Source organism: Gavia stellata, chromosome 1 (assembly GCF_030936135.1).
Source record: "Gavia stellata isolate bGavSte3 chromosome 1, bGavSte3.hap2, whole genome shotgun sequence".
NCBI lineage: Eukaryota > Metazoa > Chordata > Aves > Gaviiformes > Gaviidae > Gavia > Gavia stellata.
The window spans coordinates 27,322,416-27,394,269 of NC_082594.1; the positions used below are offsets into that span (position 1 = coordinate 27,322,416).

The 71,854-nt window shown below is 43.3% G+C and overlaps 2 protein-coding genes across 4 annotated transcripts; one reads left to right on the top strand and one right to left on the bottom strand.

Moving 5' to 3' along the window:
• Positions 1-8,543: 8,543 nt before the first annotated feature.
• On the top strand, positions 8,544-23,824 carry RFXAP (regulatory factor X associated protein). The gene is made up of 5 exons (XM_059826086.1): positions 8,544-8,678; positions 15,114-15,200; positions 15,337-15,930; positions 18,646-18,753; positions 22,132-23,824. Exons 1-5 carry the CDS (start codon positions 8,544-8,546, stop codon positions 22,240-22,242), a joined length of 1,035 nt encoding a protein of 344 aa, XP_059682069.1. The 3' UTR covers positions 22,243-23,824.
• An 8,236-nt stretch (positions 23,825-32,060) lies between these two features.
• SMAD9 (SMAD family member 9) lies at positions 32,061-53,722 on the bottom strand. 3 transcript variants are annotated; one of them, XM_009814661.2, is made up of 6 exons: positions 53,311-53,722; positions 46,239-46,496; positions 43,269-43,379; positions 41,236-41,457; positions 36,562-36,818; positions 32,061-32,218 (listed from the first exon to the last, which is right to left on the bottom strand). In XM_009814661.2, the coding sequence occupies exons 1-6, from the start codon at positions 53,720-53,722 to the stop codon at positions 32,075-32,077; spliced, it is 1,404 nt and encodes a 467-aa protein (XP_009812963.1). In that variant the 3' UTR covers positions 32,061-32,074. The 3 variants fall into 3 exon arrangements, with proteins under 3 accessions (XP_009812963.1, XP_009812962.1, XP_009812964.1); XM_009814660.2 differs by having other exon boundaries at positions 43,242-43,379; XM_009814662.2 differs by lacking the exon at positions 43,269-43,379.
• Between the last annotated feature and the right edge of the window lie 18,132 nt (positions 53,723-71,854).

Here is a 71,854-nt window from a genome sequence, read left to right on the forward strand (position 1 = left end):
CCTAGTTTGTTTGTTTTTATCTAGTCATCTGCTAGTTTGATTTGAAGTTCTCTTGCTTTTGTACTGGATGAGACAGCTTATAATAACAATTTATAATTGTCTTTTCCAGCCACTCATTTTCATAGACCTTTCTACCCTCCCAATTATCTCTCTGACAGTCTACTCACTTGTCTATTTGCTATTTAGCAGTTCCATACCTTTGATCACCCATCTCTGTACTTCTTCCAGCTTTGCTATCTCCCTTGAGATAGAAGAACCAGAACTGTACTGAGCACCTCCAAGAGGCACACTGTGCATATTATTTTCTGTTTAGTTTGCTATTGCTTTCCTGGTAATTTTTAATACACTAATTGCTTTTTGCTTAAAAACATAACAATGAATAATATATTGGAGAAATAACAAAGAAATAGCCTAAATTATCCCTTAGCACCAATGAGGTATGGACTGATCTTGGCATACCAAGTGCAAAAGCAGCAAAGCTGCTAAAGGGGCAAAAAAGTCACACATCCTCATAACTCATAGAAAGATGGCTGCCTCCTACTGAACCCTAAGGAACTGCCTTAAATAAGAGCTTTTACTAAAAATAATGCTTTGATTAACCTCATGCTTTTCTTGCCAGCATTTATTGCTTTATGGAAAGGCTATGACATTTCCAAGGGGCCAGCATTTGAGCAGTATTTCATAATTTACTGGGCCAGAAGGAGATCTAGATTGAGACTTTACGGTTCTCAGCTGGGGACAGCCTCCTAAGGAGCTTTAATTACCTGGCATGGAAGCTGGGACATGTGAGGCTTCCTGCCACTGTTAGCTACCTGCCGAAAAGAAGGCTCCTCCAGCAATTCCAGCACTTTCATTTGGGAGGAAATACTTCCACGTTTTGTAATTACAAAGATGAAGACTGATTTAATTTTGATTCAGCAAAAGGCCTTTGAATACTAAAGTAACTCTTTTAGCTCAGTGTTTTCTATACAGATTTGGTTGCAGTCAACACAAACACATGGCACCATTTGGAGGACAGGCACTGTGAGGAGGCTTCTTCTCAGAGTCTTCATGGCTTTGACAAGTAATTAGGGTTTGAGTTTTAAGTCACGACAGGCAGAATTTTAATCAGGAAAACAAGAAATGAATATGTAAAGAAAAGAACAGAGACAGATTAGCATCAACTGAGTGAGAGCAAAACCAGAACTGTCATGGTCGTGTTAGCAGAGCATTCACAAGAAAACTAGGAAAAGAGAAGTTTGAGAGAAATTTGTCTTTTGAGAATGACCAATAAAGGAAAAAGAAGCCAAAGGGGAGAGGACTAATTTAGAACTAGGTATGGGTGATCCATAACATATCTAGTACCAGGTTCCACTTGATTTAGTAAAGCTATTCAGAGATGCTGATGCTGAAAGGAACACCTCCAATTCTTGGGCCTCATCTACAGAACAGATCTGTTGAGGAGAAAATGGAAAAAATTGAATGTTTCACAGTATAGTCACTTATTCACATGTCATGCTACATTTAGACTCACTAAACTAACCTATCACAACTCCACCAGGATCCTGCAGCACTCAGAATACCAGCCAACCCTTTCTGAGGAAATTGGGAACATTTCCCTATAAATACTAGAGAATTCCATGGAATTGTGTGAAGACAAATCTAACTCCCTTATCTTCAAATCAAGAAGATAAGTTCATTTCAGATCAAGACTAGAATTTGCTATTTCAGTAACAGCACTCTAGACTTTGCAAGAATGAGGTGGGAAAGAAAGGAAACTATTCCTACTGAATGAAATCAGCATTGGTGGAGTTTCTGGTCATATAGGGGTTGTGAATGACCTTCCTACATTACTGCACTGTAGTTTACTTCCTGACCCCACAATCTCTAAGAGAAGCTTACTCTACTATGCACTCAGCAGGAGCAGGAAAGCAATGGTCCCTCATTATTCTCACCAGAATTGAGTCTTTAATTATTGTGTTTTGAGAAGGGTTGATTTATCAGACTTTTTTTTTGCCTTGAAGCATTTAACAAACAGGTTTTCAGATGCATGTCTTTGGCTTTAGCTTATTTAGCCTGTTTAACAGCTTTTAGCTTATTTAGATAATTGTAGCTTATGTCTTTTTCTTATGATAATTCTTGGCAATGCCAGTTGATGATTCTGGGACTCTTCGCAGGTGCAGCACAGCAAATGACAGAGACTGTCTCTGTGCCACAAGAATTTCTGGGCAAGTACCAGGCAGAATACAATCCAGTGGGTAAAACATACCTCACCAACATGAGAATAGGAAGTGAGAATTTAACACATTTTCTTTTCAAGAATTTTTTCTTGATGGCTCATACTTCGTCCCTCCCCTCCCTCTTCTCTGTCAAGTACAGGTGTCTTTTCTACAAATAACCTCAAATATTCACAGCTAGAGCTGTAGAAACAGTTTTCCTCAAGCTAGAAGCTTTTAATCTTTCATTTTGGAACATACTCATTTCTATATATGAGTATCAGTATGGATTCTTATCAGATAGTGGGACTAGAAAAGAATCCATTTTCATACAAAACCTTTAATGGGAAAGCTCAGGTCAAGAATTTTCTGAAGTACAGTTTTGTCCAGTTTCTTTCTTCTGGACCAGAAGTCAGGGGATGGCTTTGAAAGCTAGAAATTACAGGCTGCAGGGGACTGAGAATTGTGTTAATGTCTGTTATGCTTCCTGGTTCCTGCCAGCTATAAACTCCTCGGCCAAGCCTTTCTGTAGGGAAGCCTTTCTGTTGGTGTACACACAGAAAGAGCAAGAAGAAATGCTGCTTTTAGGAGGGAATAGAATGTGAGGTATAAAAAGCCTCAGAAAGTGACCTTTACTCTGAGATTGCTTTGTCCCTCCATGGCTAGGGCTGCCAGAACCATCAGTGTCAGGGGGTTGACCTGCTTGCAATGCTAAAACACTTAGGAAGGGTAGAGACAGAAATTTTTGCCTGTTTCTTCTATTGCCCCCACACGATCCGCAAAACTTGTCCCTCACTCCGATTGTACTGCTGTGTTCTCAGCCTACTGGACAGTCACTGCAGTGGCAACTTGTCTGTAAAAAAGCCATCCTCTTTGTAAGATCATTCAGGTGGGGGCATTGCTGGCACCGTTTCAAATATATAATTGGTTGAATATGAAGCTAACAGGCCTTTCTTTGCTGGGCCTCTTTTGAAGCATGACGTAGCAGCATTATCTGAAGTGCAGCTTTGCAGGAGGTATGCTTTGCTCCATCTAACTGACACAAGAACAGATACAAATTCCCAAACTGCTGTCCAATGTGAAGAAATCTGAAAACCCTGTGGAAAGCCCCAGCAGTTGCACAGAAGTGCATTACTGCTACAACGGCATTGAGCCTGTTCCCACAAATAAGGAGATACCCAATTGTCAACATCCCAGCTCTGCCCTTCTCGATGCTCTAGAGAGGACACCACAGGTAGCAGTGCTGACCATTGTCTTGCTGAAGGAAACTCCTGTGAGTGAGTATAGGGAGCAAATCAGAGGTAGTAAGGGAAGATGTGGAAAAGAAGAACACGCTTCTCCTTTGCCACTGTGAGGAAGACATGACCCTACATCATGGAGGAATGATCCTTCCCCAGAATACAGGGTAAGGGAAAGAAATATCTGCAGAACATCTTTCCACTAGGTTTGGTTCGCCCAGTATATTTCAACAAGCTATTCTAGCTAGTATGGCTGAGCTCTACGGTCCTTGATACTAATAACCTGAGTACTACCAAAACTAAGATTTATGGTACCTATAGTTGAACTGAAGGTGGTTTACAGAGCTTAAAATGAGAAGGGGGTATTAGATGGTCCAATCTGAATCTCTAGTATTTCATAGACCATTTCACAGATGTATCAACCAGCTCCCCTTTTATTGTGGTATCTTGTGTTTGGCTAAACACATTTTCCAGCAATTTAGCTAGACCCAAGAAACAGAAAGCTGGAGAACCCACCACTGCTTTATTAGCTTAATCCAGTGGTTAATCAGCTTCACTGTTAAAAATTTGTGCTTAATGTCCCATTTGAATCTGTATGACTTTAGTTTCCAGAAGCTGTTTTTTGCTGTGGTTTTCTCTACTTAATTGAAGTCCCTTACTATTATTTTCTATTCAAAAAGGTACTTCTAATGATGTCATGCCTCAGGTCTTCTTTTTGAGTGAACTTGTGTCTCACTCTAAAGCCATCCCTGCACTTTCCTTAAATCTCTGTTGTGAAGGTTTTTTTGCATGTATTCTATTTTCTATACATTTATTTTAAAACAGAAAAGCTGGAATTTTTAGTAGCATTTCAGAATTAAGATTCATCAGTGTTCTACAAGAAAATGAACTTGTCTCCCTAACTGTGAGTATTGAAAGTGATATTTTTGTCTGAACATCACAGTGGAAGTTTTTGGTGAGATGCTTGCACATTGTGACCTTTAAATCATTTTCAGAACCATGTTCTTGCAGTAAAAGTTCACCACTTTGTAAGCTTGGCTTGAATTTCATGTTCTTAGCTTTGCATTGTGGTAAACTACATTTTTTGAGGATGCCAAGAACACAGCCACAGCCTCACTGTAGTTTAACATACCATGTATCTTCATATGGTCTGCAAATTTAATCAGCTGTTTGTATTTACTTCCACATCATTAATTCAAATGTTGAAAAATACCAGGATTAGTACAACTCTGCGTAAAACCCCACTACAGCTATTCATATTCAGTTAGGACTCTATATGGACAATTCATCACTGGCACCTGTTTAAAAAATCACTCCCCAGATTATTTTCTTACTGTTTCTTTACTGTTCATATGCAATACTGATCTTTATCAGAATGCACTGGTATACTGCCAAATTTCTTACCAAAGCCTAAATAAATTACATTTTGTACTTTTCTCAAACAAACATATACTATCTTAAAAATACAGTTTAGAAAAACCAAACCAAACCAAACCCAAAATTAGACGTGCTTTAAAAGGCCTGTTTCCTATTATCATTGGCACTTACTCTATGTTTGATATCCAACTCTTTAATAGCTATAATTCATGTCTAGTCTTCACTACTGCATATTTATATACCTGTGACTTACATCAGGATAACCAGTATCTATTACTTTGAGCCATCATCCCTGTCTTTGGAATATTGCTGCACCATTAACAGTCCTTCTGTCTCTTGGAACAGCTGTGGTGTTCCAAGATTTATTAAAACTAAATTTCAACAGACAAGAAGTCTACCTGGCCAGCTCCTCAGGTCTCTGGGTACAAATTATATAGGCCTGTAGACTTAACAAAATTTTTCTTTTGCAGATGTTTAGTATCCTCCTCAGTTGCTATTGAACTGGAAATTACTTTTCCTCTTATGATGGAAAAAAAGCATGGTACGTTTTCCAATGAATTAACAGAAATAGTTATTACACTTCTATTTTTTTCCCTTAATAATAACTTTATCATTTCCATTTAGTAGCTAGCCTAACAAGAATTTCTTTTCTAATAATCTTTGGCTTCTCACTTTTTCTATGTGATACTACAATTTTTTGCAATTTTTCTACATTTCATAATTGTATATTGATTTTAGCCATAACTCCTTACCTATTTTTCATTACATATAATTTTTTATTAACAAATCCTGCCCTGGCTTCATTACTGTGCCAAGACTGGCTCTAAGCTCAAGTTGTCCTTTCTGATAGATTGGAACTGTCTTTTCTAACCATCTAATGAATTCTTCTTTTAAACCAATGATTTTCATTGGGCTTTTTTTACACAATGTTGCTCACAATTTTTTTCTGTTTTAAAAATTAACTCTCATACACATGCCGTGCATGTTTATGTGTAGTAGGCATTTTTATAATTACTGTTTAGCGTAATCTTTTTTCCACAGTGACTGTACTTAGTCTAGATTACTGGTCCACCAATTTTCCACTCTGTGATTAATTCTTCTTTATCATAATCTGGCACTAAACAGTGCAGCATCTCTTGTGTAAGAAAACTGTTCTCTCAAATTTTTAGAAAGTTTAACAATGTCTTAGCAGTGGTGGTCTGAGCCCTCCCTCCTTGGTGTTCTACACTTTCAACGTAATAGGATGATGTATTTTTTATAGAATAAACTGTTAAAAGATCAAAAGTTTTGTTGATCTGCCTGACTAGGACATGCTTGAAAGACTGTTACTTTAAGTACAATCACTTTATTATGTGGGAGTCAAGAAGCAGATAAGACTAACAAGGCTAGACATGGGTTAAAGAGCAACTCTCATGGATTACATTAATACACTAAGTAGTACTGGCTGTCTTGCCTGTCAGCAAGCTACCAAGAAATTAAGGATCTTCTATACAAGCTCACGACTGATGCCAGTGGAAACAGGCCAAACACAGCTGCAATTGGTCATGTCATTGCGAACATCTGACACATTTACGCTTGTAACAAGAGATCCAGGTCATGGGCAAACTAGGAGGACTAAACACAATAAAATAAATTATTAGCCTTCAGGGATATCATTGCAGTCAGTAGTGGTGACTGATTTTTGTGTTAATGTTTCTTTTTCTTTTTTTCTACAAGGAAGATGGATCTTCCAGGCACCGCCTGAATAAGTAAAGGCATTGTGATTTCCTTGACAGCAAGGCTTGAGTCATAGAAGAGACTGTCAACAAATAAATGGCTTGTAGGTCTACATTCTGCTTTGAGTGGTATTTGCATAGCTACGTGGAAAATGGCAGGGTTGACTTTGTTCTTACCGATTTCAGTGTGGCTGCTCAGGCTTTAAATCACAGCTGAATTTGGCAATTAGCAGTCCTTCATACTAGATAGTAAACAAGCATATATAGACATAGGTCCACTTTATTAACACTGTTTTAAGAACAATAAAACAAATAGTGCCTATTTAAAATAGATGAGAGGACAAACTGCAACATCTAGATTCTCTGCCTCTAAAAATCTTTTGTAATACAGTCCGTTTCAGAGGAGCACAATGATCTCAGCTTCCAGCTTGTGTTTATTATCTAAAGCACAACATCTGCATTTTTCATCACCACTAATGAAGTCCAAAATCTGCATCTGTGTACTCCTTACACTGCAGACTGTCAATTAGCTTTATCCTCAAAGCACTGGCTTGAAGCTACTGGCCCTCCTCATTTCAGGATACAGAAGAGTGGAGGAACCTCTTGGTGGAGTGGCAGTGCCAAAGAGAAGCAGAGATCTACAGTTTTCAGACTTTTACATATTTCTAATCATGACTTATAATTCTAGACTGAGAAAAAGCTGGTCCTTAGTCAACTTTCACACGTTACTTAAAATTGTCTTCATGAAAACACTTTTGTGCAGAGTAATTTATAATAAGAAAATAATACCATGGGAACCACTTTCTTTATTTCATAGCATTGTACAACAGCTGCAATATAAGGAGGAACATTTAGAAGTAGTGAGAATTTTTTTATACAAATTATTCTGTTGAAGAGAGGATAAGTCATAATTATTCTTATGGTAATATATGGGGAGCTAAACAAAATTCCTCAATGGTTTGAGCATGTTCAAATTGCATTTTAAGCTCCCTTCTCTGCTTTCAATAATTTAAATGCCCAACTTTATATAGGATGGACAAAATGGTCTAGAAGACTGAGACTGGAGGGCAGAAAAGTCTAGGTTGCATATTTTTCCCTTCCAAACACAATCCAAAGGATGATCAGGAGAGTCTAACTGGGTGACACAGACCACTATGAGACTGTTTGCACAACAGTACAAAAAACAATGTTGAAGCCAACAATTCATTAAGCCTACAAGATGCCATCTATTTAGAACATGAAATAAACTTCATAATTACATACACAAAGCCCTTAGGAAGGACTTGTCCTTACTTCTCTCAACATTTAATATGCCAAGACCCCTCAGTACTTTTCCCATGTTTCCCATATAGTTATCCATTAATCCCTCTACCTTGAAAGGGAGTCTCAAACTTGCAGACTCAACAACTCATTTTCTCCTCTAGCACAGTACCTATGGCCCTTGGGAACTGAGGAATCCTACTTTTCTGCAAGTCACTTACTCCGTTTCATTCATAATGTTTATTACCTCTCGTCCACTCATAAAAAACATTACACAACACTCCACCACTGCAGTCCAAAGAGTTTGACTTTCCTGTGCTGAACAGAGTTACTGAAAATCTGCAGCAGGTGGGGTGGCATTGTTCATGGGAAAACATTGTGCTCTGCTTCTTTAACGAGGTGGTCTCCTCTGAGTGCTATGACTTGAATTAACACGGTAAGTCCTTCACAAAGCTCCATGAATATCTGCTTCTTCTTGGGAAAATTCTGGATCTGAAGCTGATCATCTCCAATGTACAATGCAACATAATCTTCACTAATTCTCCTGTATTGGAATATGCAACCAGTAGCATTATTCAGCATACCCATTAAGTCTACAGTGACTAAATTAACTTCTAGTTTCTGTATGCCAATAGCTGCTTCTAAAATAATAACCAGAACCTGGACAGAGTCTCAGTGTCTGCTGAATCGTACAAGCCATTGATTCCAACTGGGAGAAGTTCAGCTCATGAATCACAACGTTTATCCTTCTGGCTGGAATGGATAAGAATTATGCAGAAACAGATGTGCCTCAGCCAAATAGGTTGGCAGGCTACAGGGACTTCTGGGTTCGCAAAAAGCTTCTGAAAAAATACATGGAGCTCTTTCGCCTAGAGATGGCTTTTGATGCTGAAGTACAACAAAGTCTGCAATATGCCTCCAGAAATCCTTGCATCAGGTGTATGTAGCTGCAATGCCAATGCAGTAAAAAGACTGTAAATCAATATGAGTGCTTGAGGTGAGGTTGCATGACAGGACCAATAAACTCAATGTTTGAGAAAAATGTTTCATGTGAAGTAGCGGTCCCAGGGCATCTAGTAACTAACCAAGGAGCTGGCCCTGGATCTCTGAAAGAGAAGAAGGATAAAGGCAATCAGAATTAAGAGATATAAGCAAATGACTAAGCAGTGCTCTGATGGCCCATTAATGACTCCCTTCTGAGCTCTCTGAGGGCTGGTCTCAGGTTCCTGTATTTGGAACAGACTTGATCCGGTTGGAAGTCTGGGCCCTAACTCCTCCAGAATTAAACTGTTTAAACAGCCAGCTTTAATATAATGGCTCTGAAAACAGGTACGTCCCCAAGGACTTTCCAACAGGCTGTTAATACTGGATGCTTGTGGGCAGGCATTCAGGTCCAAATTAATCATGTTCTTGGTTGTCAAGATGAAAGGCTGGGAATAGCTGTATGCACACAGTACAAAGACAGCATACTTGCCTAGAATGTTATTCCTGTTCCTAAGTATACAAGTCTTGTAACATCAGTCCCAGAAAGGAGAGAAGAAATAGCTTTTTAGGCACAGATTCATTATTTGCTGAGGATCAAGCCATGCTTCAGTCCTTCAGAGTGCTAATTCCTTCCCCTCTCTCCTGCAAAAATGAGTCCCTTTTGTTCTCTGATAGTCTGAATCTGATCATACTGAAGTCTCTATAAATGAACTCCCTTTGTACCTATGTTTGCCAAGAATTCCAAAGAGAACAGGAATAAGTTATTGAGCAGAATACAACAAAAGACTTAAAAGCCATGAATTTGACTGCTTTTTCCCTGATTTTCTGTAAAGGAGAAGAGTGGGCTAGCAAAGCATGTAAATGAGGACCCTACAAATCGTATTCACTGATAGTTCTTAACATGCCACTTCATAAACCAGGGCATTTTGACTTCCCAGTGTCAGGAACTTTCTACGCCTCTGTCTTTCCCTTTCTCCAGAATGGGTGCTCTCTCCATCGCTGCAGTACGAAAAAGACAAAGGGATTGTGATTCTCTTACTTTTTAAAGAATGGTGGCTTAAACAGAACAAATCAAAGCAAAAATCCCCAACTTCATATTGAAAATCAAATCAGAAAAACCTCTGTGACTGGGTAGAAGAATTGGCAAAGTTGCTGTTTCACAGTTTCAACAAAGTGATAGAAAAGTGTGCAAAAATAGCTCCAGCTCAAGAAAGAAATTCCTGTTAAGGGGTTAGAGCCATCCTCATCCATGAAGGGGACTCTCAAGTCTCAAATACATCTTACAGAAAAACTAGACGCTTTTGATAACTTAATGTGAGAAATGTGTGGCATTGAGCCAAAAATAGAAAATATAAATCTTGCTGTCCAGATAACTATGCCAGAAGTCAATCTTCCAACTTTTGCTTGAAAAGACATGTAAAACCTACTTATGAGAACTATAGAGGAAATACTTCACTGCTTGATTAAAGTGAGAAAAGACTACTCAGAACACAGTCTGTGTGAGTAACTGTATGGTAAGAGTGATCCCAAGGCATGGCTCCCTTAGAACATGAAAGACTGTCAGCACTAAGGTCAAAAAATGTGAGCAACGTTACCAATTGTTATAAGAAAGGAAGGAAAAGATACTGACGTTCAGATACAGGTATGCGTTGCTTGTGTTTGGCAATCACAGGTGTTAGCAATGGATGGAGCAGCTAATCTGACATATTTTCCTGCCAACAGAGGATTGCTTCCCTTATCTAGAGCTTTGCTTCCATCTAGTTTTAACTTTCTTAATAAGCGAGGCTCTCCCTATTTCTACTGAAAGAGAATATTTCATAGTCTAAAACTGAGGTAATTTTTTTTCTTTTGTAAATTTATCCCATTATTTATGTTTACTGCTTCATTAAGCAGAGTGACTGTGCCCACTTTTGTTACGGTAAGCTATTTTCTCCTCTGTTATTCACGCTTTCTTGGTTATAAGGAGAGAGATCTTCTGGCATGTTATTTTAAAGTAGGCCTGAATCGAATGATTTAGACTGAGAAGGAATCAATCTGTGAAACAGTAGTAACTAGAATTAGCAGATACTGACCTCTGCCAAGGTGATAACTGTTCAGAACCATAAAGACATATATCATGACTCACACAGAATAGGGGACATCTCAGGACACATTCAAGGATGCTCGCCCTGCATGGGGGAATAATATCCAGAATGACACTGATCCTGCTCAGGTGCTAAAAGCAATAACCATCCATCCATTCTCTGTGAATGGAAATCACCTAGACTAATAAAACGGGCTCCAGATAAGGTCTACTTCAGCAATTGAAAAGAGCATCAAAAAACCACTGTTCTGAGATTTAGAAGTGTTCAAGTAATTAAAGCTGTTGAGATCACAGGGGCTAATAAATGTCCAATGTGAGGTTCAAGGCATATTCTAACTCCTGTCCTGCACAATTTTATTCAACTCTATTTGCGATTGTTTTTATTATACTGTAGATGCTATTTTTATTTATAAGCTGTTTAATTTATGTCTAATTCAATGTAAATAAAAGAAAGGGGAGAGTTACTTTCAGCAGACCTATTTAATTTATCTGTTGTCATGGGACAAAGGTAACCACACAAAATGAGAAGGGCCTGGAGAAAGAAACCCATTTCTGACGGCCATTTTATGTGATAGATATACTAAAACCAGAACACATATCCATAATGCAAACCAAACTTCTATTTATTTAGAGTTTTTTATTTCCATGATTTGCAAAAATAAATTCATCTGTAATTCATAAAGCCTAACAAGTTTCTGACTTCCTAGTATTGTTGGGAAACAGAAATATTTGAATAGTGTAAAAAGGGATGTTTATAAGATTTGATAAAATCGGCATCAAACTTAACTTTTGTACACTTATCTGAAAACCAAGTTTTAACAAACTGACTACAGTAGCTTAAAGTCATTTGTTTTGCTATTCGTGGTAAGACTTCAGCACTCCTTGTCACCTGGAAATTTGTATCAGTGAGCATATTGATCACTCTGCACTTTGCCTTCCTTTGAGGGGAGATCTGTTTTGAGGCTGCTGAGCTTTTGAACCTTTCCATGACTGTATCACTGTGCAATTTGACTTGAACGCCAAGAGCAGATAGGAGGAATAAATGGGGAGATTGCTAAGCAGTAAGAGGTACAATAAAGTAGAAAAATCTCTCTTAACTATAAACTCATATTTTGATTCCCTCATCAAATGATGTGTTCATAAAGAGATGTGCTTTAAAAATTATTAGTTCTCAACTTCCTCCAGCAGTCTTTGTTCCCTTGTATCTTTCAAGTAACTTTCATAGCTGTTTTAAAACCCAAATGCTCTCTTTGACTCCACATTTTCATTTTATAACAGAGCCATAAGGTTACAAGATAATTTGCATTTAGATTATGTTTTCTTTGTAGGGATATCACAACACTGGATGTATGAATTTCATAGTCGCACTGCTCACAGAAATTCTTAGTATGGCCTGTGCTCTTAAAACACACGATAAAGGCAAATGCACTTCTGTGTAAAAGAAAGATAGTTAGCTAGATAGACAAACAGGCAGATAGATATTGAGTGAACAGAGTTCATATCATCACTCATAAGAAAATGCTGAATTAATTTGAAAATATTACTGCAGCTATAATCATTAGTACTATCTCGGTCTGTAAGTAGGACAGATCAGCCTCTCCAACAATGATTACCTTCCTGAATCTTATCCTTATGTCGTTTCCCGAGACAACTAAGAACTGGATATTAAGAACTGGCACAGAAATCTAGAAAATTAAAATGAACTATTTCAGAAACACAAATTAAGGAGACAGCAGAAAATTGCAGAATCTATTTAAACAACAAGCTGCCAGCCTAAGGACAAATGAACTTACTAGATTTCAATAATCACATTTGGCATCTTCTCTTAATTGCACCTGGGAAGGAAAAACATGATGCAGTTGCTCCTGGATGGATGGCAATGATGTACAGAGTAGTGACAAAATTTTCCAAACATGACCTTCCTTCCCCAAGAGCTGGATTGCCAGAGGTGCAGCCCAAGGAAACTAATACTTCGCTTGATTTCTTTTCCATCACAATGTTTCTCTTTTCTGAGCAAACCAGGCAGAAAAAAAAGCATCAATGGCAGTTTTTTAAGAAGGGCTTCATTGCCAGCTGTCACTAATTTAATTCCTGTTTATGCTTCTATGCCCTCAAGCAAGCAGATGATAAGGTTCTGGGGTAAAAAGAATCGGATAATACTTCACATTGCAGTCCAGTAATAGGCTCATTAAATACCAAATCGATTTGCTAATTAATTAATCCCCTCAATATCTTTGTAAGTTATTGTTAGTTTTCGGGGGGGGGTTGTTGTTCTTTTTCCCTCAGACGAGGAAAATGAGAACTAAGGAGCTGAAGTATGCTTCCAGGCACACTCTCCAATGAGATCCCCATGTGTTACCAGGGTGTCAGAGGTAGAATCCAACTGCTTCAAAAAGAGAGGGAGTTTTCAGCAAAGCATTTGCTTGGAAACCTTCACTCCGAAAATAATTTTCTCATTTAGCCTCGAACTGCTTCAATCTACTGGTCTGACTGGCCCATGCCAAACCTAGCTGTCTCAGTGGGGTTTCAGAGAAGTGTTGGGGAAGGGCACAAGCAACTCTTCTTCCTGGGGTTTAAAGGGTATCAGCTTCCCAATTCTTATTTGCATTTAAAGTAGTTTTAGTGTGGATACATGCAGGGAGCACAGCTGGAGAAAAATGCTATTGCTTTTGATTCATTATTACTTTTTATTTTATTTTAATTAATATTAATATCAGGGGCACTTAGAATTGTAAGTAGGCATTTTTTCAAGATGCATTTAAAGCAGACGAAATAAACTAAAATTATTTCAATGAAACTATAATGTGAAAAAAATCCAAACATTTACTGACAATCTCTGCCTCAAGCTCACATCTAAAGATGTAAGAGGCAGGAGGACAACAAGGCTACAGGTAATTTTTACATGTTTCACTACTGGCACAGATACAAGGCTGACTCCTAAAGAAAGGGTCTTGTAAGTCACCCCAGCATGGCTGTAGCAGAGATAAAAAGTCACTGAGGCACACGTGGGGAAAGTAAGTCTCCACTGACAAGAAAGAAATAGTCTGTAATTCCAGTTTAAACAGTAGAGCTGGGAGTCACCTCGCCCATGTTAAGGGTGACTGGTGGGTCAAAGATGATGAGGTCAGAGTTACTCAGTTCACTGTGATTTGTCTAGGACTATATCACGTCATTAGCTATTTTGACAAAAGAGGGAGAACTGTATTATGACATGGTCAAGGGTAAAACCAAATGGCTAGAACTGTAAACAGCATAATCATTAATGACAGGAAGAGGGAGCTGTAATTGCCAGAGAACAAATGGGGTCAGCACCATTTCTTTAATATGGGATGAACCGATGCGTGCAATGAGGAAGGCAAGAACCCACGGAGAGTGAGGAGGTAAGAAAAATGAAGGGGGCAAACAGCAGGTGATCAAGGAGATGGAAGTCAGTGGGACTTCTCTGCAGGAGTGAGGAAAATCTAGTGCCTGTGACAGAGAAGGAGGAAGTAGAAGGAAAACTGAAGGTAGGCACGATAGTTGCATTTATTCTTGGAATAAAATGTAAGACCGTTGCAAAAAAAAGGCCTGAATTGAGGAGTGAAAAATGGCTTAGATTATGGATACAGTATTCATTTACATTGCAGAATAAAGATGTTTACTTAGGAATAATCTATTCATAATGGCACAAATTGGGTGGAGATGGTCTTAGCTGCTCAGATGAGGCTTGTAATAGGGAAAAAGCATCCAAAGAGCCATGTAGAAGTGAGCCAAGGAAAGAATCGATACCCAAATGAAGGAAAGAAAGGGCAAGGAGCAGCGAGCTGAAAGCTAAAAAGCAACAGTGGTCTGGAGGTCATAAAAAGGCTAAGTCGAGAGGAAGCCAAACTGCACCCCCGTGTCCCCACTCTCCAGACGGCAGTGGCTGGAGAGCGAGGGCACAAGCACAGGCCAGGGATGGCACCTGTGAAGATCAGTGGAAGGACACTTTAGGTCCCATGTGCACATTACATAGGACCATAGCTGGACACTGGGCTGAACAGGGCCGAACCGCAACGGTGACTGTGACATGACCACAAGGGGGTTCTTCACACTTGGGAAGAGATGAAGGTTTCATGCTGGTAGTGCTGCCGCAGCCTCAAGGCAAAGACCCACAGACCTGCTCAGGAGGCTGCGCCACCACTAAAGGGGCCCGGGCCCTTCCCCTTCCCCTTCCCCTTCTTCCCCTTCCCCTTCCCCTTCTTCCCCTTCTTCCCCTTCCCCTTCTTCCCCTCCCCCTCAGCACCGCCAGGCACGTGACCCCGCCTCCCGCGCCTCGCACTTGGGCACGCTGAGCCCGCGCATGCACGCTCTCCCCGCCTTGCGACGGGTAAGATGGCGCCAGGTCTTTCCTCCGGCCGGCCGCCAGGGCGCGTGCGCCGCCCGCGAGCACATGCGCGGTGAGCGCGTCGTGACGGCGTCTGCGCACTAGGGGGGACGCGGGGGGGGGGAACGCGGGCTGAGAGGCAGCGGGGGTCGCGGGCGCGGCCGGCTCGGTTAGCGGCGCCCTGCGGGCCAGCCCCGCCGCCGCTCCCTCCTCCTCCGCCTCCTCATCTGCCTCCTCCTCCTCGCCGCCGCAGCTGGCGCTGCTCGTGATGCAGCCGTGCGGCGGCGAGGAGGCGGTGGTGGCTGGGGCGGCGGGGGGGGTGCTGCCGCTCCCGGGCGCCGACCCGCCGCTGCCGCCCCCAGGTAGCGGCGGCGGCCTCATGTTATTTTACGAAGTGGGGGGCCCCGGCGACGGTGAGGCCGAGGCGGGGGAGGAGGCCGAGACGGCGGGCGGCGAGAGCACGGCCAGCCCGGAGGAGCTGGAGGAGGATGAGGCGGCGGCGGTGGCGCCGGCTGCGACTTCGAGCGGCGAAGCGGCGGCGGGCGGCGGCTGCAAGAGCTGCACCTACCAGGGCTGCAGCGAGACCACCACGCAGGTGGTGAAGCAGCGCAAGCCCTGGATGTGCAAGCGCCACCGCAACAAGATTTACAAGGACAAGTACAAGCGCAAGAAGAGCGACCAGGCCCTGGGGGGCGGCGGGACGGCGGCCGCGGGGGGCGGCCCGCGCGCCGAGGTGAGGCACCGGGGGGCGGGTGGTGGTGTGGGCCTCCGCTGGGGCCTCCTCGGGTGGTGGAGTCGGTGGGCAGCCCGGCTGCCGTGTGGTCCCCGGGGGGCAGGGGCTTCCCTGGAGAATAGGTTTCTGTCAGACAGAACGGGACCTTTCTGCCCAGAGGAAGGGGAGGAAATCACCGGTACCGGCAGCGAAGGACATGCTAGAGTTCGCTCTTCCTCTGGTGCAAGAGCAAACCCTGTTTCTTTTTTCTTCTCTGATATAAATTGTAGCAACTTGCAGCTATACCAAAAGATTCCAGAAAAAAACTCATGCTGAAAGATGCGTGGCTATGCAGCATGTGTTTATTTCACAGGAGGAAAGATGAAAGTATAGGTCTGAGAGATGTCAGCCTTCTTGCCCACTTGGTTCAAAAATGTGGGGGTTTAAAGTACCAAAGGCTGTTTGTTACCAGATTATATTGTATAGAAAAATCAGTTGTGTAGGTTTTTCAAGGTACTTGTTTTTTTTTTAATATTAAATGGCAGTTAAATATTTAGACCATTAATAGTTCATACTTACTTTCATAAACTTATGTGTATTGTTTAGATGGGGAAATATTGTCAGTGGGAGAACTGATGCTGACATTCAACTTTTTAGATAGGTGGGGGTTTTTTTTCCTACTGTTGGTGAGTCAGCCAGGGTAACAGTTTCTGATGATCGCTTGTATTGAGTTAGCATTTAAGATCTTGTATTTAGATGAGCTAGGAAGAGGGAAGTGGTTTTATTTTTGAAGGTGCTGGCTAGTTTGTGCTTGAAGGGACAAATATAAAATAGTGGTTGCCAGAAGAAAAAAAATCTTACCTTGCACTCCTGCTAAAAGCAACCGTTTTTTGTCAGCACAGCTGTCTTTGGATTTGTGTGACTGGGAACTGATCTAGCTGCAAACTAACCATCAAAAAACTTTACTTCTTCTGTTTTTCTTCATATAAATATAATGGTAACCATACTGGGTGTCGCACCAAAGAATATCTTTTCTGTCCAGCTGTAAAAGCTGCCATGAAGCATAAGAAAAAGGCAAGTGTATGTGATGTTGATAGGAAATATTATCCTAGCTTCTTTCTCTTTCAGCTCAAAGGACTTGCTGAGACAGATATGGGGTTTCCAATGTAGTTTGTAACTCTAAGTGATGTCTGTTCCATGTACTTTTTTTGATTTTTGTTGAATCCTCGTGAACTCTCAGCATCCGTTACATTCTGATAGTTTCTTCAGGTCTGCTACCTGGTTTGAATGATCTCTTCCTGGTTTTTGAACCTGGCTGCTGTTAACTTAATTTGCCGGTTAGTGTTTACATTAGAAGATAATAGTGAACAACTAACTCCTATTCAGTTTGTGACACTTACTTGGTAGGCTTGCCTCTAAGTTACTTCTTTCCTGCAGTGAAAAGGCATAGCATGCTTGCTTCCAAGTAAAAAGTTGTGTACTTCTATCATCCTTGTTGCTATTCTGTGAACCTTCTCTAGTTCTAGTAGCTACTTCTCTTTTAGATGAGAGAACAGAAACTGCACGCAGTATTCAAGATGTGGGTGAATTCTATATTGATATATTGTTATGATTTCCCCTCTTCTCTCTTCCTTTCCTAATAATTCATCATGCTCAGTTCATGATGTGTCTGTACGAATACTTGTGCTAGTTCAGAAAAGGGGACGGTGGGGGAGAAAGGTAAAATTGCTGCATTTCACGTAGTGATGGGTTAGGACTTTTTGATCTGTAATGTGAAATAGTGATTATTGCATGTTTGAAGAGAGCAGGCTTGCTTCTCCAAGTTTCTGCAAGTGCAGGTTGCTTTGAATATTATGAAATTAAAGCCTGAACTTGCAGAAGAAAGCAGGGTATTTAGTGCTAAACTTAGTGTGTTGGGGTTTTTTTTGCAGTGGTGTCTATCAGGGCCCTGCAAGGTACTGTCATCTTGCGGGGTCAGTTAGATTCCTACTAGAAGTTTCATTTTTCAATTCTGTGGACAGGATTGAAGTGAAAGATACTGGGATACTTCGTTGTTGTTGTTCTTGCTTGAACCCTTTGAGGTAAAGGGAAGTGTCAGCAAGTTGTGAATTTAATACACGTAGGATTCAACATTGGTTGAAATTTTCCAAACCATGAATATTTTCTCTACAGCAGATTGTAGAGCCACGTTGTTTAGAAGACCATCTAATTCATATGGCTGGTGATTGTACAAAGAACAGAATAAACTTACAAAGAAAAAAACATGTAGATTTTACTCTCTCTTGCCTGTGGCTTTGTCAAGTTAGTAAGAGTATTCTGAAGTATGTTTTGCTATTGAAAGTAGTATTGTCATTCCTACCCACTTAAAATGTTAAATATCATTCAATTCCACGAGCTGGAGATTGAGCTGTTGTGAATGACTTCATTTTTAAGAAATGCAATCAAGTGAATTCATGCCATTAACTAGCCATAGTAATCTGGTTAGTTTTGCAATTTAGAAAACTAACTCAGCTGCTTTGCTTCACTGTAACTGACGAAGTAGTCAAAATAATGTGGAAAGAGTTGGCCAATTCTTGAATAGATGTATTTCCATTCTTGTGCTGTTACTTTCCTCTGCGGATTAATGTGTCAAACATTCTTTATTCTTGGGGCTTTCTGTGGTGAAAAGTAAATATATCATTATATCAGGGTTTATAGTCTCACTTCTCTGTTTTTCTTATTTCCTTTCATGTGCAGGATAGTGTTGAAGGTTCAGTTTCTGTTACAAAACAGAGAACAGGATCCATGGGAGATCGCCCAGCAAGACCTACTCTTTTAGAACAAGTATTGAATAAAAAGAGGCTGGTAAGTTTTGTTTTCTTAGGGGTTTTGAACTCAAATAAATAAAGACTGTGTAACTGTCACCCTTGTGAAAGATGAAAATCGGTTTAATGGTCGTACGCTACGAGTGCATATTTTCAAATTTGAAATATGCTGTAGAGCAGATGTGTGTGTTGGCCTCTGCGTGAAGAATACTAAGATGACTAAATTTAATGATTACTGCCATATTAACTGAAGTTGAGTATTTTGGTAGTACTAAATACACGTAGTTATTTCTTCAGGGTAAATAGTGCTTATAGTATAACTGAGACGTTTTTAACTTATTAAACCAACTTTTCTGTAAAGCTTTAGATAGAACAATGCATGGACTTCAGGTGTGATGTAAGCTTTAATTACTGTAGTGTGTTTTAAAAATTGTAGACCTATCATAGAATCACAGAATCACTAAGGTTGGAAAAGACCTGTAAGATCATCCAGTCCAACCATGAACCAAACACCACCATGCCCGCTAAACCATGTCCTGCAATGCCACGTCTACACGTTTTTTGAACACCTCCAGTGATGGTGACTCCACCACCTCCCTGGGCAGTCTGTTCCAATGTCTCACCACTCTCTCAGTAAAGAAATTTTTCCTAATAATCCAGTCTAAACCTCCTCTGGCGCAACTTGAAGCCGTTTCCTCTTGTCCTATCACTAGTCACTTGGGAGAAGAGACCAACACCCACCTCTCTGCAGCCCCCTTTCAGGTAGTTGTGGAGGGCGATAAGGTCTCCCCTCAGCCTCCTCTTTTCCAGGCTGAACAACCCCAGTTCCCTCAGCCGCTCCTCATAAGACTTGTGTTGCATAATATTTGTTGATAAAGCAAACTGTGTAAGCAAACAGTATGACTTTGTAATATTTGTAGACTGTATGAATGGCATGTGTTGTAAGTTTTGAAATGCTTTCGTTGTTCTTGTAAGTATATTTAAAGAATTAAGCCCAATGAAGGGAAATAATTCAGTACTTACTGTTCTATGTTACTGGTTTTTACAATGTCCTTTCTCCAAAAGCTAATAGAACTGTTTGTCTGTTCTTTCTGTTAGCTATGCAAAGCAATTTAACAGTCCTCAATAAAGTGCTGTAGTCCTTGTTCAGAAATATGATGTTTCTGTAAAGACTTTTCAAATCAGTCTTAAGTATACAGCTATATAGATTTATTTTCTTGAATTCTTTCTCAGTAATAGCACCTATTTAATGATGTCTCAAACTCAGAGGTATCTGTAGCTGTTCAGTTTTTACAAGAAAAAAGTAATGAACTATGGAGTTTATTTTTCACATTATCTGTGAATTTGAATTCTTCATGCTCCGCTTACTGAATTGTTGTCCCTTTTCCTGGATGTTTCTATTCATGTGGCTTTTAATTAAATTTTAAAGGTATCTTATTAATGAAACATTTTTTCTAGAAATATAGCAACCAGAAGCTCTTTAAATACATGTTGAGAGCTTTTGCACAGAGTTATGTCAAGGCTCTTCAAGAATTGAGGTTTCCTTGCAGTATTCCGGTGAAGTGAGATTCAGATTCTCCTTGATCTGGTTCTTGCTTTTCTCTCTGCTCTGACTCAATTTCTGTAATTCAGCATTATTTCTTCTAGAATTTCTTCTTTGTTTTGTGCATGTCTACACAACACAAGGCCTGAGGGATATGTGGTGACCCAGAAAGATCTCTCACAGCCTATTGCATCCAAGGCTGTTCCAGATCTTATGTTCCTGCATGTGAAAGTTACTGCATGTCATTGGTAGCTGCCTGCAGGTTTATCACTCAAAAGTGCCGAGTCCTTTGTGCTTGCTCATAAGTTTCTTGCATGTGGTTAATCCCCGTGAGGAGAGGCTTTTGTGGTGGCCCATGTGTGCCTGGATGTGCAGCTTGCCCTGGATAAAGATGTGGAAAGCAGAGGCAGGGGACTGAGAACCAGCAAGCTGTGGATGAAGAGCCTGGAGCACCTTAATGTCATAAATCAGTCATAGATAAAGAACTACTTAGTGCAGGACTACCCTGTGCAGTGAAGTGACTGGATAAAGCTAATGTACAGTAAGGAAAAGGTGGCTGCACATCTGTTCAGTGAGCCCGTTTGTTATTAGCAACTTCTTTCAGTGGCCGATTCACTTACCTGACCTATTCAGTGCTGCTGTAGGTGTGAGTTATATGCAGAATGGTTGTTTTCAATTATAATCTCTGTAGAATTGCCCCTAATAGCATAAAGTTCTAGACCCTGCCCTGGAAGTTGCTGGTCCTTTTGAATATAAAGCTAGATTACAGAGTTACAGTAGCTCCTTGGTTGCATCAGTGAAGTGACAGTGTATAATGAGCAAGCAGTCCAGGGAATTAATTCAGCTGAAAAATAACCTTTTTCCTGCATTAATTTCTGGAAGGATCCATTCCCAACCTGATGTGCCATTTGACCTTACAGACACCTGTGCTGGCACCATGCAGGAATGAGAGTGAACAAGCAGAGTTGGATCACAGACTGCAACTGTTCAGGCTAGGAGCCAGGTGGAGATAGTTTTAGATTCTTTTGTCTTTTGACAGAAGGCAGAGGGGTTTTTTTAACTCATTCCTTGTGGATGGGCTGCTGATTTGAAATGTTGAGAAATTACTGAACAATCAGTGAACATAGACTCGGAGTATCTCAAGTTGGAAGGGACCCATAAGGATCATTGAGTCCAACTCCCTGCTCCTCGCAGGACTACCTGTGACTACGAGCATGACAGGCGCTTGAACTCTGACAGGCACCTAAGCTTTGCTGTAGAATGACAGTATTTTATTTATTTATTACAGTATTTTTGAGCTATCTGCAATGGGAAATTTAGAAATTGGCTCAAACCTGAAGCACAATTGAAAAGCAGTTGTTTTCAATATGTCAGTAGAACAATCCTGTTTGCTATCTTTGTTTTTTGCGATATTGTATATTCCTTCCATTCTGAATCTGCTTTCAGGATGTGTATTAATGCTGCTTGTGGTTACCTGCTGATGTCCTGAAACAGTTTCTAGATGTTTTCTGTGAGCGTGTTTTGTCATTCTTCAGCATTTAATTCAACTCTCATTTATATGGGTGTACTGGTTTTGGCTGGGATACAGTTAATTTTCTTCACAGTAGCTTGTATGGAGCTATGTTTTGGGTTTGTGATGAAAACAGCATTGATAACACAGCGGTGTCTTAGTTATTGCTGGGCAGCGCTTCATCCCACTGGGAGGGGGAATGAGCAAGAGGCTGTGTGATGCTTAGTTGCCCACTGGGGTTAAACCACAACAATGGGTAATGCACAAAGTGATTTAATAGAAAAATATTATAATATAAAACTAATCACTATGGTAACTATTTAATATATGTGAGTTCTTCAAAGTTGGCTTTCTCTTTCTTGCAGTCCCTACTCAGAAGTCCAGAAGTAGTGCAGTTTCTGCAGAAACAGCAGCAACTGTTAAGTCAGCAGGCTTTGGAACAAAGGCAGCAACAGTTTCAAGGAGCACCTGGGTAATCAGAACAGATCAATGACCTGCAGATGAGTCTGGTGCTGAAGGAGAAGTAGGATGTGTATTTTATATAAATATAAAGAATCTCAGTGTTTAAATGAGAACTAAAGTTGCTGCTGTTACGTATTTTACTTGTTTCTTGTTTGCACTTTTAAGGTTTTGAGCTGCTTGGGTGTCTGCAAACTTGTGAGCAAATCCGGAGGAGTCTATTTTTTAATTCTTTTTAAAACTTCATTTTAATGTTTTATTTTTTAATAGAAGTTTGTTTATATTAGTAATGTTTAGCTGTACACCCTTTTCCTACCAAAGTCTTCCACTAAATTACCATTTTTCTATGTAAGGATTTACTGTTAAACAAGTCACTCTTTGATGACAATCATTGAAGGAAGTCAGTTACTTTCTATGGAAGTTGTGAAATAAAGTCCTGAATTTGAGCCAGTCCAGTGGCATGACCTAACAGCAATTGCTCAGGGATATGAGAAACTTATGTCCAGTAGAATCTTGCACTAAAGGCTAAAGATAACATGCCATCAAGATGTCGATCCAGTGGCTCGGAAAAGTGCAAATCAGGTGATCCTCGTGCTATATATTCATTATCTGCAAGTTGAGTTGGTTTGAAATGCTTCATTGTCTGTGCAAAGCACATAAAAGAATTTGTGTTTAAAAGTGCCAAAAGAGAGAACAATTAGGTGGAACGTATGCAACTGAGAGTTGGACCTTGTTTCGTGGAGTTATTTTTAAGGACCAACTTCTTATACACAAAATGTAACTTAATTATACATGAGAATATCACTTACTTTTAAGTGATTAAATTTTAAAGCTTTTAACTCATAATAGCAAATGCATCCAAAACTAAAATGTAATTGTGCATTTTTTTCCTTTACGTAGTCTTTTTTCTTCTATTAAGACAGCTGATACCTAATCAGCTCTAGTGCTGGACTTTTCAGGTTTTCAGCCAATTCAGATGAAATTGCAATTGATTAGGTTAAGAATCCAAACACTATATTATGTAAGTGTTGAATCCCACATTTTGTTTTTAAAACAAAGTTTTGTATTAAACCACATTTCCGAATAGAGGTTATCTGAATGGTGTAGGTGCTTAATAAAGTACTACTTTGATATTGCAGCAGTTTGATCCGCTGAATAGTATCTCTTCAGAAGTATTTGTTAGTCTTGCAGATTTTTACATGCTGTGCTTTGTGTATGTATAGAATTTGTTCAGTAGGGATTTACTGTATTTAGCATTATGCAAGTTGTTCTTTAAAAATGAAATTGAAAAACTTTTGTATCAACAGTTCTGGACCAATAAGTGTTTGAGTAAAATCTTTGGTTTTCTTTAAAAAAACAAAAACAAAGCCTGTTCTCTTTTGTTCTGTTAAATTTGTATGTTGGGTTTTTTTTCTACACTAAAATGCCTAGCTGTGACTAGGTGGCATTAAAACGTTTGTGTTCCAAGGCTTTTGTTATAGAAAGTTATTTTAGCTTTAAGTAAAATCAGATTACTCTTTCCAGTGTGTCAGAATATATGTGAAAATGTAATGGGCTGAAATTGTAGAATAAAGCATTTGCTTTTGTTTTAAATGGTCAGCTTATGAAAGCATTTAGGTGAACAGATCTGATTAAACTTTTTAAAAAAGCAAACCAACCCACATGGTAGAAAAGGGGCACCGGGAGTGTTTAAGACTGTGCTGAACGAGTTGGTTACCTCAAACAAATGAAACCTGCTGAAGAGATGTTCAGCGCAGCTCACCTGTCCTGTATTTCTGGTGCTCTGTGGTATCAGTGCCTGACAGGCTGGTGCAGATGTCAGGACATGTGCTGGTAACAGGGCTGTCCTGTTTGGGCAGAGTGTTGGATGGGGTTCCCAAGCTGTTGTGTGAGCCCAGCAGTGTGTGGCTCCAAGACCATTATGTCTTCTACTGCCTTGCTTCTGTTATTGCAGAACAAAATCTGAATTTTAGCAAGATTAAAACCTGACTTCTGTAACAGTACGTTCTTACTATATCTCTCTTTTTTTCCTTGAGCAGTTTGAGACCTGCACAGCTGCAAGTCTGTCTTCCCACTAATGTCAGGCTGGAAGTATTGCTTCATCCCATTACTCACTCAGTGAAATCAACGATTCCTCTTGCCTAAGACTGACTTGAATGAATAAAGGCTTTCTAAATGCTGTGGTTTCCAACGTTGCTGGTGATGAGACTGGGACCTACAGCTTTCCAAGGCCAATCTCTTTCAAAGAGAAAAATGGGGGACAACAAGGGAAAAAGCTTTTAAATCAGAAATATCTTTATTAACAGTAAAACACAAGACGTGAATAATCCCTTTTACAATAGCATAATTCCAGCCAAAGAAAATGGAGTGTGTTAAAAAGTGTATTGTTCAAACATCAGACTAAATACGTTGACTTCAGAATGCCTCAAATCAAATGCACCAGGAGGAATGCTTGTGAAAATGTCCACTCGATTAGCGGTTGTTAGATCTTTCTTGATATGACAGGGCATGGGATGCAGTATTCTGGGGCTGATCAGAGGACTCTGAGCTGCCCTGATCTCTCGGGCTCCTGAAACTATGTCTGAGATTTTTCATTCTCGAGAGGCAAGAGTCCTAGTAGCATTCTTTATACAGCGATCTACACTGTTTTACAGAATATCACTAACTGTGAATAATACTTTCTTCTGGATGGTGCAGATGTTTTGCCTTGATTCTGATGGAAGAGAGAGGGCAGATTGTTCACAGACAGAAGTGACACTATTAAATCTATGTATGATTCATGGTTCTGTTCTGCACCAGACTGCGATAGCTCGTACTTAACACAAAAAACCACACCTTGCTTAAATCCACCATTTTGACCCCTTGACTGCACAGAACTTTGCATCCTTTTGGCTTCATTGATCTACACCAAAAGGCCTGTTTCTTCACTTTCTTGTCTCACTTCTCAGCCCAATTTATATCACAGAGGTGATACTGAAATGAGAGATTAAATTGCTAACACTGAATTATCTGCAGAAAGTACGCCGTGGTACATTTAACTTGTACTTAGAAAGTATTATAAATAATTAAAAACTCCAATTTGCTTGAATAAGCAAAGAAAATTTATCTGAATGTGCATTATCTCTGCTCATCATTATGTTTGTTCCCTTGCGCTCTTGTCTGCAAAGCATCTCATGGATGTAACTGAATTAATAAGATGTAACACACGCTTCAGCATCAAAAAAACACTTTGAAACATGATGTGCTCGCTACTGTGAAAGTGCAAGGGGTCAGACTTTACCAAGTTTTTTCTAGCTTTTCTTTGCTGATGAGGTCTGTATTTATTAAATGGTTTGTCTATTTCTTCCTATGCTATTCATATGCAATATTATTAGAATACTAACACGGAATATAAAATAGCAGCATCCATGGATAATAAAAACACTTTGACTGAAGATCTAAAAACTGTTCACAATTAGCTGCAAATGTTCACATTGGCTATAATGGAAGAGTAGCTGACTCTGGAGAATGTAGTGGTTATGTCTACCTTGCATAAGAGACATGGCCTGCAAATTAGATTCATTACCTGTACGGGCACCAAGTTTGCAAGCGTGGCCCAGATGCAAGTGGAGGTGTCCTCCTGATAGGAGTCTCATATGCCTCACCTCCCTGGCAGGAAAGCGTGGCATCAGTATGGCAATATAACATAAGGCACGCCCGGGCAAGCTGTTCGGAAAGCCCTCGGGTGAACAGGTAACAGGATTCTGACTGCTCCTGGCCACTCTGGAGCTTCCTATGAGTAGATGATTGGTACAAACCAAAGGCTGTGTTTTGTGCTGGTGCACAACATGCAAAAGTGTCTGCACTAGAGACACAAAGCGATTTCTCTCTGCTGAACAAAGGCTAAATGCCCACTCAGGTTTTCTGTACCTTGCAGAAAGGTACTCCCAGAGCTGCCATTAGGAAGAAGCCCTGTTTCAGTGACTGCAAGGAAGCCTCCAGGTTGAGCAGCTTTTTATTCACAGAGCTGAAGTCTCACATAATTTCTCTTCCCCGCTCAAGATGGGACCAACTCTATCAGGCTGTTTTTGGATGGTGATCTGACCTCATAGTCGCTCTCATGGACGGACACTTGTCCATTCTTAGCTGCTGTTACAAATGTTATTCCATAGCCAGGAGTCCCTGTGAAGGCTCCTGCTGATTCTATCTTCCTTTGGGCGCTGGAATTTCCCACGCATGCGTGAAGTGCATCGCTTTGTTCCAATTCTGAGGCAGACACTCTATATACATGCAGTGTCTGTTCAGACTGCAGTTTTCTTTGTGGAGCACACACTGGATGTGCTTATAGTGTCCTTGAATGGTTGCCCAAAGCTGAACTCCTCAGTGAGTCTTGCAGTGAGGCAGAGGGTAATCTTGCAAGTGCAGTTCCCGGATGCAACCAGAGCCTACTGCCTGGATCACATGGGACACCATTTGCCCCAACATACCTAATGGCTTAATCGGGAGGCTGGCGCAGCCAGCAGGCTGTGTGTGTATAGGAAGCACCAGATCAATGATTGTGGTACTCCAAGCTTCTCCTAAAACAGGTCTTGATGGTTAGTTTAGACATGAATGTAAAAAGTTCTAGTGAACACAATGGCTGCCCAAGCACATACTGCCTTCACACCTCCTGCGATGACCACTGAGCGTATCTGGTCATATGCTCCCTCCTCCCCAGTCCCTTCATCCTCTCAATGCACCTCTGGCTACAGAAACCAACCATGAACTGTAAGTCCTCTATAAAAATCTCAACCCCTTCAGTGGAGTTTCCACTCACCCAGAAGAGCTTGGGTTCAGATGTTCAAGTAGCAGCTGCTCTCCAGACTTCTCCAGAGCAAGGAACTCTCTCGCCTTTGGCTTGGAGAGCACATGGGACATGTTACATTCGGTTCACTTCTGATTATATAAATCTATATTCTAGGCAGCACTTCTCAACTTTGAAAAATGGTATTTAATTACTCTACCCTATGACTCATTAATCTTTCTTTATAGTGTTTGGTTTTGGTTTTACTAAGATAGGTTATGGGGAGCTGGGGGGAAAGGTGAATAGTACAGAGGATGTAATGTTCCTTTCATGTGCTGAGCACCATGTAGTGCTCAAGTATTCCTGAAAGCTATAGCTGCACCAGAGAAGTCTCTAATGAGCCAAGAAAATTGGTCATATACTTGAGACCCCTTCAAAGTTACTAAATTCAATCGAGCTTCTTTATAAATCGTTTCCATCCAGCCAAGAAGCAAATAGTCTCTGCCTGAGCTGCTCTGTAAATCCAGCTGTTTGTGCAACTCCTCAGTCGCTGATGAGATGTTCTGATTCATAGAGCTTACAAGCGAAGGTGAGTGTTGTAAGCCAGAAAGAACGAGGGCAGATTAGATAAAGTTACAGTCACAAATGCCTGATTTTCGTCATTTTAAGAGTTGTGTGGTGGAGATGATGTTTACAGTGAGAGATGTTTGCAGTGTTGATTATATACTGAGGGAACATTAATAGCTCGTAACTCTGTCCTACACTGAACTCATGCAGAAATAGCTGAGGATAAACATGCTTCATTCTTAAACTGTCTCTACTAACAGAGAGCTCCTGCCTGTGGTGGCCAGTTATCACTGAATCTCTGCACAGAATAATGTAAATTGGAAGGGATCTCTGCAGGCCATCAAGTCTGATGCCCTGCGCGAGGCAGTGACCACTCGAAGAAGGTTACTCAGGGTAGTGAAAGTCTTGACACAGTACCTGCTGGAGACACAGAAGGAATTTCCTCAACTCTAGCTGATGTTACTTGGGGCCACAGTTCCTCTTCATGTTGCTGATGCATTATCCTTCGGACTAAGTACAGCAAATAATGAAATACTCATAAGGAAAAAAGACACTTGTGGCATAGCTACTGATGGGGAGGCAAAGCACGTGCTGCACTTCTGAATGCTACAGCCGTTGCTACACCTTACCCGATCGGCTGTTATGGGACGGAGCCATCAGAGCAGCAGTGCCACTGAACGGCTCCATGCAGTTAGTGTGCCAGATTTGCTTCTGTCACCTCTGGGCACAAATGGCACATTAATACTGGTGCTGCTGAAGAACTGGCAGCAATTAAGCAGTTTTCTCTCAGCTACTTAATAGGAAAACAAGTGGTCTACATACCATGATGAATGTGCTTTATGCCACTGCCTGATCAAACTCCCACTGCTGCCTGCTGATGCATGGTACTTCTCCACAGAAACTTTCAAGAGGGTTTGAACTGTTGATGGCTCAAAACAACATTTTAAAAAATCTCCCTTCATCTAAGTAGTCTCACTGTAAGTGGTTTTAAATCTCTCAGGAAGCCTATCTCCAAAGCTTGAGTATTAATGAGTGCATTTAAAGGCTTTAAATTGACTACAGGTTGATAGGTTCATGAAGACCTTTCAGCAGAAAGTATCTCCTTCCAAAAGGGAGAGACATTAAAGTGAGATACAAAGTCACATTGCTGTAAATTATGAGAAACCTGAATTTTTAACTGATCTCAAATCACATAGCAGAGAAGCGTGTAAGAGAGAGGGAAATAAATGGTTTGTTGGTCTTACTTTTTATCACTGCATCTGGGCAGGGATCATCTTCTTATTTACTCGTTTGCCTCATCCACTGTTACCAGTTCTCCCTCCTGATGTGAGCTCTCCCCTTCTCTTGGGAAGGAGCCGTCAGCTGCTGTGTGTTTGCACAGCATCTCATACAGTGGACTAAGCCCCTAGAGGCCATAAAAATAGGAAGGAGTTCACACAGTGATACCAGCCATCCCAAATGCTAACAACTCTGTGATGGCTGTTGGCTTCGATAGCCCAGAATCGCGTGCTTCAACCAAACTTCCAGCGAATAGTTAAATTTGCTGAAATTCACCTCATCCTAATGCAGACATTTTAAACAGGTCAGAAGAATCACGCTCCAGAAATGCCTCTTTACTTACTAGCACGGGAATATTAAGGTGACTACCTTTAATGAGATGCATACATGGACTACATTGAAGCCAAATCGTATTTGTATGCAATCCATAGGATTATTGTCAAAGTAGACATACGAGAAAGGAAAAACTGCTCTGAATTTACCAACTTCCACTTAAACAACACAGACACTTACTGAGCAAGCACCATTACTAGGCTGGGAAAGCCACCACATCTTCCCTAGGGCCTGTCTCACCTACTTTTGGATATGTCTAATGTAGCAGTCCACATTTGAGCTACTGACCCTGAGTTCCCCTTAGACTCAATATGAAGACATAAGCATACTCGGAGCGCAGTGTATTTCACCTACTTGAAATACCTGCCTTACGATGAAGCAAATGATGCCCCAGAAGAACCTTCTTCTCTTCACTGGCCATCCAATCTTCCTCTGCAGCATCAGCAGGAAACTGGGTTCTGGAGCTGCCCAAGAGCAGATGCACCTCAGAACATCCCCCTTTGCTCTCTGCGATGAAGATGACAATGCTGGGAATGTCTAAGAGCAACCCCTAGGCTTTCCTCTATGTTAGGAGGGAAGGAGGTTTCAGTCTAAAAGGCAAGGAAGAATCTAGGATAAAGGACAGAGCTAGATCCTGGACAGGAGAGGTGATTTTCTCTGTCCTTAGCTGCTAAGAAAGCAAAGGGATGAGCAACACGAAAAGCACAGAGAAATTACTGGAGAAAGGGTGCAATAAACATGCTAAAACCCCTGTTACCAGTACCTCAGTACAGTTGACACTGATGACAGACGGAGCTGAGGAAAATGTCTTTTTCCAAACTGATCTCTCTCGAGTCTGCTAAAACAGTAAAATGGCACACCTGGAATTTCTGTGTAACATTATTATTGGATTTCATTGCTGCAGGAGACTGTAAAGCTTTTCCTATCCCACAGTGACACTGCTGACGTCAAATGGTGACAGAATAGGGTTCTTCACATTTACAGATTTCCTGTACAATTTGCTATTACTGCTCAAACTTAACAATAATTTATCCTTCTGTGCCCTACAAATTCTGCAGGCAGCTGAAGATGCATTCAAATGAAGTAAGCCTGCTAGTTTACTGATTCTTCTGCTCTGTTCATAATTACCACTCCGTAACAGGTATTACATAGCATCTAAACCACATGGAAAGTCTTTCCAGTAAATGTTACTTGATTTGCGTATGTGATGTAGCTGAAGATTTCAGGCATCCTCTTCTAATTATGCAGTAAAATGTGTAGCACCAGCTATTGTGTGAGAAGAAAACAAAAATTCTGTAAAACATTTTTTTTTCCTCAGGATTCTTCTGTTGTGTTGTAAGTAGGAATAAGATTGGAGAAGTTATCACTCTTTCTGACCCTTAAAGCAAAACCATTTTCAGTGGACTGTTATGCCTGGAAAGAAATAATACTCTGCCCTTTCAGCAAGGTAATGGGGACCATCAAAATTTAGTGAATTTCACCTGCCTCCCCAGAAAAGGTTACCAAGTGAACAGCATTTTGTAAGGCTGGCTCTGTGGGTGAGAGTATGGGCAAGAGGTTTCCCTGCTTACAGAAGGACCACAGACAAGGAGCTTTTAAAAAAGGTTCTGCACATAGATTCACTCTTCGCTTGTTTGTGGCTTACACTGTCTCACCATCCTCTGCAGAAGAGGCAAAAGCACTGCAAATGATGAAGCCTGTGTCTAAGATGAGAAACCATCCATGGGGATGTACAAAGTGACTGGTAGGGAAGCCTCCTCTGTCAAACCCGAGCGTTGCAGTCAGATCCCGAGGACTGGCCCAACACAGGGGATGGATGCGGCTGACTCCCACCTCCTTCTCATTGCACACTGTGAGCATGGGGCTTCCTGTTCCCAGTACAGAGGCTATCCCAAGATAAATGATAAAGTAATTATTCAGTTCTTCAATGCACGCTTCATTTCCCTTTTCTGAATCACAGTTCAAGTCCCTTTTAGACGTACCCTTGATATCAGCACAGTAGTCTAACTACAAGACAGTTCTAACTTTAAAACAAACTACATCAATACTGTATAATGGATAGGATTCAGTTTACATGCCAGATACATATGTATGTACTTTGCAAAAAAGCACTGGAAGTTAATTAGTTTTTAAACTTACAGGCATATATTTAAATTTTCTTTTTTTTTTCTTAGGAGCTTGTTGCTTTTCAGTGCAGCAGTACCATATGCTACTGTGTTAACAGTATCAGACTACTCAGATGTGTCCAGAATGCTCTGGTAAGGCTCCAGTGCTGAACGCGTCCCGAAGGCTCTCTCCTCCTGCCAAATCCTAGGGGAGCCAGGGGTGCCTCAGCTGCTCCTCAGAGGATCTGTTGTCCCATCGTGCTTTGCAGTAGGGAGACAGACTGGAATTGCAGTTTAGTCCTTCAGTTCACTGGATAATAGTCATCTCTATGCATAAGTCCTGTGCACCACCTAAGGTCCTCTTTTAGACCTGAAATTAGGATGTAAAATGGATATAAACGGTGCAGAGATCTGACTTTGGTTGCCTGCAGAGGGGTGAATTTCACCTACTAGGAACAGCTACAGCCAGGTTTCTGAATCCATATTAAAGTGCTGAGAATTCGCACCGTTGACTGGCTTGGCTGGGGAATGAAGATGCTCACAGGAAATGTTTGACACTTTTGCAGGATTTTGGCTTATTTTGTACTAGAGAACAGATACGCTATACCTGAATTTCTAAACTTATTGTACTGGCATCAGAGTAACTAGAAACCACAAAACGTAGCATGAAAAAAAGGAGAGTAGACTATTTATAGATATATTTACATCTACATACATCTACATATAGAAGCTTCTGTTCACTGGAAATCCTGTAAGCCACTGCCTGCAATAGCATCCATCCTAGGGGAATTCTAGAGATGATTCTTAAGAGACTGAGGAGATGGGGTTATGAGGTGAGCCCATCTGTGTCAGCACCTTATCCAGCCATTGCAATGGTCCATGCAGGTGGATCTCAATCCAGCAGGGTGTGCTTGTAACATCTTGGCGATGATACTCTGCTCCCCAGCCCTATAAAAGCATCAAAGGACCAAAAAGTGAGTTTTTTTTAAAAAAAGAACAAAACATTAAATCACAACTCCAGTGCTGACAGTCTAACACAACTACAGGTAGTCCATCACCCAGGTTCCCAAGATTTAATGCTTTGTCCTAGGGATAACTTTCTCTAGAAACTTCGCTCCTTTTTAAGGTCATTGTTATCATGGTTATGAGGGACTTTACACTATTAAATTAAAAATGCTCAGTCACACTTCCAGGTGCTGAGACCAACTGGCATGGAAAGGCCTGTTTCCAAGCTTGGCTGCCTGCAAACACCCCACGGGGAATGGTCCCTCTTGTTTGCACCCCAGAGACATGCCCAGGAAAGTCTGTCAGACTGCTTTCTGGCACAAACGAAAAGCAGGCCAGGCCCTGTCATAATACTTGAACAGGAATTGGGAATGATCCTAGGCACTGCCTCATTTATTGGTAGAGATGCATCCTACAAGTCTGAGACTCTAGAAGTTCTAGGTATTTATCTGAACCTCTGGAAACTTCCAGCAAGATTCCTCATGTCCCCTTACCTTAAACTTAAAAACCTATGTATAAACATTTTCCATAGGTTTTTTATCCTTGAACATGTCCTCTTTTCCTGTGGGAGTTCCCAGCTGTTTTCTGCAGGAAGTCCTGCAATAATTTCTCTAGCTCCTCTGGGGAGATAAGGGATATGGATTGTCTGATGGAAGATGGGGATGTGGTGCTGGCAGGGAGAAAAGAGAACCAGAAGTCCCGCACCTCAAGCAGGCACAGTGCCTGCTTGTTAAGCAGGCAGCCTGATTTCACAGCAACACAAGACATCCAAGTCACAGCCCAAAGTCTCACAGTTAACCGGCTGTCTCACTGCCAGGACTGAACTCAGATTTCCATAGGGCAATGCGCAAAACACGGTCCCACTGCAGGATGAGGATCTTCATTTGTAGGCCACTGATCAGAGAAGCTGAGCCTTACCTATCGTTATGTCAGTCAGGTGGGGTGATATTCTTGTCATGAAAAAAGGACATGGAAGTATATTGAGATTGATGCCTGCCAAAGGTACCTAAATTGTAGAGTGCTGAACTCTGAAACTGAGGCTGCTAAAACCAACTTCTCTAGATGATCAGCTGCAAAACTAGGATCAACACCAAAACTAGATGCCATAATAAGTGGTCTGGATAAAATCCATTTCTACATAATGAAGAAAAGCGGGAAGAAAGCAGAACAGTAAGATACAGTCCCACCAAAGTCCAAAGAGTACTTTCAATCAGGCAGCATTTTTCTGACCTGCAGTGCATTTATCAGGCTAGAAAGGGCCTGTGTTCACAGGCACTTCAGACTTACGTTCTGGAAATGTGTGCATAAAATGCCACTCTCTAAACCAGCGCAGTCAGGCTTCTGAGTTTGTGAAGTCTTAAGTACTCCGCTGCAGTGAAGACACATGGCCAGAAGGGCAAGTGTCAGAGGAGACAGACGGTGCACCTCTCCTGACTGGCACGACAGAAAATCCGGAGGAATAGGAATTACAGGTTGCAAGCACAACCATGGAAGTCCGGCAGCACACGTCGGTGGCTGGCCATCTCCCTCTGCTGGCAACTCCCAAATACTCACAGTCGCCTTCCCCAACCTGGCTGCCGGCTGCCCCTGCTCCCAGCAGGGAAATGCCAGGAGGGCAGGACCCCCTGTGCCTCCGTGTATCGCTCCTGGGTCGCAGGTAGCCTCCTTCATCCCCGGGCCTGAAATTAACTCGGAGCTGGCGCTCTCTTAACGAGGGAATAAAATAACAACTTGCAAAGCTGCGGTGGTGTTTCGCGCAGATGGTGGGAAGAGGATACTGATACCCCCATGGGGAGATCAGTTATGCGCCTTCTGGCACGGGGGAAATCAGCTGAGGGGTCCTGCTGCTCCTGCCAGCCCTTCCCACCTCCTGTGGGCAACAGCTCTCTCCAGCCCAGGCTCCAGCCACGTCCCAGAGCGCTGAGCTGCCCCGTGCTGGGGAGCACGGCCAAGTCTGACCTTGGCTTGGAGAAACTCTCCGTCTCTCCACTTTGTGCTTCACCTGCCTCATCTGTGGAGAGGGGACAATAGCCATCCCACTTTGGTTATCAGTCACGCTGAGCTGAGCGGGTGGAAATTGCTGTCTGCTCTCACTGATGATACAATCACATTTGCCTGAGGGTTGAGCTCCTCCCAGCTGTTCCGTGGGCACACAAAGGGTATCAGAGGGGACAGGACCTTCACCTCCCTCTGCCCTATGTCTTGCTTCCAGAAGACGATACAGTCCTGGCAAGTTTCTTATGTCTTGGTCCCTACCCATCCCTGCCTCACGGCTGGTAGGTCAAACACTGGTGGGGTAAGAGGCAGGGTCTCCAGCCTTTGGCTCTGCTTGCCCTGTAGGCTGTAGGTGCAGCAGCATCTGGTCAAGAAACAGGGGAGAAGCCAAAGGACTGCCCTGCGCCTGGGGGCTCTTGGTGTGCGGCTCTGACAGACAACATGCTCCTCTGTGCACTGCATACCGAACACCCAGGGGCACTCCTGTCCCCAGACTAAACACACCGGGGCTCACACCTTGGGAGAGAAATAACTTGAGAAGACTGAGTACAGGAAAGGGTTTTTACAGGCCAGGAAGGAAGAACCTAGATGAGATTTGCATAGCCATTTTCCAAAGGTCATGGGAATGAGTTCAAAATAACTCCTTGCACTGGTCTGGTGCCTGAGGCACTATAGTGGCTGCTATTGTTTCAACAAAGCAAGGTGATAACATGGCAGCAGCGCTATTTAGTGCATCAACACCACCATTTCTCCTGCCATGCTGGGCATGGAGGCAGATAACACATCAAAGACACTGCCCCTCAGCTGCTGAGATAATATTATAATATAAATATTGCATAACTGGCTACACTGCCTTTATAAACAATATGCCCATTCATGCCTTCCATTAAAGAAAATGCTGTTTGTTGGGTTTCTTGCTTTCTTTTTTTTCCCTAACGCTTGCATGTGAACAAGATGTCAGTTCCTTCCCAAGAAAAAGTAACAGCGTCGTCATGGGCAGAGAGATTTTGGCTTGGACTCTTGGGAAAAGTTACATGACACTCAATGCTCTCAGAGAGTTAGGGAGATGGGTCCCCAAGGATGGCTGGAAACAGTCAGAACCAGAAAGCTGCATGGGACTCAACTCATCTGCTTTGCAGAACATAGGGGAACTGGGCTCGAGCCTCAAGCGGTTTTGTAGTATCTTAGATGTGAATTCAATCAGCTTGATTCAGTCATTTGTATAGAATCAAATCTGCAAGACAAAGGGACATACTCAAGCCACTTCTTCTGGTACCTAGCAGGACCAACTTGCTTCTGACGGTGCAGCTTCTCTAGTTTGCAGGCTGAACACTGCTGCCAGCTCTCCCTTCCAGCACTACAGGAAGTCAGTCTAGCGCATCTGTAAACAGTCTTGAAATACCATTTTCTGGGGTTTAGATGCTACAAAAGGCACCTAAGTAAATCCTAAGTGCTAAAAGGAGTCAAGAGATCTCATTCTAGTGAGAAGACCATTCAGAAGATTTAAGAAAGTCCCACAAAGAGTGATAGATCGCACACAGAGCAGTCAGACTGCAAAGTTCAGATACAAAAGACATGGAAATAGTAATGGCTTTGGTGGCCTCCTGTCTCTTCCAAATAACAGGGGGAAGGTCAGATGTTCTTTTGGGTTTTGTATTCTGCTTGCAAGAAGCCATTCTGGTAGTGCGGCTGGCCATAGTGAATGTCATCAGAAATTAAGACAATCTCTTGCCAGGGATCAGACAGGTGGCAAACAACAATAATTCCCAGCAAGCTCAGCGGGGGCTGAAGTGTTTCTTGATTGAGGACCATATATACCAGTCTACAGTAATGGTGAGACTGTAAATCAGTCTAGAGATATAAGGACCTTCTTTTCAGATCTATGGCTCTACCGAGCTCTATTGCAAACCAGTAACAATAGGAGAGATCACAACTGCCTAAGATATGTGCTGCACCATTTACATGTTGATAAGCCCCTCTAAGTTGAGCTTTTTATGCAATCAATGGGTGAACATCACCATTCAATCTCTGCTTATTTTCCACAAAAAGCCTATGAAATATCTAATTTTTGGAATCTAAGAAATTTGCAGGCTGACCACAAAAGCTACTGATTTTAAGTACCTAGAATTTTAACGCAACACTGGAAAACAGGCAGTCTGAATTGATCTTTGCAAGTTGGGTGTCTAAATCCCCACTAGGGAAGGATTTTATGGGGTCTAGTTTTGCACCAAAGCTAGAAAGTGGTGGGATTTGCCTTTTCAGAAATGCAAGAGAAAACAAAGAATCCTTACTTTAACAAAGCTCATTCGAATGGTACACATCTTGGTCAGCTCATACACCACCTCAAAACCATGATTGACTGACTGGGCAAGCAGCTGGGCAAAGAGCTGGTTGTTGAAGATCTTGAGGCTGCAGCCACTGGGGATCTTGCAGACAGTGGCTGGGTGGAAACCGTGCTGATAGTTACAGTTGCGGCTTTGCACAAAAATACTGCTGTCACTGACACATTCAGCGTAAACTTCCCCACCTACGTAGTAAAGATGAACACCTTGAAAAAGAAAAAAAAACATGTATTATTTCTTCATTGTTCACAACACACTTTATACCAGTAATTCTTTAACTATTTTACTGGTGTGGGCATACAAGCCCAGGATCACACCAGGCACTCAGTGCCTATACATTGCCTTTTCTAAGACAGTAAACTGTGTACATATCCATGTACCTGTAAAATGGACATACTAACTTTAAGAGGAAATCATCATAAATGATATTTGGAGATACTGGTCTGGGGGAAAAAAAGTCTTGGCACGTGATGTTCTGCCTTGTTTCTCGGTGAAGGTTGGTTTACTTCTTTAACCCAACAGCATACTTTATGATACACACACACATACACATGCACACACACATGAATTTCAAACATATGTCAACCATGTACAAAGCAAGGTTCAACACTGTCAAAGAACTGACAAATCTATTATGCATTAAACATCTGAATCTATTTTCACTGTTGAGCACATGCACGATGAGCAAGACCCACTTCATTGCACGCTATTTTTTTTACTGCAGGATCCTATCTCATGCAGTTCAAACACAGCATGGTGTGGACTTAAAATAGCTTTTCTGTATTTTGCTTTATCCACCACATAAGAACAATGTATTTGCATTCACATGACGTGACTTACTCATCAGATCCTGTTCAAAGTGACCTTTAGTAAGAAAATGACTGATTTCCTTCTGGACTTTTCAGTGCCCAAGTGACTTACCAACACTAACTCTCAAATTTTTACCATGGCTTGGGGAAATGAAGATGGAAGCATTTATATCCATTTAAAGACTCTGGTACCCCCAAGGTGTCTGCTTGCATGAAAACATACCTAAATTGGTGGGAGAATTTATCTTAGCCCAATTCAGAAACCTTACAGTTAGGGATTTTGTGTAAGCTAATTGTGTAGATGCCTTTTCTAGTTGATAGATGATGAGAGGCACTGTGACCAGATGATTCACTCCATCTGCTACAGAGCGCAGGCTCACAGCCAGCTTAAACTGATGGAAGTCTGTGCAGGTGCTGAAAAGGCTCTCTCGTTCCCTGCCCCTGCTGCTTCTTCCCACACCTGCTTTCATGCTGGCAGCAATGGCTGGGGACTGGGCAGCCATCCAGATTGGGGAACTGAACCAGCTAATAAACTTAGAAGCAAACAAAGCAAAACAAAAGAAGTTTTCTTTTCAGTGAGATCTTCATCAGTGCAAGGGTGGCAATGGGGAAACGTGAGCATGAAACCACAACCTGAAGGGGGCCGAGTCATCCTGTGAAGATGCACAAACATTCACCCTTCCCATGGCTAGATTAGGTGAGATGAGCCCCTCCCATGGCCAAGAGAAGGTGGAAGAACTCAGTTCTTTGTTCTCATAAAAACCACCTCTAAGTAAAAACAAAATCCTCCTCTCTATTCCCAGGTATGGCATTCGAATCCTTACATACAAATGCATATGTTCACAGAGTCTCAGTGGACTGCCTGCAAAGCTAGTGATAACTATGCTTTAATAATTCAGTTGTAATTAGTTTTATTCCTTTTGCCTTTCATACAAAAAAGACTGGTTACATATTCCAAGTCTGTTCATCATTCTGTGGTCATGACAGCAAGGGGCAGCAGCACATCCTTAGGACAAAAACAGCCTCTGAACAGAAGTGGGAAAGGCTCGAGGAAAAGCAGGTTGAGTGGGAAAAGAATCTGGGAAAAATACATTCTCCCACAGACTTCCAGAGTGACTCAGATGGGAACCTTGAAGTCTGTCTTCAAGCCATCACTTGACTTTTACTTCTATGAACCCACGAGCTCTCAAATTAGATGTGAGTGACAGGGAGGTGTGGCTCAGAGCACACACCAGTATTGCACTGGGAACACAGGTGAGATGACAGCTCCATTAGACCAGTCATCAGCTCCAGTCCAACCACACCAGACATTATGGGGTGCTGCACATCGTGACCACTCTTACTTGACCTATGTCTCCCTTCCCTTCTGTGGAAGATGGATAAAAGGGAACAACTGGAAACACAAAGGTCCTAGCTGACCTTGATGGAGTCCACATAACTTTCTGAAATAAACAGAGTGAGAACACAGGGTAGGGAGAGAGGAATAAGGACATAAATGTTCACCACATTTCAAATCTTCAGGTGTGGCTACTGATTTAGGGTGAACACACTTCTGGGTGCTAAGATGAAAAATTTTAAAGGCTGGCTTTTCAGATTATATTGAGTAACCCAACTTCTGAAAAAACTGAATGCTTTCAAAGGCATTGCCCAAACAGTGTAGTACAATAACAAAAACACCAAAGTCACTTCTGAAAGCAGAGGCTACAATTTGCCTTTTCCTTGTGGACTTTTAAAAAGCAAGAAATACAGCAGTAATGAAATGTCAGTGTGTATTTCCATTCTTCTGGTATTAATCTGCCAGAGACAAGCGCACCCTCAAGGAAGCCAAGCAGCTGAATACGTATTTGTAGAACACCAAATCAAGGGTCCGTATGTTTCAGTGGGGATTTTATTGCTCTCTGCAGAAACTGGAAATTCAGTAGTCTCCAAGCATCCACATCTTTTTGACACTCTGATCAGAAGTCCCCTTTTTGTCCTTGAAGTCTGACTGCTGAAACAGGTCCAATTGCTAGTAGATGTTGCATTGTGTTCTGGATTGTTTTTAGCTTTGATGTGGTATTTCCAGGAAACCGTTTCACGCTGATACACTAGATGACAATTCAATCCCATATCCTTATCCTACTGAGCTAATCTTGTTTACTCATTCTTTTTTCTCCCCTGTTAACATGTGACAATTGTATCCATTTCAGTAGCTTTCATCTGTCCAGCAAGCCTTTGAACTGCACACTTTTGGAGTTGCTCTGTGCTCTTCTGCAGGCCTGTACTGGTGCCACTTCTATTCCACTTGAACATGTTTTTTTAAGATTTGCATAAACAGGGAAGAGCTGTAAAATTAAGGCTCTCTGATATACTAAGCTCCTTTGTGGGCAACCTTCTCCCTTCCCTTCGGCAGATTCCTAGTGTAAGACTTTAAAGGACTTTTAATCAATGAAGACAGATCTTCAGATTTGAATGGATGAGGACCATTAGCATCTACCTCATTTTCTTCCTGTTCTGTCTCTTCCTCTTTTGGGACAGAAAGTCACAGGATGTAACATCCTCAAATGACAGCTTTGACTGGGATCTTTTGTCATTCTTCTTTTAGGGCCGGGCTCAGCTTTGATCTATACCCTTCTGACAGCTTATGCTGATAGAGAAGCTTTCCTTTATTTTCTGAGTAAGTTAGAACTAGATGTACAGCTCATTTCCACTCCTCACAACAAACTACTATGGCAGACACTTGTAGCATCACACTGGCTTCACACAGTGCACCTGCAACACAAGTGCTTCCCCTTCCGGAGAAAAGTACATCTCCCGCACTAGCCTTCAGGTTCACTGTTGTTTGTAAAAGCTATGTCACATTTATCTCTGAGCTTCCTCGTATTCAGTCATTCAACACTAGACTATCAAGAGCCAATTAAAATACAGCTCTAGGCCTGGGAAATGAGGTGAAGTTGACAAGATAATAGGAGTGGAACAATTAGAGTTAATTAGCCCAGTGGGAAATCCATTCCCAGGCAGCTACTGGTGAGAGGCTGGGTTGGCAAGATAATGAGTCTAGACTGGATATACCAGAACAGACAAACCTTCATCTGCACAGAGAAGTGGCCAGTACAGGGCTTCTGACTCACTGCCATAAACAACAGTAAATTCTGGGAGAATATCAGGCCCTATACAGCCCTAGTGAGCTGGGATGGAGTGTGTGCAGCCACGCATGTCCAGGTGTGGTCTCCTTGTACTTGTCACCAGCAGCATATGCTCCTGCATGCGCAGGGTATATGTACACCAGAAGTGGAGCGTACAAGGAGAACTGCTGGAAGGAAAATCCAAGACTTAGTTTTACTGGCAAGAAGTTGACAAGGCAGGGAATCAGACTGGTAGGGGGGGAAAAAAGCTACAAAGGCAACTCTGGTAGAATTCCTCAGCTAAATAACTCAACTACTAAGTGTTTCATACATCTCCCTTTGTTATTTGGTGGTAGGAGAAGCAGCCCTGAGGCACCAGCAATTATCCTTTTAGTGGCATTTCAATGGCAATATTCCCAGTTGCCAGAAGCTCTAATAAATAAAATGAAAATACATACTGCTAAATTGGAACACACAACTATAAACAACATTTTTCTCTTCACTGGCCAAGTAAATAGCTTTTGTAAGGAGCTACTCTGCTGATTGTTATCCAGTCAGAAAAGAATCAGCTGCTTTTCTTCTATTTCAGAAGTAATCTCAGAGCTTTGGTTTTAAGACAAGCACATCTGACAAATAAGCTAGGTTTGTTAATGCAATGCACTGTTCTTTCAAGCTCTGAATATTCCCAACGAGAAGGGATTTCCTCTTACCTTTTCCTATGTGTCTCCTGGTGTTTTCTATAGTAGAGTTGCGGTTTACATTTGAAAGCAGTCCTAGGCAGAACCTGTTTTTGTTATTTGAGGGATCTGTAAATCCATCTATAAGGATACTTCGAGAGGAAGCCTGGAAAGTCTCCCCTACTCGGTTATTGAGTTCGTAGTAGGCAACTGAGCACCAATGTTGGGGTTCTTCATAGCAAACAGGCCGAAAGTCTGTGGGAAATAAAATTAATCAGTTGCTCAGGTCTCAGTAACATTTTTTAAACAATCATTCTCTGTTTTCTTTCCTCCCTCCCGCTCCCCCACCCCCGGCTCTTCATCTAAAACAGTCACTTATGTCAGGCTTTATCTCAACAGCAGCTTCTGTTTCTTCTTAATTTTATGACTGAAGCCCCAGATATGCAAAGGGCTGGTACACCAGCTTAACTCTAAGCCTCTGAGGAGTCCCACTTGTTCTTAAAAGTGATAACTCCACTGCATTAAATTAAGCACATGCTGACATTCCTTGCTGAAGCAGGGCCCAATCTCTACACTGAAAATAGTAAGGGACACATCTGCTCCGCTCACCAGGAGGAGCTAGGGATGACAGATGGGCTCAAAGGAAGTCAAAACTGAGCCAAGCCTTCAGCCTAATACCAAATTCTGAAGTTCAGAAGTAATCAATCACTCCCCCCCAATTTTTTGCATGCTCTGGGGCTTTCTGCTTCCATGTGGGACCGTAAGCAGAAATGTCAGCAAGGTCACTTCTTTTCGATCTACCCCTGCCCAGATTTTCCAAATCAGAGACAGAGAAAGACTCAAAAATGTAACAGAATCTCTGAGCCTCATTTGTCCTACAGGAATTAGTGGGAAAACTTATCCTGCCTGCCCACTACAGGCATGTGAGACCCCCTGCCCCCAGAGCACCTCTGCGCATAACCTCTAATAAACTTCCAACTAGTATTCACTAGGGCAGTGATCATGGATGGTGAACTATGGTAAAGAGATTGAAGTATCTCAACAATTTATTTCAAAGTATTGGTGTCTGATAACTAGTTATTATCTGGCCATTCTGCGTACCAATCTGTAATTAGCACTATCACCCTCATCTTCCTTCTGCTCCAGTTCTGTGATATATACATGTTCCTCACTGTTTCAGAAGGCTGGCATTTCTTTAATATGCATTTGTGTGCACAGTGTTCAGCCCCTGTGCCAAAAGGACATTTGTTTAGGACTACAATATGCTGGACTAAAAGAACAATGGTGATTTTTCCTTTGCAGTAGCAGGAAGCCAAAGGAAAACCCCGCAGAGGAACTCCATTTCCCCTTGCTGCTCTGCAGCAATGGGCTTTGAATGGTGGAGGCATCACCTGCCACTACTAGTCTGGAGGTAGTGGAGACCATGCTGGAGAGGTCATGAAGTTGCTTTGAGGGGAGCGAGGGGGATCCCAATCCCTTCTAGTCTGACCACCCATGCCCTCTCCCACTAAAACATTCTTATATGAGGACAAAGAGTTTGGCCTTCTGTAAAAATTTCTTTGTACTTTACTAGAACATGTCCTTTTCTTTCCTAGCCAGCCAGTAATGTAACATTAATACAAAGATGGCAGTAAGAAACCTCCCAACCACAAGACTTTAAAGTACTTGAAACCCAGAACTGAAGGTGATAAAGAAATCAGTTCTGATATTGATAGTGCTCTTTTGTGTTATATTGCCTTACCATTCTTGATTTGATATCTTTTTCTTTACAACATAGATAACAGTGTTTGCTTTCATTAACAGCTTTCTAAAGGTAATAGTCCATGGATGCAAATAAGGTCTAAACTCTGTAACTTCACACATAATTCACTGAGTTCTTAAATCAACCTATTCTGCTAGGTAATGGATGGGTCTAGTACACAGCCTTACTGTAAAACTGTCTGAAACCTATTATTACAGATCACTGAACCTTCTTGTTCAAATAACAATCTTTTTGCTTAACAGTTTTTCTTTGAAGAATAGTACAAATGGTTATTTACTTTCAGCTTCTCCATCGGCAGATTTACCTCCATTGGGCAAAGACAGCACTAGTTGACTTTCAGCTATTGCATCCATTGACCGCCCATTGTGGTTTCCTGGAGGTTCTCTTGCATGGTAAGGCGGGGGTGGAGTTTCCACTATTAGAAAGAAGGAAAGAAAGAAAAGAAAGAAAAGACCCCTAAATCAATACATTGATAAATTCTCTCCAGCTTTTCCTGGTGAGTACTTAGCACTTATTCAGCATTGCCTAGCTAGAGAAGGGCTGGAAACAGAGCGCAAGTCTGAACCTGACCTCCCTTCAGTCTTCAGATTAAGACCATTACATGTTCAGGGAGGACAGGAAGGAAGGGCTGTCATGTTGGACATGCTGCACTTGAAAGAGAGAGGGACAGTCACAACAGTGCCTCAGGCCTAAACCGGTGTCCAGTCAAGCTCTCTGTTAGTACAAGTTGTTACCCTAAGAAAGTAACACAGTTTGATCCTTCAGTTCCAGACTTCTCTCCCAAATGTAAAACTTGAAGAGGATGATTTAAGAGCAGAAGCTAACTTTAAGTGATCCTCTGGGAGAAAGCACTTTTTCTTCACAGGCTATAGAAAAAGCCTATGGAAAGCCTTTATACTCTAAAATCAGACTTGGCAAAACTCCCTCCAGATTTGTCCTTTTTACCTCTGTCCTACAAGGGAAGGCTGGCCCTCTTCTGCTTTGTTCAGTCTCCCATCAAAGAGAAATGGATGCGATGAAAAAGTATGGAAAACAAGTGTCAACTCACAACCTGCCCAGCTCCTGATTTGTTTCATTTATGGCACAGTATGCTAGAAAACAGAAGGTGACTCTATAGTGGGGATTCTCAAGAAAGACAGGAGGCTTCAGAAAGCCAAAAGAAAAAGGGACTTCATTTTCATATTACAAAATGCCGACACTCACTGCGTAAGCACTAAAAGTATGCAGTTTTATACATTTGAACAGAAACTCAGTGGGCTTATGTGTAAATTATAGCCATATACAAGCTTGCAGGACTAAGGGTCTCTTTAAGAAGACCAGGGTTTAACATGGTTTCAGGTTGAAATTTCCTCTTGTGTTTGGGGTCTGTTTGCTGGCCCTCAAAACAGAGCAACTTCACCCAGAGTTGATAAATGTGGACTGTCTCATAAGACAATCATTGAATCTTTCAATTAAGTACTGCACAGTATTGTTATTCTATTTAAGCATTGTTCAGGATTTAGGAATTTCGTACACTATATGATATTTCTAACACATAGATGACATAACCCTCCCACAGAAAATGCAACAATATAAAATAGTAAAACAAAATCAAGAAAGAGCGGAAGAAAATACAAGTCACAGAAAAGAATGTAATGTGGTTATACAGGTATTTTTAATGTCTACACCCAAGCTAGTCACCATAAGCTCTCCTTATACCCACTAAAGAAAAACAGGCACTGCAGACACGGTGCATCTCGGTTGCTATAGACATATACCTTAAGATGCAATGAAACTTGTTCTAGGGGTGCCTGTTTTTCTCCACTGATTACAGAGAGAGTATAGACAATTGCATGCACTGTAGAAATTTGCATTGTTGACATCTATATTTGGCCACACCAATCCTACTCAAGGTTCTTGATGTAACTCCAGTTTGCTTTAGATACTCTTCCATCCCTGATTGTTAAACAGGCAAATTATGCTTATCAGCATGGCGTGTGCTGTGATATACTGAAGCTCAGGTTGAGCCATTTCCATTTTTAAGTAGCTTTGCAAGGTCCCAAGTTCAGTTAAATGCACGAGTCAAGAGCCATTACATAGTTGGAATGGGCCTGATTTACCTGTCAGGACCAGCTACACTGAATCCAGCTTGGTTACACAGAGGTGAAAGAAAAAGATGGGAGAAGACAAACAAGTCCTTCTACTTGCTGAAATGTTTCAATGTTACTAAATATGATTTAATCTGAAATATAGATCTAGAGAAGAAATGAATGAAGGTCCATTCAATGAATAGAGAGGGAAAGAAAAACATCACACCGTTTTTAAAGCGTCCAGTTTAAAAGGAAGTTCAAATACTACAAATACCTTGTAAAAATAAACATCTTTCTTGCACTTAAATTCAAAATAGGTGTATCATTAAGGACATGAATTTAAATGCTTTGTAGTTGAGACATTAAAACATTAAGCTACAAGATTCTGACCTGAATTCATCCTTGTGAAAAAGCTGAGATCATTTAAACTATTTGAGAGTTTGACAATAAAGTGCAGAAGTGAATATGAACCATGTTTTGATATCAAGCCCAGCTCTCAGCTGTGTTGCATGACCCCTTTTTGGTGTATTTAACAGCAAAAGCATAGTTAAATTCTCATGTAATTAGAGCAGTACTAAGTAAAGAGTTCACAACGCAAACAATCTGAGTGACATAACCCTGCCAACCTCAGAACTGTGGAGCTGATGAAATATGTTCCAAAATCATAGGAATTTGTCTGGTGACTTCACCAAGTGTTGGGCCAGATTGTTAAACACCTTAATTTCCTGAAGTTTATAGAGTCAGTGTGATCCCATACATTAAAAGATATTTCTGCGTATCGATATCCCCATTTTATCCTGTCTGTCTTGATGGAGTTTCTAAAGGTCCCTACTACTAGAGGTGCCTAACTTAGGTGTTGCAAGTGCTCTTTTCCATGGATTGTATCAGAAGCTTGGATGAGCAGCTTTAGGCAGAAGGTGGCCTGGCATACCTGCTTCTCTCAACTTTCCCCTTACAGTAGTCATGAAATCTCATCCAGGCACTTCTAGGACTGGGATGACTACCGCTCTTAGTCAGCATCCGTCAGAAGGACTGGAAGACAATACTAAGAGAGAATCACAAGAAATCATGTTCCAAATCCATCCTGTCCAACATGTCAATCTGTAGCTACAGCCTGGGGAAAGCACACGGAATTGGCACCTGACCCCGGGCCCTGGCAAGAACCTCGACCACCTCAGTTGGGATGTCTGAAAGCTCATTCTTACCTGTGAGCTGATAGGGACTTCCTGGTCCAGAAGAGCTTCCTGGGGAGTTGGGGTAGCTGATGCTGTTAGGCGATTGGGAGAACATGTGGCTGGGTGATGATGGAAAAGGGGTGCACGGAGGATGCTGGAAAGAATCAGGATAGGTAGCATTGTGCGGCATCAGCGGCTCGCTGTGCAGAGAAGTGTTTCGAAACTTGGCGAGGAGGCTGAGGTGAGGGTTAAACTCACTGTGTCTTGGAACGAGTACAGGAGGTAGGACTGAAAATAAAAACAGGAACAGAAAAAAATCTGGTTAAACCTGCACTCTTGAAAGTATATCTCTTCGTAAATTAAAGAGAGGCATATTCCATGCTGCCCAAATATTGCTGTCTATAGGTAAGTCAGTCATTGAAGGGCAACAAACCTCTCCAGAAACAAGAATCAAAAGCTGATTCTTGGACCTTTTTTTCCCAGATTTGCAGCCAATTGCAGCAATTCCAAATGCAAAATATGGACTCATTCCTGACTTAAGCAAGGTACCATAAAGTTCACAGGTATGGCATGCGCACACAGCCCTCTTACAGAAATGCAAGTGGCACATTTCTCCCTCTAAAAATTACCTATTCCTTCCTTCCTGAAAGACTGAGCATGTCAGGAGTTTGCTGAATATTACCACCAGGATTTGCCAAAACCACAGCCAAGTTTAATAACAGCTAATAGTGTGCCACAATACACTGTGTGTTTTACTACCAGATGGGCAAAAGGAAGCACAGACCAGAATCTAGACACCAGATTTAAAAGGTTTTCAGGTACTTGAACATGCTGCCAGCCAGACAGTGGGATCTTTAAAAGGAAATGTAAATGGCAATTCAAATATTGCAGCAACATTAATTTAGCTCTTGCAATATAGTTAGAAAAGATCTAGCATAAGGAGGCAAATATCAATGGTTGGTAGTTAAGAAATGAAAAAGACAGGTCAGAAAACTGAAATCCAAATTAATCTATGTAGAAATTGGTCTAATGGAAGATACCGCCTCTCTTCACAAAATCTCTTCACTCACTAGGACTCACTACATCTTTAGGATAAGAGGAAATGGCCACAAGTTGCATCAGGGGGGGTTTAGATTGGGTCAGACATTGGAACGGGCTGCCCAGGGAAGTGGTTGAGTCACCATCCCTGGAGGTATTTAAAAGACGTGTGGATGAGGCGCTTAGGGACATGGTTTAGTGGTGGACTTAGCAGTGTTAGGTTAACGGTTAGACTCGATGATCTTAATGGTCTTTTCCAACCTAAATGATTCTATGATTCTATCTCATACTGTCAATGCTATTAACAGCACTGCTGCATTGAGAAACCTAAAGTCGACACAAATTATTCTGGATTCTGACATATCAGGAGTGAGAGCAGAATTGGAGTCAAAACAGTTTAGAAAATCCAACTAGTGAGTTACCCCTAGTAACTAGTGAGATGTAGCCCCTAGGCTGGAACACAAAGAGGCTTGCTAAATAGTTCTGCATATGACAGCTCAACTTGAGTCTTTAACTGGGCCTCCCATAGTCCTTAGGGGGAGAACAGCACCTACAACAGGTGATTCATGTACCCCAAGATTTCTCTATTAGTTATTAGCTCATGTAGTGACTAATTGCCTTAGTTAAGGCCTTAAAAGCAAGAAGGGGGAATGAATCCCCACTTTCTATCGTGCAGATCTAAAAGCCACCAGAGAAGATAAGGAGGCAATTTGAATTATTGTGACAAGGACAAATTCTCCCAACACTGGGAACAGTTCAGCAGGCTTGTATTGATTGACCTAGTGTCCAGAGTTCCTCTGGCCTAAAACCCAGCAGCATGTAATCTTTCAGTTTATCCTTACTAGCTTATGGAAACGAATAGCAGTGTGTGCTCTTGGTTATAAATGCTGACAGGAATATATGGTTTGAACGTGTTTTAACACATTGTTTGGGCCAAAAAGCTCTGCCTAGGTAAGGCCAATTCTTTTTAGGTAAGTTAGCTAACACCTTTTAATTACAGTGAACTCTCATTTATCCAGCATAATAAGAGTGGAGTAAGTGCTATAAAGCAAGTAATATACAGATAATGCAAAACATGTGCATGAGAAGAGGCTGGAGGAACACCCTGCTTGGAGTGCACTCTCAATGCACATCAATTGCTCACAGAGCTGAGGCAGTTTAAGCAGGTGCCTGGTACTAATGGCAGGTTTACAGCTTCTTGCTTGATGTAGCACTATGCTGCACCCAGGGCAGGGTTAAACCACGCTCCTGTCCACCCACTGGTATATACCATTTGGGAATTGGCCAGTCACCCATGAACTGAAGAACTGAGCCATAAAAACATACAAAAGATTGGACTGATGACAGGGTTCCCTGCAGAAGTTATCTTCTTACCTGCCTGGAAACACAGGCACTGGGATACCTGTTAAGGGACTATACGTAGACCCTTCTCTGGCCCAACGCATTTCTTATTAGCTTCTGGCCAGCACAAGGATGGTGCTCTGGTCCTTCTGCCTCTGATATGCCCCAACCTGTGGGATGATTTTGTTGCGACCCTCTTAAGTCCTTTGTTAGAGAAAGGTATTTCTGCTTCTTTACCGCTTCTTTAGAAATCTTTTTGGATTTCCTAGACTCCCCAGGTAGGACTCATACAGGCGATATAGGTATTCACATCTGAGATGCACTGCCCAGTCCCCCTTGGATACCTTCATAGCCAGTGGAGAGAAACAGACCCTTTTAGTGCTCAGTTCATCTGCTCTATATTGGGACAAGGCCAGTACCACCACTGACAATGTGGTTTTGGTGAGCTGGATCCCTCCCATCCCATGCTCCTATGAGCAGCTCCAGGCTGTGAGCTGCTGCTGCTTCTGGAGTTTTCCTCTGATGCTCCATGCAACTGGTATGATGCTTGCCAGGTCTGCTGCTGCTCAGCCAGCTTTGACCAGCAGCCCGAGAATGGGGAACTGGTGATCCCTTTGCTCAGAGGTCCTGAGCAAGAGACAGCTGTGCTACAGCAATGCCATGCAGCGTTGGGAGGTTGGCACCTTGCTGCAGCTACCACCGCTAAGGAAGCAGCTTTCTTCAACCCTGTGAGAACTCAACGCAACTCCTTCTCTAAATGAAAGCTGAGAATCTGGATGTGTGAATAGTGCTTGCCAGGAAAAGCCTTTGACTCGCCCTGAGTGAGTCAGCAAGAGGAATTTTCAAGCCTTGAACTCCTTCCCAGCTCTGACCAGGGTACTTTTAATTTCTGCTCTGCTGTACAGTTTTTGCCACCTCACTCAATCTTTCCACTGACTGCTCTGTGGCTGCCTAGAGGGCTAAAGCCTCTGTGGTGGTGAGGAATTCTGAGATTTTCTTGTTTGTGGCTAAAAATTCCCCAGAGGGCCTTGTTCTCCTTGCTCATTTGGTAACAGATGTCACTCTCCAGGGCTCAACAACTCTGAAGGAAGTGTAACCAGAGGCATGAAACTGAGTGACTGAGCGCATTGGGACCTGTTGTCCGCATAATTTACCTGCATTGTCTCCACTCAACCGAGTCCTTTTCTTCTACCTGCTATTCTCCACTGAGAGCCAGGGGTGGATCCTTCCTTCTATGCATGCCCAAGTGTTGATGATCTTTGTTCAACTGAAGACAAATACAGTCATGTCCAAAGTCCTGCCATTGCCTTTCCTGCACTAGGTTTTCTCCTGTTCCCTTTAGCTGCAACAGTTCTTGCTGGAAACGTGGCTGTGCCCAGAGCCTACGACTTCTTTGCTTGCTAGCAAGCAAACTATCTGCCTCACAGTTTAATTCTAGGTACAACATCCACCCTGTGATTTCTCACACATCAGCCCATCTTTGCAAAATTTACTACCTTCGGAGACTTACCCTCTGGTGACATCCATCTGTTCCCTATGCCCACAACCATTCACAGACACCAAACACATGGCCAACAGTGAGATCATCAGGTGGTCTTCCAACTGGGGGGCTACCACATCTTAGTCCCACTCAGGCTTGACGAAAGCAATCAGTTAGTCTAAGTCAAAAGTTTATTTAGGCTCCTGCTCTCTACAGCAATGGTGCATACTAGAATTTGCACTATCTACACATTAATGTTCTCATATAAAAATAATAGGGTAAATGTTCAGGCAGCTTTCATATTTTTCTGAAACTGCAGCTTCTCCTGACAACAACCACTCAGACTTCTGACCAGCTCTTCAGGGCAAAACAATGAAGGGGGAAGCAGAGCCTAACCACCATACCTATCTCCTTTAGGCTAGGTGGCCTAACCCCTCTCTGCAGTGGGATGTTGCACAAATAGAGGAAATACATGCTGCTTTTTCCTAAATGGCACCTGCTGCTCAGCAGACCTGAGAAGAAATCTGCTGGACACACTGGTAGCAGCAATAAAAGCTAAGCATAATCTATGCAGTATTGGTGAGCACAGACTAGGATGTGGCTGGCCAGCCTGAGGACACAGCAGAGGCAACGAAATCCCTGAATCTCGAACCAGAGCGTAAAGCTGCTCTGTAGTAATAAAGGTCTAGGGATCTGCCAGGCCATTAAAGAAAGGGTGAGGCCCTCCCATCTTTGGCACAACTCATTCATTCTGAATAAAAGTTAACAGATCTGGTCACAGAGTGGTTGACTCACCAAAACAGACTGCAGTGATGGAAAGTGAGCCCCAAAAGGATGGACATTTGTATGAAAATAATACTGGCTTGTGGATTATAAAGAAATGCACTGCTGACTAATTTCATGGGTGGATTCTCTAGCTCCAGAGGATGAGATTCAGAGAATCTCACATAAGCCTAAGATCACCAACAGCCAAGATGCAGAAGACTTCCTGTAGTTAAAAGAGGACTGTTGTTTAAACAGACTGGCACCTAGGTCAATCACTCCCAGCCTTTTCCGTGGTGATCTCACTGCTACCACTTTCTCCTCAGCTCATGCCTCGCCACCACCTCCTTGCAGCATCGCTTTCTAACTGCCTCTGGCCTGCAGCTGCATAACTGCCACTTGCAGTAGTGCAAGTTACCTCTCCTGTCGCTGCCCCAGCACACCTGAGTAGGTTATACTCCTTGCTGCATCTCATCTTTAGCAGGGGGGTGACTCACTTGTTAGCTTCGGCTGTCCCCCTAAGAAGAGCAGTAGGGGTGAATACAACAGCCCAAGAACAATTCCTGGGTCCTGCGGAAAACTGGCACGGCACAGCTTGCATCCTCGCAGCTGTGCTCTCTTTCACCTCCAAAACAAGGTGGTCATGTCCAAAGTGCCCCAAGTCCCTCCTGCGGGCTAACCCCTGCACCCTGAGAACTGCTAGCTCATGCAAGTCTGCATGGGTCAAAGCTGTGCCTGGGAGCACGCTACCAATTCAGCAATACCTACACCTTGGCTATGTCTCATTTGCTGGTAGAGAAGTAGCCAGTCTGCTGCACAGACAAACAATAGAGACATGTCCACAGCTGAAACCTTCTGAGTTTCAGGGTCAGAACAACAAGGTTTGGCAGCCATTTAGCAGCTGCTGGATTATCCCAGTACTAGCGTTTGTTAGCTGGCACTGAACAGATCAGAAGACCGGTGTTGAAAACAGCACTGTGCAGTGCTGTCAGCTACCACACTGAGGAGACTCCATTAACTACCCTGGAGTTACACCGGAAAAATATGAGAAGATACCAAAGACTGCAGCCTTCAAAGAGAAAGATACACAAAATGGGATATTTTATGAGCATCTTTTCTTAGATTCTTGAAGAGTTTATTTTAGCAAGGCAGGAGATCAGCTCTTTCCACTAAAAATTGTTGACAACAAGCACCACTCACTGCAGCTGTAAAATTTTAGTTGTGACAATGTTTACAGCAGTTCAGATACAACTTCAAAATGACAGCTCCACTGCAGTGGAAGGACTATCAGAAAAGGGAGCAGTGCCTGTTGTTTAACAAATGTTAACAAATGCCTTTCCCTTATTTCATCTGTGTGAAAAGAAACATCCCACAGTTCACTTATCTGATCCTAATGTCACCTCAGAGTAAAGTTCATGCCAGACAAAGAGTAATCACAGAATAATAAGTATACACTTACCAACCGTATCCATTAGTAAATTAAATTACTGTGATTTTTGGCAGCAAGGGAGAGCTAGGTTAGACATTAGAAATCATTTTGAACTGTAAGGATAGCAAAGCAATAGATTCATTTGCCTGGGGAGGTTGTGGAGCCTCTGTCACATGGGATTTTTAGAGCTCATTAGAAAATAATCTGTCAGGAATGCACCTGGTAATTTGTTTTGTTTTGGGAGTAGGGGCAGAGGAGAAGAGGATGATTGCTCAAGATCTCTGCCAGCCCTGCTTTCTAAGATCCCTACAGAAGTCAACACTGAACACGGTAATTTTTTAACAGCTGTTTCATTGACACAAAGCCCAATTAAGCGACCCTTCAGCAAGTTCCTAAGTTTTCAGTGCTGACCAAGTCCAGTCTAAAGAGGACCATCAGTGGAAAAATTCAAAGTTTTATGGGAACTTGGGGGATTTATTTCACATAAACTATCCATTCAGGGCAGTAAATCCCACTGAAGGCAGGCCACCAGGAATTTTAGGAAGAATCAACTGACCTGATTTCATATCCACAGCAAAATAAGCCATCTTACTGTAACTCTAATCTTTAAAAAGAGAGCTAGTGATACATTTTTCCTGTGGATTAATGAGTCGATCATTGGTTTTCAGACAATGAGGCATAAATCTAGCCAGGGTGGTTAAGTCTAGGCTGGTACCTAGACTTCATGCAAATGGACACCAGTTTGCAGGGGGAGGGTTCAGAGGGCTGCCAGCACCCATGTCCACGGAGAGGAAGCTCACTTTCAGCACCCTGGACAAGATCCGGGTGCCCTCAGGGGTCCGATTGGACACCGACCCCATGGGGTGAGATGCTCCTTACTCCCGGCTGCCGGAGCTGTAATGCCACCGGGCAGGGAAAGACCCAGGGTCCTTCCATCAAATGGAGCCTGCCTTTTCACATTTCAGAGCACAGCTCAGCAGGATGCACCAAGACGAGACCTGCCAGTGCAAGAGCTAATAGAGATGTGAATCATTTGCAGATGATAGAATTACCTGGGGTTTCCACCCGTCGGTAATGGTAGGGGTTAATGCACACTTCTTTCTGTTTGGAGCCAAATGGGAACTCACAACATTCCAGTGGTTTCAACTCATGGTGAGATTGTAAATCAGGCCAGCGCCACACTCTGCAGTATATGACGTGGGGAAGCCCCTTACGGTGAGACACCTGCAGCCGCCCATCCAAGGAACGTGGGATCGTGACACATTTGCTGGGCTGACCCGGGCAGCTCAGAGCCCTTTCAAGTTCTTCCATGGCACCTTTTTTCTTCTTTAACTTCTTCACCAAGGAATCAACAGCTTTTTCTGCCCACTTTTCCTCTTCATCTCCTTGTTTCCAGCCCAGCAGCCTTTTCACTGCAGGGCTGGTGAAGGAGAACAAGGAACTGATAGGGGTGCTGGAGTGCATAAGAAGCAGAGATTACACACGAACGTCAACAGAAGCACAAATCGCTCTCCTGCCTTGCAAGGCTTGCACGGAGTTTCCACAATATTGAGATGGATGCTTCCTTCAAGGAAAGGTTATTCCACACATATGTTTTTGTAGTCTTAGGCACTGGTTACAAGTAGTCTAACAGGGTGGGTCTCAGAACTTTCCAAACATCAAGAAACTGCCGATGAAGCCTGGAATAACAACACAATACATAGTTAGGCTTCACACACTCCTTTCATTGTTCCTTCAATAAAATCTTTTGAAAGATAAATGATTCAAAATGTGTATTTAATTTTCAGTGGTTTTCTGTTTGTTTTTTTGCTGTTTATTTTGGGTCCAAGCCTCTCCTCCCCACTACTCTCCACACTCATTTTAGAGTTGAACCTTGGAAAGCATTAAGTGGCCAGTCACTTCAGTATGTGTTTAGAGTTTAATGCACTAGGCAAATTGTTGTAGAGTTGGGGTTATATTCACTACAAAAGAAAATGTACCTTTAGGTTTTTTTATGCTGATAGCTGTATGTTCAGCTCAAGCTGCTTCTACGAAATTAAATCTGTAATATCAAATTTTATAGAAGTAATGAGTAGAATGTATTTTTGATTTCAACTCCCTCTCTGCCCCTCCAATCTCACTCTACTGTCAAGAGTTGTACAATATTAGCTGAAAAAATAATTTAAAATTCAACTACTCACAGATTTCATTTATTGCCTTTGAAAGATTTATCACTATTCTCTAAGTTTATTTACATTGTCTAACATGCAAGAGAAAACCTTGTTTGCCTAGCCAGTCTGTTTCGCTTTCTCCAACAATTCAAAGATTTTTGGATGAAAATCACAGACTTTTGGACATGGTTTGTGCTGGATGGATCCTCAGTTATTTCTGCTAGGAGTTGCTACATCTGACAAAGTCCAACAGAAAGAGTTTAGCTCTTGAGCGTGTTTTTTTTTTTTTTTTTCTTTTTTTTTTTTTTTTAAATGTAGCTGGAGCCAGTCTAATTTTAGCTGAAAATGACATATTTCCACTGACTGGAACTCTGAGGAAAAACGTCCTTGTATGTCAAGCTATTTACTGCTTTAAATATACTTCGTGGACCCCCTGTGCATACCAAGTCCAAAGGACTGAAATATACAGAGGGCACTTAAAGCAGGAGATGGGGGCAGCTTCTAAATGGATGCCTCCAGAGAAGCAGCTACATGACTGCTCTAGTCCACCCTTGTGGGAGGACTTGGGTCCTCTTGCTCCCCAGCAGTAAAGGCCTGGACATAGTCCTCAGAACTACTTATATGCAGCCACTGAGAAAACAGAGATAGTGCCCAGTGTTGGGAGCAGCAGGGCTTCACAAACAATATTATTCTGCATTTTCCTTAAATAGTAAGAGTTCAAAGGGCACTTGGGGACACTGAGTGCAGGCACACGTACGACATTGAGACAGGAGGCCAATCCCAAAGACTGGTTCCTTGGCATAGTCTGATATGCTCAGCATCACACAGTTCTGGAGCATGCTGCAGGGTAAGCACACAGGCCAGGGCATCAGAGCCTCTTAGACAATGTGCAATGTTTGCTGAGGACCAATGACCACCTGAAGTTGTTTTCATAGAATCACAGAATCATAGAATTGTTTAGGCTGGAAAAGACCTTTAAGATCATCAAGTCCAACCATTAACTTGTCACTTGGGAGAAGAGACCAACACCCACCCCTCTACAACCCCCTTTCAGGTAGTTGTAGAGAGCGATAAGGTCTCCCCTGAGCCTCCTCTTCTCCAGGCTGAACAACCCCAGTTCCCTCAGCCGCTCCTCATAAGACTTGTGCTCCAGACCCCTCACCAGCTTTGTCGCCCTTCTCTGGACACCCTCCAGCACCTCAATGTCTTTCTTGTAGGGAGGGGCCCAAAACTGAACACAGGATTCGAGGTGTAACCTCACCAGCGCCGAGTACAGAGGCATGATCACTTCCCTACTCCTGCTGGCCACACTATTTCTGATACAGGCCAGGATGCCGTTGGCCTTCTTGGCCACCTGGGCACACTGCTGGCTCATCTTCAGCCGGCTGTCAATCAACACCCCCAGGTCCTTTTCTGCCGGGCACCTTTCCAGCCACTCTTCCCCAAGCCTGTAGCATTGCATGGGGCTGTTGTGACCCAAGTGCAGGACCCGGCACTTGGCCTTGTTGAACCACATACAATTGGCCTCAGCCCATCGATCCAGCCTGTCCAGATCCCTCTGAAGAGCCTTTCTACTCTCAAACAGATCAACACTCCTGCCCAACTTGGTGTCATCTGCAAACTTGCTGAGGGTGCACTCGATTCCCTCCTCCAGATCATTGATAAAGATATTAAACAGAACCGGCCCCAATACTGAGCCCTGGGGGACACCACTTGTGACCGGCCGCCAACTGGATTTAACTCCATTCACCAGAACCCTTTGGGCCTGACCATCCAGCCAGTTTTTTACCCAGCGAAGAGTGCACTGGTCCAAGCCATGAGCAGCCAGTTTCTCCAGGAGAATGCTGTGGGAAACAGTGTCAAAGGCTTTACTAAAGTCCAGGTAGACAACATCCACAGCCTTTCCTTCATCCACCAGGCGGGTCACCTTGTCACAGAAGGAGATCACGTTAGCCAAGTAGGACCTGCCTTTCATAAATCCATGCTGACTGGGCCTGATAGCCCGATTGTTCTGTACATACCATGTGATGGCACTCATGTGAGGATCTGCTCCATAATCTTCCCCAGCACTGAGGTCAGACTGACAGGCCTGTAGTTCCCTGGATCCTCCCTCTGGCCCTTCTTGTAGATGGGTGTCCCATTTGCTAATCTCCAGTCAGCTGGGACCTCCCCACTTAGTCAGGACTGCTGATAAATGATTGAAAGTGGCTTGGTGAGCACTTTTGCCAGCTCCCTCAGCACCCTCGGGTGGATCCCATCCGGTCCCATAGACTTGTGTGTGTCTAGATGGTGTAGCAGGTTGCTAACCATTTCCCCTTGGATTGTGGGGGCTTCATTCTGCTCCCCATCGCTATCTACCATCACAGGGGGCTGGGTACCTCCTAGCCCTTTCCTCCTAGCCCTTCTGTTTTGTTCTCATGCCCATTCCTGTGCCCCACTATGTTACCCTTTAAGATGTCCAGAACCCTAAGAAATGCAGATACATGTATACATAAGGAGCTTTTTCCCTTCTTCCGCAAGAGCAGCAATGATGAGGGCAGGGGCTTAAATTCCCCAAAGCCTTCCACAAAGCTAGGGAGATGGAAGCACTTGGCCTCACAGAAGAGAAAGCATAAAAGCGACTCTTTGGCTTGTCACAAGCCCCAGCAGCAGCTGCTACTCCCCCAGGAGATGCATATTCCAAGCACCAGTGGACAGAAGGCTGCATGAAAATATGAACAGAGGGACTACAAAACTGGAAGGAAGATCAGGCACACCTTGCTTCAGGCACCCAACACAGCATTGAGCTCTGGCTTATGCAATTTCTACATTATCAATCTATGTATACGTCCAGTTGTCCTCAACTGTCAAGAGAGGCTTTTGATAGAGCATGGCAGAAATCCCCTCACTCGCGCCATTCAGCAATCAATGATTGATTGCACAGAACTGCCCAAACTTGTCCCACCATGCAAAGAGAAACTTCAGATTCCAGATCTTTTCCCCTCTCTGTGTTAGTAAAAATCCAATGACCTGGAGCATTTAACTGGATAGTCACTAACGCCTCTTGGTCAAAACCAAAGTCTATTCCAAACACTTAGAGGATACATGTGATAATGAAATAAGTTCAGAATGATTTATCACAGGAAAAAACCCTCAAGCTGCCTCTAAAACATAATGTGGATAGAATTTAGGCAGGCAATCTCCAGCCTTTGTAGGAGCAGGCTCAGCCTACACAGCCCAGCGCCAGCCCCATCTAGGCATCCCATGCAGTGGAGGTGTCTGTTCCTTGCTGTTTTGGTGAGAACCTGGGGAGGATCCACAACCACACCGCTGCCATTGCTTGGTGGCACTAAACACCATCCTCATGCTAGAAACAAAATAATGCAGGGATCTCTACAGATCAGCCCTGAAAGCAGCAGCAGGAAGCGAGGAGAGCCTGGGATGAAAGCCCACAGTACCAGTAGTGGTGTAGAAGTCTCTGCTCCAGGCTGAGAGGGAAAATGGCTCACACTTCTTATCTGAGGGGGTCTCCAGGGCGTTAGCATGTGTAAACAACTGCCCCGATAAGTTAATGCAACATTACAATCATCAGATATGAAAACATACATGTTCACTTAAAAGTATTGTCCCGAGATTTTCTTTTCCATTTTGACCAAGGTTTTAAATAAACACATTAATCTCGTTCAGTCAAATTAAATAACTCAACAGTGACATCAGTATGAGTCTGAGCACTATTGTTGCTGGTGGGAGAGTCGCCAAGACTATGTGTATAAAAGCAAAAGCCGTGCTTTGCAGGTCATGTGATGTAGTCTCAGATAAGTACATTGCACAATTTCCTACCATGCTCCCCCCAGTTTCTTCTAAAATCTTTTTTTCCCTGAATTCAACTCACATACAAAATATAAATGGTATTAAATAAACTAAACAGCTTTCAAATAATATTATTATCAGAACATCCTAGTTTAATGTTATTAAATTACATAATACTGCATATTGTTCAGCAGCCTAAGCCATGTGTTGCTAGGCTTAGATACTCTGTTATGAAATACCTAGGCAGACGCTCTGCTCCAGGGCTGTAATGATAGAGATGTCAATTCACAATTTAATTTTAACAATCTCTCAGGACAGTAGTTGCTTAAGCTGTATGCTTTTTGTAACTTGCCTACCCAACTGGAAACTTCCAGCATTGAAATGTTTCAAAACCACGACTGATGTATTTTCTGTGCTGAAGATCCATCATGTTTCTCAATGCTCATCGCTTGAGAGTGGCGGGGGGGAGGAAGTGTTAAAGTTTTGATCCATAACCCCACCACACGTATCAAGCCCTGGGCCATACCATGACAGAAGTTCTGGTCTGGTTGCCTCTATCTCCCTCAGTGACAACATGATGTACTATCGTCAGTATGAATCAGGCATCATTCAGGGTACATCCCTAACACAATCCCTTCCTCTGGGACTACAAGGAAGGCTTTGTCTATCTGTCAGGTAAATGGCTGGTCAAGACCCAATACAGTCAGTCTTCCATGCTGTAAATCTTTATTCCATTGCCGAGTTTAGGCTAAGATGTGAAGCTTGCTTTAGGGGAGAAACAGAAGACATATGGCATGTGAGCAGGGACCCACCCTTCTGTTTCTGTGGTCTGCAGCAGCAGGAGAAGGTGAGACTCAAAATGCTTCTGCCCAGTTCACTTTCTCCTTTCTCACTAAACATAGGGTGCCTAACTTAGCTATGACTACGCTAGCGCTGGGGAACATTTCTAAGCATGGGAACTTGATTATCTATAGCATAAATTATTACCACAGTATCTGGAATGGCTTTGGTCTGTGCTGGTAACACTCTCCCAAATAACTCTTGTGCATGGCTCAGGAGTTAGCAGGGACGAGGGGTCACTCCTAATAAGAAGTCTGCATAGAGCCACCCTGTTTTGGAGGGTGAGACAGCCGTTGCACGGAAGCAAGCCGCTCCATCCCAGTTGGCCTCAAGGCTAAGAAGAGTATCAGGCATGTTTTATTTATTAGTATGGAAACAACCTTTCAGTAGAATTTACTCAGCCACATAAACATGTCCAAATTGTTGACACTCATATCTGACCTAGTGACACTCAAGTCCCTAAATATGTACTTGATAAAAACACGGGTGTACATGGCATGAACCATTCCACCAAAAAGTAAACACCTAGAAAAAGATCAGCAAAACCAGCACTGCATACAGATTATGCTAGGTGAGATAAGTCTCACCTCAAGTCTGAATGATTGCCAGGCTAAGACCCAACAACATGGACACAGAGTGAAGGGGATTGGGATACCTTCTCCTACTCCTAAGCCCATTTTTCAACCCCCCAGTGTACAATTAGCCTGTAGGTCCTCAAGTTAGGAGGAGAAATGTGCTCCTCCAGGAACTCCACTATAGGAACTTCCACTGTGCTACTGAAAAGCCTGACACACCAAGAGTAGGGAAAACAGATGAAACACCACCATCATGGGCTTCCCGATTCCTGACCTGAGCCAGGTCCTGCTGAAGTCAGTAATAGGGGTTCCAGAACTCGTGGAAATTAAACATGCCCTCCTCTGTGTCTCATGTGGCAGCGTGCTGATACCTCCACTATGGAAAGATTTTGGGAAATTTAGATTTTGCTTAATGTAAAAAGGATCCACTGCATTGGGGAAGATTCACATCACCCCTCAGCAGAATGTCTGTGCAGGTCAACACGCTGATGAAGCTCCCCTCTAATTCAATTCCCATGGACGTAGCAAGGGAATTGTACCAGTCCTTGTTACATTTCACTCTAAGCTTTATGCAGAAGTCAAGAAGAAAAATCACACAGATGCTAGTCAAAACAGGCTTAAAACACAACTGTGTAAAAACACAGTGCCTAACCTCCCTCAAAAGCGTATCTGTGCACGTGTGTGTAAATGCATGTGTATGCAGATGTGTGTATGCATCTGGTCTTGGAATAAAGCTCCAAGACGCTGCCTCTGCTCGGAGTACCTGCCTCGGCTAACCGAGCCGCGAGAGGCATGGCTATCAGTCTCTAAAATGGCTGACATCATCAGTCTCGGTGTCACTGCAACAGCTAAGTAAGGCCACAGAGGGAGATTTCTCAGAGGGTCGTCTAGACATAAGCTGTGCAGTTCTTGGAGATGCATGCAGCTGGAAAATGGAGTAGTGAGACAATTATAGCTGGAAGCCTGCCGCTTGGTGACTAAATCACAACAGAATTGGAAGGAAGAAAATTATTTCAGTCAAACAACGTAAAGAGGAATGCTGTGAACATGCACTTGGTTAGTCGTTTTCACCTAGCACTGATTCAGTTACTTTTACCTACTACAAAAGAGAGAAACATGGGAGTTTTCTCAGTGTAATTGACTCTTGATTTGGTTTCAAACGTGCCCAGTTGGCAGCAGACAGCATGCACCCGGGGCTGGCAAAGAACTTCCCGGTCACATCATCACTGCCGTTTGCTATGGGGATCTTCCACACCTTAGCAGGGGAAAGGGGTTTAAAATAAACAAACAAACAAAAGTGTGTTTACAAATACTTGGGCCTCACATGAGCAAGGAACCTCATCAACCTTGGCCTGGGCCGGCTCCTGCACACTGAGCCTGAAGCACCGATCCTGGCACCAGGGGTTCGCAGGCACAGCAGATCAGAGCTGGGCAGGAGAAGTTTCACACAGACATTCACTCCTGAGGAGCAGCGTGGAAGTGCCTGAGATGCACAGGCACCGCTGCTGCCGCTCCAGTAACCAGCTCATGGCTCGGGAACAGTGGCCACATGTTACTTTTGTTGCATGTAAATCACTTGAAAAGACTCATGTTCCACTTGTGGCACCCACAACATCATTTGGGATCCCCTGGGGCTTCTTGTTGTGCTTGGGACCAGCCAGACAAGGGTGCTGTTATGAACCTATCTGAAACCACTGTCTTTTGCACCCAACAAAATACAGTGAATGAATTATTCATTACAATGTTACCCAGTTCTTCCACAACCACAGAACCTGACACCCAGGGTTTTAATTAAATGGGATCTAAAGAAGGTTGTTCTTTTTTTTTAATTAAGAAACTGAATTTCTTCCTGGTTTGACCCTGGACTGCTTCAACTGGTAGCAGCTGCAATGATAGGAGGTGAAGTACTTGAGACACAAATTTATCCATGTTTCACACAGCCCTGGCAACATCTCATTGTTTATTCCTATAAACTCGAATGAATAATGCAAACTTCTGAAACTCATTTTCTCATTTTTTTTCAAGCTTGTTCTGAAAGCCCTTCTACATTGAACTTTATGTGAAGCCATCAATATCGAAGAGCAAATCCCACAGCACTTCATGCCTCTCTGGCCACTCATCCACACTGTGGAGTCTTCACTGAATTCACTGCCTCCCGGATAAAATAAGGACAAAATTTTATGCCAGTGCCTAAAAATCTATGACTTTCAAAGAACTTCTCTGAGCTTGTGGAATCACTCAAATATTACCTCATCTACTCAGCATCGTCCAGCTTCTCTTGACAGGGATAACACATTCTCATTTGATATAAAGAAGGAAAGATTCAAGCATATAAGCTGCACACCTTAACACAGCTACATAAATTCCCATAGGCCAAATACTTGCAGGTATGTTTAGGAGGTGTAAATTCCATCACAAAAGAAAATTTAAGTATCCAGCTCACTTTTGGTATGCCCATGATGCCTGCCTGGGAAGGGATGTGCCAGTTCCTGCGGTGGGACCGCTCTGGGTGAGCACGTCAACAGATGCTTCAAGAAAGCTTCATTAGTGTGACTTAAGATGGGGAGAACAGAGGGGAATGGACATGGTAACAGTAGGCCAATGTGCAAAAGGCTGTTGCAAGCAGGATAGGGGCAATCTGTCTTTCATGTCCACTTGAAGAAACAGGGAGAATGTATGAATATGAATAGCTATGAGTTGGGATAGTTACCGCTGCTGGAGGTCTGTGAGTGCAGATTACGCAGCTTTCTTCAAGAGTAACTCCACTAGCCTTGGGGAGAAAGAAGGGACTGGAAAATCCCTTGAGATGACCCCTTCCGATCCTATGTACCCTACTATGACCAAGCAAAAGAGACCCTCTCTTCAGGTGCAGCTCTAGGCTAACATGGCTAGACTGGCTTTGGCCCCTGGGCTACCTGCATCCTGCTGCTCAGGGTAAACCCAAACCAGACAGCAGGACGTTCTCACTGATTTTTGCCTTTGAAAATTTCCCACAATACTTGAAAGCACCCCACAAAATTACCACAACCAAAGTCTGTGCAAAAATATGTAACTCAACCAATTTATCACTACGATCTCTTTTTGACTGCACTTCCTTCCTCGGTATTAATTTTTAAAGGAAACCAGCAACGGTGATGTTTATATGGATTGAACTGCGCTGTGTTCCCTGGCTGGGCCACACCGAAGTTTCTGAGATGCAATCCCACAGGGACACATCCTCTTCTCTGCCGCACGCCCTGCTCCCCACAGGCAGGAGGAAGCCCCATTTGCCCAGTCCCTGCCTTGTCCCTTCCTGTGGCTGCCTTGCTCAGGCTCAGACCGGCAGTTCTGAGGATGAGCCCCTCTCTCAGCTGCCTTCCTCCTGCAGAGCCAGAGGCTAAGGAGCACACATGCCATGGGAGACCTCCGGGGACTTATTTGTGGGAGAAAGCAGGAGGCAGTGGGATATGATGAGGAGGTGCACCAACCTGCTCTGGGGAGCCAAAATGTCTTCTCATGGCTCTGGTTATTCCCATTTTATAGACAGTCGGTCCTGCATTCCTCACATACCCACCATTCCCAGAGAAACTGTAGCAAACCCCATCGGCGTTTCTAAAAATGGAATGGTTGGAAATAACGCAAAAAATAGAGTTCCTGCTTTTAAAATAAACGCTGACTCGTCTCTAATACAAAGCATGCAGCCAAGTGCCTCCAGAACAAACACTTCACAAAGGAAGAAGGGGACTAGAAAAGAATTTCAGCTTCATTGCTAGCCTAAAGTTTATATCCACACTAATCAGATGCTGTAATCCTCATTATCAATCACTGGCATTCTTGGAGCCGTTCCCAAATACCCATTTTAGGAAAAGGATTTGCTTAGAGTTAGACATTAAGAATGTTGTGAATAAGGATACATCTAAAGAACAATTACTTCACCAAGGATGTGGCGCTCAAGTAAGATGGGAACATTTCCTGAAAGTTTAGTATCTTAAGTTGTTAGAAAGGAATGCACTTTTGGAGCTCTGGTTGTACATTTACAGTGCACACAGGGGAAATGGATAAAGCAAATGTTCTCCTCATGGTGCATGGTAGCACATCCCATCTACCTAACAGGAGACGTGAGGGCCAGCTGGGTGAGGTTCAGCACGGTGTCGAATACCTTAATTTCCTGGGGGAACACACTGAACTGATGGGAGGCTGGCTCCCACTGGCAGATCTGCGAGGTCTGATCCCAGTGATGGAAACTCTGGTGCCTGGTTCTCCCCATGCAGGGACTGCATCTCATGCTTTTGAGATCTGCTGCCTAGTTGTGCCAGGTATCTAATGCCACAAAGTCAGAGGTAACCTGTGACACTGGGAGTTAGCTGGGGAGTCTGTTGCCTCTAAGCACTCCACGTTGACAGGGCACACCCAGCTACGCTCCTGGCTGTAGCCTGGCACAGAGGGTCCCTGCCTAACACTCAAGGTCCCAGAGAGAGAGACATCTGGGAGGTTTGCCGGAAGGGTTACTTACTCAGTTACAGCGTTAACACAGCAGACATCTTTTGCAGAAGATTTAGCATCACACAGCTTGGCAAGTGAAATATAGATCAATAGATCATAGAGATCATCAGTAAAATACTCAAAAGGAAGAACTTTCAGAAGTGCTTCCTCTCTAACTGACAGCAGGCCTGGAGAGGGAGCAGCAGTACTGCCGGCTACCTCTCCTTCCGCCCAGGTGAGAAAGCCCAACCAAGTGCATATGGGGGGATACGTTTCACACACAAAAGGCTTTCCATATACATCATGTTAGCAGTTTTCCATGGAATCACATTAGCATTTCATTGTGTTCAAACCATATCACATTCAAATCTGTTTTTCCTAAAAGGCTTTCATTGTGCATCACTGCGGGAAATTGCTAATGCAATAAGATTGACGTATAGGTTCTCCTGCATGAACATCCGCAGTAATCTGTGCTAATTGAGCCCTCAGTGGCTTGTGAAACCCTGCAGGGGGGAGGAAGGGTGGAGTATCCACCGGGCCTATGTCCTGGAGAGCTGTAAAAAAGAAGTGTGGAGGACAGGTAAGCACTAATATTAGTGTGTATTATCCATGTGAAGATCTGATTCAGTGGCAGGGACTGCCTTGGACAAGGGGACAATGCTCCCAAGCAACAGCACTGAAGCATTTTCCATGAAAAATATCTGGATATGCTTGGACTCTCTGCGGAAGTTATTTCACAACGACAGGACTAAGAACAAAAGAAGCAAGAACTTGTCTATCTAGTTCCCTCCTGTGGGGGGGAAAGGAGGAGATGGCTGGCCATTCCCAGTGACTTCAGCTGAAGATGTGGGTGCTTGGCTTCTCTGCAAACCAGAACACTTGCTTATGAGATTAAACAGGCTTCATATGCCTACATTTGAGCCTGGGAGTATAAAACGAAGGCTGGATTCTCTTTAGCATGTAAGATGACACGCCAGACTAACAACCAGCTTCAGAAAACACAGAATACTGAGCAAAAGGCAGAAATGGGGCCCTGAGTCTTTAAAAGAAACCTACCTCTCTTCTGCAAACCCACCCAGGAGTCGAGGAATAGCTTATCTCTCCAGGCTATTCCTCCCCTTCCTCTCCTCTCCTAGCACTCAGCTCTGCCCCTCGCAGCCCCTCCAGCCCAAGAGTCCCAAGCAGGTTACCACTAAGAAGCCTTGGTCCCAGCATCAGACCTGTAGGACACGCAGCAGGGCAGGCATGGGAGCCACAGGCTGCTGCCTCACACATGAATTAATTTTGGTTTCTCTACTCTAGATGTCCCTGTGGAAGCCTCATGCCCTGTGTGAAGTAATTCAAGATCTGTTGATGAGAGAGAGATAAATTAGCTACCTCATATGTGCTGCAGGGTAAGAAACTGCACATTGGCAGCTGGGCCAGAGTAATTTGGCAGAGACAAGTAGGTTTGGATAGGCCAGGCCAGCAAGTAACCATAAGGGAGTCTTGAAAAGCCACGTGAATTGCTTCTGCCTCCCGTCAGTTCTGCACCTACTGGGCTGCGTGTGGGATCGCACCCTGCCACAGGCCTTTGGGTAAATGGTTTTCCCTCAGGTGCCTCGATTTCTGCATCTGTCACACAAGCACCCTGACAGGGACAGTTTTGTAAAGCACTGTGAACTCTCCTGATGGGGACGCTGCACAGGAATGCTTAAATAAAAAAAAAAAAAAAAAGTTTTTTTGTTAGGAAAGGCATGGCCAGAAAACACAGACTCAAAAAGATTAAGTATTGTTGAAATGTACTGACCTCAGCAGCAAGGTTATTTGCGTTATAAAGGATTCTTCATTACACAGAGATTTGCTATTAGCAGACACCACTTTCTGGAAAGGGTACCACCACCGCTGGCTCCCTGCCGGGTCCCTGCCTGCTGTTCTTCTTAGCACAGCTGTGTGACTGAGTACACCACCAGACCAAACAAACAAAATAACTGTTATCAAGAAATGACCATTCTTGGTCCTATTGTAGGCAGGTAATGAGGGTGAAAGGAAGCCTGAAGCAGAACAAACTGTAATGACCCAAGGGCCTGTTAATTTTCTTTCCTCCTCATTTATCTCTTTCAGTGGATGTCGAGTTTGAGGCCGATAGTTCTCGGGAACTCTGGAAGTGGGGAACATTTTCAAAGCCTAAACAAAGACCAGGTGTATAGAGAGACTCCAGAACGGGAGTCTGCATGGAGACGTTTCAGAAAGAAAAGAAAAACCACAGGATTTTGGCTGGGGTCATGCTGACTGGGAGCAGAATGTAGGTGGGAGAAAAGAGCTTGTGGGAAATGGGAGGTTGCAGTATCAAGCTGGAAGGTTGCCACAGTGTGGACTAATGCTTTGGCAGCTGCAAACAAAAGGAAGGAGGAATGTAAGAAGTAACATGAAGAAAAAGTGTCAAGAGGCATCTGGGAGTACCAAGACCTGTGAGGAAACAGGAGAGTCAAAGACGATACTAAGTTTGGCAGAAGGGAGGATGGTGATGCTATTGACAAGGAAAAAGAGTGGGAAGGAAACAAGTTTTGGAGAGAAGGATGCAGGAAAGATAAGGCATTTCTATTCCCAGTCAGAAACACACCTCAATTTTCTTCTTCTGTTTTGTGTTCTTATGTAGGGGCGACTGCATAAACTGCGAATCGACTCCACTCCATGTCCACCTGCACTGTGTCCTTGCTGTGCCCTTGTCCAGAGGAGATGAAACTCAAAGCAAACGGCTTAACTTTACATCTAAGATATTGCAATACCTCTTGCAGAAACCTGCAAGTGGTCCTGTAGAACAATCAGTCTAAAAATCACAGGTATCTGCACAAAACTTGGGCAGATAATGTTTCACCTGCTTTGATTTAAATGCATACATGTATTAGTCAGGATCTCAGTCTGGGCTCTGATCCCGCAGTCTATTAGATCCACTCATCTGCAAAAGCACAGCAAGTTTTTCAGCTGCTATAATAAATACACGGGGCCCTAGACTCTTTAATTCACCTCTTCAGCTGTAAAATTCCCACAGTATTAACCATTCAAACATGATAGAAAAAATATAAGATGGGAAATAATTTGGGATATTTTTGAAAAATTAATTTTATTATAGCGTATTCAGAGTCTAATGCTTCCTTACAACAAATATTCTCAAAGACAGTAATAGGACAGCAATGATTCTCTCAAATTGTCACTATTATTACTATCTTTTGCTGTTAATGTACAATAACACTAATGATTCTTTATACCTGCCTGCAGCAGGAAACCAGGCAGTCTACTATAACAACCTTTCCTATGTATGTTTTTGCTGTGCTGTTTTCAGTTAAAATATTTATGATTTTTTTTTTCTTTTTTTCCCCATCCCTGTAATTATTATTTGTAAGGGGTATATTGCACAGCAAATGGAATCTCTGTACACTTTCACTATATTTTTTGCAGCTGACAAATTACCCAGAGCTTATATATTTTTCACCTCCTGGCTCCCCTTATTCTGTCGTTTCTTTGAAACAGGGTGCCTAGTACTGCTGATGCTGGGATTACTGTTAGCCAGTATCAGAACTGGTGATAAACTCTAGCTGGTGTTTTGGTTAGAGGTCACTTGTAATTAGTAGTCATTGTCCTTTGAATTTAACAATGGAAAAATAAAACTTTATTGAGACAGATTAGCCTGGCCATCAAAATTACAGCACTTTAGCATTCAGGAGAGAGGATTGCATGACACACTACCTCCTGGGCTGATAAGAACAGATAGCTAAGGACTCAAATGTGAGATGCAGAAAGTCTGTAAAAGAGTAAAAGGAGAGAAAGGAGGATTAACTGTCCAAATGCTATGTGATACATTATACTGACACTTCTGCAGTCCTGTTTTAGTGAGTTAGGCCTTGTCTTGTACCCACTGAAGACAACATGGGGCACTACTACCAGTTTCCATGAGAGCAGCTTCCAGATCAGAGGTGCTACCCAGTTCCTCTACAGACATTCCCACCTTCTGCAGATATTTGGCACATCTGTGTGTGCCTCTTAGCCTTGAGCAAGTGTGTTCATAAAATACTAATACTCAACTTCTTCACAAAGTTGTGCAGTTGACAGCTTTGAGTGTATTCATTTCACTTGCTGCATGTAAATAAAAGCTTCTATCTCCAACTCCTATCAATTTACAAATCCTGATTATCGTGAGGATTCATGATAAAATACACTTGACCCTTATTCCAGTCATTTTTGCAGAATTACTGTTTATCAGCTTATGTGCGAGTTAACAAAGTGAAGAAGAAAATGTTTTTAACTCCATCACAAAGGACAGACGAGAATGGGACCTACTGCCAAACTCAGTAAATAAAATACAAGGTATCCTTCTTGATACAGCTCACTTTAAATATATTTTTGGGCATGTTTATTTTAGCTACTACGTCAAATTAACTCAACATTTAAAAAAAAAAAAAAAACAAAAAAAACCCCAAACCACAAACATCCCCAGCCTCTGCTTTAAAATCTAACAGGAAGCAAACATGAACCAGCCAGACACTGGTACTTATCAAATCTGAAAGAAGGGAGTTGTCTGGCTGGATTAAAACGGATGAGGTTTGTTTGAGTGATGACATTTGTCCTACCATTGCTGAGGGGAAGAATTTTGCAGCGCTTTCTTCAGTTTATACTCCTGAAGACGAGAAGATTACTCCTATTGCACAAATACATGAACGTATAGAGACGCACATTTCCACACATCGGAGATACAAAGTACCGAAACTTGCATTATCTGCAGCGTCCTTCCCAAACCACCGCAACTTGAATACACTCCCGAGCCATGCACATCATTTCCCACTTCTGCCAAGGGAGAGCTCATTCACTGAAGAGTTGACGATTCTGTGTTTTTCACTAATTTACAAACTCAAGTAATTAGCAGCGCACGCGCGCGCGTGTGTGCGCGTGTGTCATTTATTTTTATTCCCGCTAATGCCCCTTTACGAACAGACCTGGCTAGCATCAAATAAATTTACCCATAAAATCAAAATCGGAAAACACAGTTACCGCACAATATCCGAATTGTTACAAATGAGCAGAACTTTGAATTCCCTCCACTTAGAGCTGCCCGGGCATGGAGATAAAATTACAATAATTCATAATTTGCCATATGGAGGGCTATTGTTTTTGGAAACGTTGGTTACTTACTAACAAGTAACGTTTTAACTTCGGAGCCAAAAAAAAAGAGACTCCCCGTTTCTAGCTGGAATACAAACCCAAACCCCAGCAATTCTGCTCCGTTTTGCTTGGGAGCGCGTCCAGGAGCGGGATTTCTTGAACGGAAAATAACCTCTGAAAGGAAAAGTATTTCCAAACGTGTCATGTGGGGGTTTGTTGTCGTTTGTTTTTTTTTTTTTTTTCTCCTACTTCAACGAGAAGGAAAGAAATCCTAACAGCGGGAAGACTTGTCAGCGTTCAGCCATCCATAAAAATGTTTCTTCCCCGCGCTCCTCCTTTCGCTCGCAGTCCTGGCGTCGGTTTGTCTCATCTCGCTGCTGCCCCAGCCCCAGCCCCAGCCCCAGCCCCCGCCCGCACACCGCCCCAGCGCAGCGGGGCCGGGGCCGGCAGCCGCGGGGACACCGGCCCGGGGCGCCGCCGGGGCTGCCCCGCTGGGCGCACGGGGGGGATGCTGCGGCACGCCGCCGCCCCGGGACACGGCACGGCACGGGGAAGGATGCGGAGCAGCCCCGGCGGGAAGTTTGAGGCGGCGGCGGGACTGTCCCCCGTCCCCCCTGTCGTGTCCCCCGCCCTTCCCGGGACGCGGCCGGGAGCCCCGGTTCTTACCTGCCACCGGGCGCGGGGTAGGCTCTCGGCGCGCCGCGGGCGGGAGCGGGGCTGCAGCTGCGCGGCGGCGGCGGCGGGGCCAGGGCGCAGCGGCAGAGGCAGCAGCAGCCCCGGCCGGCGTCAGTCAGGCGGGAGCCGGCAGCCTGTATTAGTGCGCCGGGCTGGACCGCGGCCAGCAGCGCCGCTGCCGCTGGCCCGCCCCTGCGCCCCCCCCGCCGCGCCGCCCCGCGCTCACACACACACACACACATACACAGGCACCCGCGCGCGCGCGCACACATACACAGGGCACCCCTCAGCACCCACACGCCGCCCCGCTCCCGAGCTCACCCCCACCACAGACGTTGAGCGCACCCCCTCAAACAGACGGACGCGGTCACCCCCTTCACAGAGTTCACCCCACGGCACAGAGACACACCCACACGCACAGAACCCACCCTTCAAACCCCGTCTCACACACAGCTCACCCGCCTCCCGTCACACACACACTCTCGCACTCGCCCCCCGCCCGGCGTCCCGCGGGAGGGCAGCCGCCTCAGGCGCCGCCATTTCCCCGCCCCGCGGCTCCCCGCTGAGGGGGCGCCCCGATCGCTGCCCGGCCCGGCGCGGCCCGGGGCCCGCTGCGGGGCTGGCGGCAGAGGTCGGGCCTGGGCCTGTGATGGGGTCGGCGAGGCTTTTGTATGTGACCGCCGGGGCCGCCCCGGGACAGAGCCTCTGCCCGGTGCCTCCACAGTCAGCCCTTCACCTATGGCCCCTCACACAAGCCTCCGAGCACCCGAGGATGGCCACAGTGACCAAGTGGGGAACGGGGCAACTTCACCTCCGTCCTGCACCACTCTGGGTGATGCTGACCTAGCTTTTGGACACAGCGGACAAACTCCAGCTGTGAGGAGAGACTGGGAAGATGCCCCTCCGGGGCAGCAGGACAACAGCAGAGGGATTTGGGGGCCAGGCTGCGCCTTCCGACACGGGACTGCACAGCGGCCACCGGCTCTCCCCAGGCGTGCCCTCAGCTTCTCCACCTGGACCCCACACCGGGGCTGTCACCTGCGTGGGGTGTCCTACAGACATCCCCTTTGTCCGGTTTTCCCACCAGTGTTTAGGGCCCTGGTAGCCGGCTGCTGGGCTCCCACTGAGTGCAGTCAGTGTCTTGAATTTGCCGTCCTTAAAATCTTCCTGGCGATTTTGTGAGCCAGGCTCTTAGGACTTCCGTTTTGCTTTTAACTGCAATGCAAAAAAAAAAAAAAAAAAATTTGTAAATAAGATTAGTAATACCTGCACGGGATTTTTGAATGGTCCCATCAGTTCATGGGAGTGGTCGGAGAACAGCACACTGCAGCCATTACTGGTGAGCAGATGTTATTTTCTGCTCTAGATATTACCTATTAAACCCTCATATTACCTATGAGTAACCATTTCTAGCTACGTAGTATATTGTATTAGCTGTAATAAGGAGGGGCTGCAAGAGAAATATCAGGGAAGTCAAGTGGCTTCAAGGACACTAGAAATAAAAGATACTGGTGAAACTGGTGCTCTAGGCAGTGCTAGGAATAGGTACCGGCTGAACCTGACCCTGGTTGCACTAAGGGGTTCCAGTTAAATTGCACTGAGCCTTTTGAGGTCAATCAATAAATATGATTAAAGATACCATCCTGCTGACATTTTCACCAAAATTTTTTACATTGTAGAACATGACAGAAAAGTTAATGTTGTTTGAGTAGACATCAAAAAGCCACAATGGAATTATATCTCCACAGTGCAAATTTATCCAGGCATGTGTATGTGAGGGTTGTGGTGGAACAGGGAGATACAATGTAATGCCCCAAATACCTCTTTCCCACTTTGGCACAAAACGTCTTAAAATACCAGCAGCTTCCCCACTGTTGTCTTGCTTCTCCTACAGGAGGCTTCTCGACAGATGAGGGGTAGAAGAGATGCTGTTCTTTATAAATCACTGTAAACATTTATGAAATGCCAAT

What these genes read in the sequence shown, in the direction of transcription:
- SMAD9 (XM_009814660.2), bottom strand. Translation starts at nt 53,722, where the DNA reads ATGCACTCCAGCACCCCTATCAGTTCCTTGTTCTCCTTCACCAGCCCT. An exon ending in AAGTCCCTATCAGCTCACAG is followed by an intron (nt 43,380 to 46,238) that starts GTAAGAATGAGC and finishes TCTTTCTAATAG; the next exon opens with TGGAAACTCCACCCCCGCCT. An exon ending in TGCCGATGGAGAAGCTGAAA is followed by an intron (nt 41,458 to 43,241) that starts GTAAATAACCAT and finishes TATTTCCCACAG; the next exon opens with ACTTTCGGCCTGTTTGCTAT.
- RFXAP (XM_059826086.1), top strand. Translation starts at nt 8,544, where the DNA reads ATGGATAAGAATTATGCAGAAACAGATGTGCCTCAGCCAAATAGGTTG. An exon ending in CTCTCCCCGCCTTGCGACGG is followed by an intron (nt 15,201 to 15,336) that starts GTAAGATGGCGC and finishes GCGGGCTGAGAG; the next exon opens with GCAGCGGGGGTCGCGGGCGC. An exon ending in GGGGCGGCCCGCGCGCCGAG is followed by an intron (nt 15,931 to 18,645) that starts GTGAGGCACCGG and finishes TTTCATGTGCAG; the next exon opens with GATAGTGTTGAAGGTTCAGT.